Source organism: Grampus griseus, assembly GCF_964374135.1.
Source record: "Grampus griseus genome assembly, chromosome: 19".
NCBI classification, from domain to species: Eukaryota; Metazoa; Chordata; class Mammalia; order Artiodactyla; family Delphinidae; genus Grampus; species Grampus griseus.
The window spans coordinates 14,271,476-14,332,423 of NC_139013.1; the positions used below are offsets into that span (position 1 = coordinate 14,271,476).

The 60,948-nt window shown below is 37.2% G+C and overlaps 2 protein-coding genes across 5 annotated transcripts in view; one reads left to right on the forward strand and one right to left on the reverse strand.

Moving 5' to 3' along the window:
* The window catches only part of LOC309837326 (uncharacterized protein), a gene marked incomplete at its 5' end in the record, with an annotated part of 15,433 nt that extends 4,642 nt beyond the window's left edge, over window positions 1-10,791 (forward strand). The window contains one exon of the mRNA XM_082677798.1: window positions 8,734-10,791. Within this exon, the coding sequence (XP_082533924.1) occupies window positions 8,734-10,664 (1,931 nt within the window). The 3' untranslated portion in view covers window positions 10,665-10,791. The remainder of the gene's footprint in view (window positions 1-8,733) is intronic.
* Window positions 10,792-29,013: 18,222 nt separating this feature from the next.
* Window positions 29,014-50,735, reverse strand: ZNF570 (zinc finger protein 570). Of its 4 annotated transcripts, none has more exons than XM_082677950.1 (5): window positions 50,630-50,735; window positions 49,681-49,755; window positions 45,650-45,776; window positions 45,225-45,320; window positions 29,014-32,703 (listed from the first exon to the last, which is right to left on the reverse strand). In XM_082677950.1, exons 2-5 carry the CDS (start codon window positions 49,711-49,713, stop codon window positions 31,349-31,351), a joined length of 1,611 nt encoding a protein of 536 aa, XP_082534076.1. In that variant the 5' UTR covers window positions 49,714-49,755; window positions 50,630-50,735; the 3' UTR covers window positions 29,014-31,348. The 4 variants fall into 4 exon arrangements, with proteins under 4 accessions (XP_082534076.1, XP_082534077.1, XP_082534079.1 ...); XM_082677951.1 differs by having other exon boundaries at window positions 50,532-50,643; XM_082677953.1 differs by lacking the exon at window positions 49,681-49,755.
* Between the last annotated feature and the right edge of the window lie 10,213 nt (window positions 50,736-60,948).

Sequence of the window (60,948 nt, forward strand, 5' to 3'; positions counted from 1 at the left end):
AAATTGGTGGCTGCTGTGGCAGTGAATTGAGGTTTATAGAGAGATGTGACATTTTCATCTCTATGTCAAATACATGTTTTATTTTCACAAAATTCTTGTCAGGCGTGTACCAGCAGTGTATGACTTACTCTTTTTCTACACTTTGACCAACACTAGATATCATCACTTAAAAATATCTGTAAATTTGTAGATAAAAAATTGAATAACATATTGCTGTGATTACTGGTGAGTTTAAATATTTTGAGAGTATTTCTGCCTGTTTTGGTCATTTAATCATTATCATTATTGTTTGTGTCACTTAACAAGTACATACTTAAGAAAGGCTATAGTTAATGTCTCCCTTCTCCCAGGACAATATAAAGAATCTTAGAATGTTTTAACTTTGGTTAATCTTTCCTATTTAATATGTTATTGTTGACTAATATTTTAATTCTGTTTTCTTTTAACCTCCCAAAATGGGCATTATTTTTGTTTTAAAAAATGGCAATATTCAGTTGTAGATTTATTCACATGAATATCGTTTTATTTGCACACTATTCATCTTCCATCATACCTTCATACTGCGATCATTTTATTTATCATGAAATACATTAAGCAAGACCTATTGTTAGTAAATACTCTTCATTTATATTTCTGTTGTTGCAATATAACCTTGTTTCATCTTCATTCTTGCCTGATGATTTAACTGGGTATGGAATTCTATACTGACAATTATTTTTTTCTCAGCATTCTGTAGATATTATTCCACTGTCTTCTGGCTTCTGTTGTTGCTCTTGAGAAGTCTACCATCTGTCTCATTGTTGTTCCTTTTGTAAGTAATCTGTATTTTCTCTCTGGCTGTTTTAAGATTTTTTTTTAAGATCTTAATATAATTGATTATATTGTTTTATTTCTAGAACTTGTTATTTTCCCTCTCCTCTAGATCATACTTTTCTTCTATATATTCTCTTCCTCATGGTTTTGATTTTATATTTTCATATATTTTAAGCATTTATATTACATGTGTCATTCAACAATTACAATTTCTGGGGAACCAGTCTAATTCTGCAGTTTCTTGCAAGCATAGGGGCTCTTGTGTAATGATGAATTATCCATAGCATTTTTTCTTCTTTTCATTGAGAGTCTAGGCAAGACAAAAATGTACCTTGTCATTTTTCTTTGAGATCAGATGGATTTTTCTTTTCCTTTCTCTGAACTGTAGGCCTTGGACAGTTCTGATTTTGTGAAGAGGTTCAGTGCTAGTCCTTGACGTTTAGTGGGCCCAAGGCTTTTTGTCTCTTGGGTTTTTTTCATTCCAGTAAGGTATAAACTTTTGGGCAATTGAAGTCAACAAATGTCCTGAGGGTAGCTGTGACTTCAGAGCATGCTGACCTCTAGTATCTGATGATCTCTTCATTTTGCCCCCTTTGGATCTGCTTTATTTTCCTTTAAGCATGGCATACTTGTAAAAGGGTATTTGATATATATTATCTAGCATTTCATGGTGTTTTGGGGAAATCTGATGCACCATTCTCATACTTTCAATATTGAATCCTTCTTTCTTTGAACATGCTATATCTACTTTTCTTTTTATGTCCTTCTGTAAAGTTTCATTGCCTTTTTAAAAGGTCTTGCACATTTCTTGTTAAGTAATTTCCTCAGTACTTTATAAATTTTGTTGATATTATAAATAGAAATATTTTGTTCTCAGACAAAAATCATATATATACATACATATATAGGTAGAGCAAAATATTGCTTTCTGTAAATTGATAATAACCTTATAGAAATATCTAATAGTTTTGTGATGGATCATGTTGGATTTCTAGGTAGATAATTTTGCTCTCTACATATAATGTGTGATCCCTTTCTTTTCTGTTTGTACCATTTTGTGAAAACTAATCAGTAGGAGCTGAATATTTGACTGTATCACAATTTGAAAACAATTATTGTCTTTTTTCAGACTTTATTGGGAGTGCTTCTAATGTTTAAAGTTTTTTTATTAAGTATGTTTCTGTCGGTTTCTGGTAAATACCCTTAATTAGGTTAAGGAAGAGCCATTAGAGTTTTTAATAGACGGTTTGAAAATACATTTTCTGATGTTGAACTATTTCTGCATTTGTGGGGTAAACCTTATTTGATAATGATGTATTAGTCCTTAAATACACAGCTCGATTCTATGTTGCTAATATTTTCTTTTAAAAATTTACCTATGTTTGTGAGATTGGATTAGTTTTCCACAGACTGGACTGTTTGTGAGCTTTCTTTGTCCAGTTTTGTTACCCGAGTTCATTTAACTGTGTAAAATGACTTGGGTGGATTTCCATGTTTTTTTATGTTCAACAACAGTTATATATGATCTTGCCAATAATACCATCAGTCATCAGTATCTGTTGCTTTTTAGGAGCACAGACATTGAACTCAAATTTTAAATTCTTAAACAAGTGGCCCAAATGGTCAATTATTGAAATCAATCAAGATCTCTAAAACAAAGGAGCCTTAGTGTGGGGAGACAGCCTGATTCAGCCTGCCTCTTTATCTAATCATGTGCCTGGCAATGTGTTTATTTGATCCAAACATGGTTGAAGTGAATGCCTTGACAGTCAAAGCTTAAGTCATACTCTTGCATTACAAAAAAGAAAAAAAAGCCAACTGTAAGGCTTAACACTATAGGAAGGCATGGAGAAGAGTTGCAGAACTTCTGTGCCCTCTCCAGGTGCACCACCCTTCTAGCACTTCAAAGTGTTCACTGACCCAGAAGCTCTCTGAACCCCTCCTGTTAGGATTTTTCATGGAGGCTTCATTATGTAGGCATGATTGATTAACTCAGTGGCCATTAGCAATTAATTCAAATTCCAACCTCTCTCCCTTTTTCAGAGGTGGGAAGTGGCTGAAAGTTTCAATGCTTTAATTACATGGTTGGTTCCCCTGGCAACCAGCTCCTGTCCTTGGGGGCTTTCCAAAACTCACCTCATTAACATAAACTCATGTGGTTGAAAGGGACATGTTATGAATAACTAAAAACATTCTTTTTACCTTTATCACTCAGGAAATTCTGAGAGTTTAAGGAGCTTTCTCCCAGAAAACAGGGACAAAGTCCAAATATACTGCTTCTTATATCACAATATTATAGTCCTCTACTTTGTGGATTTATCAGTTTCTCTTTGTAAGGCTATCAATTTTTGTTTATTTACTTCAGAGCTAAGTTGTTAGTTGCCTAAGGCCATGACTGTTCTGATTCCTCTTGCCTGACTCTAAGATGATTGCCCTGAGCTGATTTCACTGGAAACTGATAAAGAACTCCGACAAACTTAAGCTTCATCAATCTACCTCCCTGCACCCATAGTCATTCTGCCTCTTTTCCTATTATCATAGATGAATTTCTGTGCTTTTATCTAAGTCCAGTACCTCCACTTATATACTAAATGCCAGTCCTACTCATCTGTTTGAGGACATTGTTGAAGTGATTGCTCTCTTAGTCTCCTGAAACATCAGCTTGTCTATATCTGTTATAATCGTTTTTATCAGCATGTTACCAAACTCAGGTTCGGCTATTCACCACTTGAAAGCTAATACTTGAAAGACAAGTGTTGGTTAGAAAAGAAAAGGTTGCTTTATTCAGGAGGCTTGCAACCTGGAGAGAAGGAGGACTTGTGTCCCAGAACCAACTCCAAAGATTCTGCTTGGCCATGAAAGTTTTTAAAGGGATAAAAGGGGAAACGATCTCAGTTAATCATTAAGGTAGCGGGTCAGATTCCTAGTCATTTTCCATTACGTGCAGACTTACTGACTCTTGTGATCTTCCTTTAGATGCTATCTTGTTCATGTAGTTTGCTCGTGGGATTACTGAAAGGAAGGCTGGGGAAAGGATCTTGTCATCCGTTAATTACTTATTCTTCATTTCTGCTTCTTTAAGGAAAGAATCAACAGATTAGGCAGGGCATTGTGTGATCAGTAGATTTCAAAGGTGTGATTGGGCTGGAGGTTAGTTAAGCATGGGGGCATCTGGTGTAAAAGTTAGTTAAAATATAGCTTCACTGAAGTGACAAGGCAAAAAGGCCTTCTGCAAAGTGCTGGTTCCTGCAAAGAGTTGTTTCTTGCAGAGAGCTACTTAAAAGCACACAAACATGTAACTTCGCTCATCTTAAAAGGAAAAACAAAACAGACACAAATCTCTAAACACATATTTTCCTCTTGCTACAGCCCTATTTCTCTGCTACTTTCTACAACAGAACTTCTCAAAAGAATTATCCATGCTCCCTACCTCCAGCTCTTCTCCCATGCTCTCTTAAATCTGCTTCAATCAAAATTTATCCCCATTTCTCCACCTAAACTATCTAGTGAAGATCACTAGTATCCTCCATATCACTAAAGACTTTGTTAAATGAGAAGTCACCATTTACCTCATCTTTCAGCATGTGACATAATTGATCATTCTTCCTTAAAACACTTGCTTCACTTGGCTTCTGGGATTCCACACTCTCCTAATTTTTCTCCATCTTCCTTGTCATTGGCTGCTCCTTCATTTTTTTTTTCTTTTTTTTGGCTGCTCCTTCTTAATCTCCTTTGCTAGTTTCTTCTCATCGACCTGACCTCTAAATGTTGAAGTGCTCGAGGGCTCAATCCTCAAACTTCCCTTATCTTTTCTTCCCTTCTCTTCCCATCTTTTCTGTGTCCAAAGGCTCCCTGGATGATTTCATCAAATCCCATAGTTTTAAATGTCATCTATTTGTCGACGATTCCCAAATTTATAAATCTAATCCATGTATGTCCCCAGAACCCCATATACGCCTGTCTACGCAACATCTTTACCATGTAAAGTCCAAAACCAAATAGTTCAAAACCAAACTCTTGATATTCTCTCCCAAACCTTCTACTATAATGAGAAGTTCACAGTAAACAGCACATTTATTGTTCTGGATGCTCAGGCAAAATACTTAGAGTTTTCTTTGACTTTCTCTTTCATATTGCATGTCCAATCCATCATCAAATCCTCTTCATTCAGAATATATCCAGAATGCAATGACATCTCACTTTCTCCACCCCTTCCTCCACACTGTAGCCTGAGCCATGTGGATTATTGCTATAGCCTCCTAACTTCTATCCACCTAGCTTCTGTATTTTCCCACTGACTATCTTTTTTTTTTAATTTAAACAAAATAACCAGAAGGATCATTTTTAAGCAAAGTCAGAGTTTGTCATGCTGCTTCTCACAACCTTCCAATGACTCCCCATCTCAGAGTAAAAGATTTCTTAAAATTGCTAAGACTAAGATTTCCTTGTCTTTTTCCTTTGACTCCAGAGGATTTTTTTTCCTCCGTCTGAACTGTAGGCTTTGGATGGTTCCAATTTTGTGAAGAGGTTTATTTCTAATCCCTGACCTATTATTGGTCCAAGGCCTTGTCTCTTGGATTTTTTTTTTTTAATCATTAAGATTCAAATGTAGGCCATTGAAGACAGCAAATGTCCTGAAGATAGCTGTGGCTTCAAAACATGTTTACCTCTCTAGTTTCTGTTTTTTATTTCATTGTGTCCCCTGAGGATCTTCTTTACTTTCTTTTATGCTTGGCTTACTTTTAGAAAGTGGTTTGTCATGTTTTATCCAACATTTTTTTGTGTGTTCTTCAGGAAATCTGATGCACCATTACATATCAGGTGTATCCACTGTCACAGTCATAATATACAACAGTTGCATTACACCCTTAAAATCCTTCATGCTGTCTCTTTGTTGTCAAATCCTTCCTCCTTCCAACCTATGTAAACTGACCTATTTTCAGTCCTACAGTTTTGCCTTTTCCAGAATATTATACAAATGAGAATCAAAATTTATAGCCTTTGGGGTCTGGCTTTTTTCACTTAGTAAAATATATTTAGGATTTATCTATATTATTGCATAAATCAATAGTTTGTTTCTGTTTATTGCTGAGTATTGTTCCATTGTGTGGAAATACCAGAGTTTGTTGATTCACTCACCTTTTGAGGGACATTTGTGTTTCCATTTTTTTGGCGATTATGTATAAAGCTACTGTGATTTTTGGTGTACAGATGTTTATCTAGATATAAGTGTAAATACCTATGATTGCTGGATCATATGCTGCGTATATGTTTATCTTTATAAGAAACAACCAAATTGTTTTTCATCATGGTTGTACTGTTTTGCATTCCCATTATGTAATGTATGAGAATTTTGTGTGTGTTCTTTTTCTTGATCTATATGTCCATCCAACCTACTCTTTTTAAAATAGAATACCAGGAACTTTATCACTCCAGACTCTTTCCCTTATATTGAATAATTGCTTTTTTTTCTCTCCAACATCCCCAGCATTCCGTAAGATTACAGAAGCCTTTTGTTATGTCTTTGACCTGTAGCAGTGCCTGAGAAATGATAAAAGATATTCTTCTGGGATGAACAAATAGACTTGCCTTGGATAGAAGAGTAAATAAGAAAAAACATGAGAGGGCATAAAGAAACAAAACAGGGTGAACTAAAAATAAGTAAACAAAAGCAACTTGGTATTTTCATTGGTTAGGATAGGGAGAACTAAAGAAGATAACCATGGTTAGTACCTAGGAAGTAGTATGCAAGAGGCTAGGCAATTGGAGAGGTATATGATCACTTTTTGCATTTTTATCTTAAATTTAGTATGGATGTACTTTTGTTTGCATCTGTAGGGAGGTATTGGGGAAGACACAGATCAGTGGTTTCCAGGCATCTTCCCCTAGGGTGAAGAGAGATTACTGCAAAGGGATGGCACAAGAGTATCTAGGAATAGTAGAACTGTTGTTTATCATTATTGTGGTGATGGATACATAACTACAGCCCTCATAGGTCCGTTTCTTTTGTCTTTTTTCTCCTGATTTTTAGTTAAGTTGTCTTTTATCCTCATTCACCTGGTCAATTTTTATTGAGAGCTAGACACTGTAAAGAGAAATTATAAAAGCAATTTTAAGCCTTCATCTTCAGTGAAGATTTAGGTTTGCTTATGACAAGCGATCTTGAATTACCTCAGTCCAGATATCTGAGTTTGAGATGATTCAAATATGATTCATACTTCAGACCCTGCCCAGACTGGTCTACTGTTTCTCCCTATTCCTCATTGTAGCCCTCTGGGCTCCCAACCCAAAGTATGGAGAATTTATGTTGAGTCTTGTTCTCCAGTTATTGTCACCCAAGACCCATGAAATGGTCCAAAACACTGTTTAGTTTCTCCACATCTCACTTGCCTTTTCTAGAATTGTAAGACCTCCCCAAATGGAAAAGTAGCCCCAAATGTTGGACTTATTTCTCTGAGTTTTCATATCTTTCAACTTTTAGCCCACCAACTCTTTATTCTTATATGAATTCTCTAATGCCTTCAGTCAGGTGCCATTTATATTTTGTCCAATTTGTATCATTGCTCTCGTCATTAGAAAGGTTCATTTAAATTACCTAGTCTTCTGTTACCAGAAATAGATGTTTAAGATTCAGGAACTGGCATTTAAATTGAGACCTTAGGTTGAGAATTGGCTTATATAGAGTATCTCATTCAGAACAGTCCAGAGACCTAGGACAGGCTCTAGGTAGTTGTAAGTTGAAACAGGCTTTGTGATTTTCAGAGCTAAAAGGAAGCTAATATGTTTGGCAAATAGTGAGCAAAGCTGAGAAGGCTCATGGGGAATCACATACTTAGGCAGGAACCATGGAGAGCTTCCTCAAAGTCATGGAAGGCATTTGGATTTTATTTTAGAAGTTTAATTTGGAAGCTATTTTAAAATTTTAGGCAAAGATAGCTAATCATAATCTGAAGTTGAATCAGAATCTGTTAGTGGAAAGCATTAAAACTAGAGATTTCCAAGCTCTTTTTTCTGATTCACTAGATTCAGATTCAGTTAGTCTTGTGTGGTTATTTGGGAATCTTTAAGGTCCCTAGGTGATTTTGATCCCCACCAAAATTTGAGAACTACGGACCTATAAGGTTTTCTTAATCTCTTCCCTTATCTTCTTTTTTTAAAATTAATTAATTTATTTGTTTATTTGTTTTTGGCTGTGTTGGGTCTTTGTTGCTGCACAAGGGCTTTCTCTAGTTGCAGCGAGTGGGGGCTACTCTTCGTTGTGGTGTGTAGGCTTCTCATTACAGTGGCTTCTCATTGTGGAGCATGGGCTCTAGGCACATGGGCTTCAGTAGTTGTGGCTCGCTGGCTCTAGAGCGCAGGCTGAGTAGTTGTGCATGGGCTTAGTTGCTCCACAGCATGTGGGATCTTCCCAGACCAGGGATGGAACCTGTGTCCCCTGCATTGGCAGGTGGATTCTTAACCACCGTGCCACCAGGGAAGTCCCTTTCCTTATCTTCTAAGTGTAGTTTTCATTATTCTCTGATCACTCATGTGCCCTTTATACATATTAATATATGAAATCATTCTAAACTAATGTTTTTTCAAACTCTGGGTAGCAACACATTACTGCAGCATGAAATCAGTTTAGTGGTTTTTGACTTTTTGTGTGAGATAGAGAAGGTGGGATGGAGAGAAAAAGATGACTAGAATAGTGTAGTGTAGAATAGAATAGAAAACAATAGGTATTGTTTTATGAAACTTTGCATGTATCAGGTTGTGATGTGAAAGGCAAGTAGTACACAATATTTGAAAAACTCTGAGGTAAGCCAGTTATTTTCTATGGATATTATTTCCATATATATTTTTTCACATATAGTTTTTTCTACTGTGGAAGGTCTTTTGAAAGACAAAAGAAATTTTTGATGTTCTCTTATTTTTCAGACTTGCCTTCAAGGGGTGCAAACAAGGACTTAACTCCAAAAGAGGATACTTATGAAACAGAATTATCCCAATGGGAAATGAGTGCCAGGCTTGAAAACTGTGATCTTGAGGAGTCCAATTCCAGAGATTATTTGGAAGTCAAAGGCACATTGGAAAAGCAACAAGAAAATCAGGAGGAATATTTCAGTCAAGGGATGATCATATATGAAAAAATGTCTATTTTCAATCAGCATACTTACTTATCTCAACTTCCCAGGTGTCATTCTACTGAGAAACCCTATAAATGTAAGGAATGTGGGAAGGCTTTTAGACGAGCTTCACACCTAACTCAACATCAGAGTATTCATACTGGTGAAAAACCCTATGAATGTAAGCAATGTGGGAAGGCCTTTAGTCGTGATTCACAACTCAGTCTTCATCAGAGACTTCATACTGGTGAGAAACCCTATGCATGCAAGGAATGTGGGAAAGCCTTTACTCAGAGCTCACAACTTATTTTACATCATAGGATTCATACTGGTGAAAAACCATATAAATGTGAAGAATGTGGGAAAGCCTTTATTCGAAGCTCACAACTCACCCGACATCAAAAAGTCCATACTGGGGAGAAACCTTATGAATGTAAAGAATGTGGGAAGGCCTTTACTCAGAACTCACAACTTACTCTGCACCAGAGACTTCATACTGGTGAGAAACTCTATGAATGTAAAGAATGTAGAAAGGTCTTTACGCAGCTCTCACAACTTATTCTTCATAAGAGAATTCATACCGGTGAAAAACCCTATGAATGTAAGGAATGTGGCAAAGCTTTTATTTGTGGCTCACAGCTTTCTCAACATCAGAAAATTCATAATGGGGAAAAGCCATACGAATGTCAGGAATGTGGAAAAGCTTTTATTCGCGGCTCATTACTTATGCAACATCAGAGGATTCATACTGGTGAAAAACCCTATAAATGTGAAGAATGTGGGAAGGCCTTTATCCGTGGCTCACAACTTACTCAACACCAGAGAATTCATACCAATGAGAAGCCCTATGAATGTAAGGAATGTGGAAAGACCTTTAGTCATGGCTCACAACTTACTCAACATCAGAGGATTCATACTGGTGAGAAACCCTATCAGTGTAAGGAATGTGGAAAGGCCTTTAATCGTGGCTCCCTCCTTACTCGACATCAAAGGATTCATACTGGTGAAAAACCCTATGAGTGTAAAGAATGTGGAAAGACCTTTAGTCGTGGCTCAGAACTTACTCAACATGAGAGAATTCACACTGGTGAGAAACCCTATGAGTGTAAGGAATGTGGGAAGTCTTTTATTCGTGGCTCACAGCTTACTCAACATCAGAGAATTCATACTGGTGAGAAACCGTATGAATGTAAAGAATGTAGAATGGCCTTTACGCAGAGTTCACATCTTTCTCAACATCAGAGACTTCATACTGGTGAGAAACCCTACATATGTAATGAATGTGGGAAGGCCTTTGCTCGTGGCTTACTACTTATACAGCATCAGAGAATTCATACAGGTGAGAAACCATATCAGTGTAAGGAATGTGGGAAGGCCTTTATTCGTGGTTCACAACTTACTCAACATCAGCGAATTCACACTGGAGAAAAACCCTATGAATGCAAGGAATGTGGGAAGGCCTTTAGTCACGGTTCTCAACTTACGCTACATCAGAGAATCCATACTGGTGAGAAACCCTATGAATGCAAAGAGTGTAGAAAAGCCTTTACTCAGAGCTCACATCTTTCTCGACATCAGAGAGTTCATACTGGTGAGAAACCATATCAGTGTAAGGAATGTGGGAAGGCCTTTACTCGTGGTTCACAGCTAACTCAACATCAAAGGGTTCATATCAGTGAGAAATCTTTTGAATATAAGGAATGTGAAATAGACTTCAGTCATGGCTCACAAGTTTATATATGAATTATCTGATGCTTGTGACTAATATAGAGAGCCTTCTCTGGTCATTAATTCATTATCATCAAAGAATTCTTAAAATGTGAATTTGCAAACACATTTGCTTCATAAAGTTCAGCATCAGTGAATTTGTATGGGGGAAAGATAATGATAATGTAATCCATGTAGAAAAACCTACTAAACTTTAGCAAATTATAATAGGGAATAATTCTGTTAATGTAAATATAGGAAGACTTTTAGCTATAGCATGTCTTTTTCAACATTATCTTGACTCAGTTGATTTCCTTTGTGACATTTAACATGATAATTAACCACTGCTTTGGTTTAATCAGTTATCAGATAGACCTAAGACTAATTCCTTATAAGATTCTTGGAAGTATTATGTAAGTAGTTACATAATAAAGTTCTTAGGACAGTGCCTTCAACATAGCATATCACAGATATAAGCTACCATTATGACTCATGTCATTTTAGAGAATTTGCATGAGAGGAGGACATTTATTAGTATAATGAATGTTGAGAATCTTTCATTAACATTTAACCCTGATTTTTTGAGTGGGAGGCACTGTATGCTATAATGAATATGAGAAAGCTTTCATTCACATCTCATCCCATATGCTGTACGAGGAAATTCATAGAGTAAAAAAAAAAACCACCTGTACATTTAATCAGTGGATTGCTGAAGAGGTGTGAAGTGAATTGTAACAAAGTCCAAAAGCTCATATTTTCTACCATCTCTGACAACAGTTCAAGAATGTTACTTAGAAATGAAAAAAATTGGATAGCCAAAATAAATATACTAGGAAATTTTTAAAAACTTGAATGCACAGCTTTTGAATTAAACCAAAAAACTGACATTTATAGACTATTTTGCTATGAAAACTGATAAGAATTTGTGTCAGAGACTGCTATTTCCCTACCCAATATTCATTTTCCCTTCTTCAGTAATAGAATTCTTGGCTGAAAAGCTATCTCAGCCTCCCTTGCAGATCCACAAGATGTAAGTGGTATTTGTATGAATAGGACATTTAAGAAATCCTTATTTCCTCCCTGCACTTTTTTTGTTTCCCTGCCTACAATGTGGATATTTAATCTGCACCTCTGGCAATTTTATGGGGACCTTGAGAATGGTATCTGGGTATTAAGGATGTTGGAGCAGAAATACAGAACACGTCTACACCTATGCTGATTTTATGAAACAGTCATACCAATTTGGGTCTGCCTGCCTTCTGTATTTCTTTATATAAAATTAAACTTCTTATTTGTTGATGCTGTTGTCATTTTGTTATTGACATTAATAATTATTATGGATATAAAAGTTTGTACCTGGAAGTGGAGTGCTGTGGGTAAAAGAAATCTCAAATATGGCATTAACTTAGGGCGATGGAGAATGAGGATCTGCTCATTTCAGGCTAGGAAACTGAAATGAGCAGACTCCTTACCATCTTACAAGGAAGATCTTGTACCAATTAAGGCTGTAATGTTAGGGGAAATGGAAGGAGTGATTCAGAATGTGTGTGTTGGTTGTTTCTGCTTTCAGTAATGTCCTGTGAAAGAGATGAATTTAGTGTACAGTTAGCTACAGAGAGGCTGCTAGCAGAGATTGAAAGTGACATTGCTTTGTTAAGAGATGCTGTGTCAGGCCTGCAGGTGCTCAATCCAGGTTGATGGTAAATTCACAGTTTTGAAACTTATGGGATTCAAAACACCAAACTGATTCTCTACCCCCAACTGAAGCCATTTATAGTGATTTAAAGTAGCAGTCTGAACAAAAAAGTGAGACCATTGCCCCAACCATGCAAAGGCAGTGAGCCTCCTAGCAAAGATGACTTTAAAATGCTTTCCCCACCCAAGCCTGTCATTCTAAAATTAGTTATATTTATTAAGTATTTACTGTATTCCAGCTACTATCATAGGTGTTTAGGATATACTGTATTAATGAGCAATTCTAGCAGGAGGAGATGGAATAATAATAAATTGTAGAATATGTTAGAACATAAATGATATGGGGGGAGGTCATTCAGAAGGAGTTGAGAGGAATATGATAATATTTTTTGCTGTATGAAATAAAATGATCAGAGTCGACCATGGAGAAGGAAAGATTTGAGTCAAGATTTGAAGGTATGAAGGAGTAAGTCTGCGGTTATCTAAGGGAAGAGCATACCAAACAGAGGAAAAAGCTAGAGCAAAGGCTTCACAATGGGACTATGCTGGTGTATTTGAGGAATATCAGGGAAGCTACTGTAGACGTCTGAGCAAGGAGATGATTGATAGAGGAGGTCAGATAACAGGGCCATATCTTGTAAGGCCTTGTAAGTCATTGTGAGCATTTTGGATTTTATTCGGAGGGAAATGGGCAGCCCTTGGAGAGTTTTGAGCAGAGGACATGATCTGACATGTTGCTATTAAAACAAACAAAAAAACTAAGGGGGTAGGAGGCTATGGCATTAATTCAGATGAAAGGTGATGGTGGCTCAGACCAGGATGGTAACAGTGGTAAGAAGTGGTTGGATTATAGATATATGGTAAATGTGATGGAGCAGGCAAGATTTGTTTAGGGACTAGATGTCAGTTGTGAGAGGAAGATAAAAGTTCAGGGTGACATTAACTCAAAGGTTTTGGTTCCTAGCAACTGGAAAGATGTGTTTCCATCAGCTGAGATATGGAAAGCTACAGTTCCATCAGTTTTGTGGGAGAAGACTGGGAGTTCAGTTTTGAATGTTTGAAATGTCTTTTAGACACAAAATGACAATGTTGAGTGGGCACTTGGTTGTTCTAGCTTGTACTATGGTAGAGATTATATTAATTTGGTAGTTATTGCCTATACTTACTTAAAATAAGGAGGCAGGCTAAGATTTTTAAGGACCTACATGTAAATGAGAGAAGAAGAATAGCAAAGACCGATCCACAGTGTGTTCCAGCATTAAGAGTTCAAGGATAAAAGGACAGACCAGCAAAAGACGCTAAGGAAGACCATGAGATGGAAGGAAAACCAAGAGTCTGACATTACAGAAGCCAAATGAAAGTGAGTCAAAGGAAGGATAATCAATGGTATCCGTTGGCAGGTTACATAATTAATTGTGCAAGGCTTGAGAATTGGCTACTGGATGTAGCAATATTGATGTTACTGTTGACCTTGAAAAGAGCAGAGTTATTTTTGTTGTCTTTGTTTTAGAGTGATTGAAGTGAAAGCCTGATAAGAGAAATTGGATACACTGTTTGGAGATGTTTTGCTGCAAAAAAAGCAAAGAAATATGTTAATAATTAGTGTAGCAGTAGGAATAGGAGTATTTTTGTTTGTTTTCAGGATGGGAGAATTAATAGCAATTCTGTATGCTGGTAGGAATAATCCAGTAAGCCGGGGGCGGGGGCGGCAGCGAGTGGATGATTCAGGACAAAGAAGTGAAAATTACTGGAGCAATGACCTTATATAGGTAGAGGGGATAAGATTAGTGGATGGAAGGATTAGGTTTTTAGGTGATACCATGGGAGGCTTATTCCTGGCAATAAAATGGCAGGGTATGGGGTGCAGATGATGGGAAGTGAGTAAATGACATAGAAGAAGTCTTGGGAAGTGTTCCGATTCCTTCAGTGCTTTCATGAAGTGGTAAGCAAGGTTAGCTGAAAGTATGGGAGATGAGAAGTTTGGGGTTTAAAAGAAAAGAGAGAGAAAATAGTCACTAAAATGAGATAGTTAACGTACAGTATAATTAATTGTTGCCTGGGAACTTTAAAAGGCTAGAAAACTGAAAGAGCAAGGGGGCCAGTAAGCAAAAGAAATCATCAGGCTTAAAACTGTATTTACCCGACGATCTTTGGCATTGTAATTAAACAATAGCAAGTAGTTTGAAAGCTTCCTGAGGGAAAGCTTTGAGGTAAGTGTTCTGTTAATGAAACCCTAACCTAGCCTGCAAAAGCCTATGACTCAAATCCCCCAAACAGTCTCCAGGCTATGGTACAAATCCATCAGGAAATGACCTATTTATGTAAATTGTCCATATGACACTACATATGTTATGAAAATATATATACATATATAACTCGAATGTAATCTTTTTCTATTTGTTTTTTTAAATATATAAACTATATATATGTATATTTTTAATGTGCCTTGCTTTTTCACTTAACACGTTTTGGCAATCGTTCAAGTTTCTATTGCTGCGTAATGACTGCCCCAAACTTGGCTTAAAATACAACAATCATTTAGCTCACACATCTACAAAAATTTGCACAGGGCTTGGCAGCAACAGCTCATCTCAAATGGGGTGGCTTGAAAGCTACGAGTCACTTGATGGCTGAAGGCTAGAATCATCAAAAGACTCACTTGCTCATATGCCTGGCAGTTGATTCTGACTGTCAACTGGACTGCAGGATGGTCAGCCACAATACCTACATGTGATATCTCTATGTGGCTGCTTAACATGATGACGGGTTCCAAGAGTGTGTCCCAAAGAAGAAGAAGTGCATGTAACTTTTATGATCTAACCTCAGAAATCACATAACATCATTGTGTCATACTTCTTTGGATGAGGCAGTTACAACTCAATGAAAGAAGTGTCACAAAATAAGAAGAGCTAGTAGAATGGGATATGTTGTGGCCATTATTTGGAAAATACAATATGCCATAAAGATGTTTCCAGGGGACTTCCCTGGTGGTGCAGTGATTAAGACTCCGAGCTCCCAATGCAGGGGGCCTGGATTCGATCCCTGGTCAGGGAGCTAGTTGCAACATGCATGCGGCAACCAGTAGTTTGCATGCCACAACTAAGGAGCTGGCAAGCTGCAACTAAGAGCCCACCTGCCGCAACTAAGGAGCATGCCGGCCGCAGCTAAGGAGCAGGCGAGCTACAACTAAGGAGCCCACCTGCCGCAACTAAGACCCAGTGCAACCAAATAAATAAAAAGATGCTTCCATACCTAGTCTTGGAAGTCACATAATTTCACTTCTGCCATTCTCTATTGCTTTAAGCAGCTACAACTTTTTTAAAATTTCTGAAGCACTTATTTTTTATTATTGAAATATAGTTGACATACAATAAATATGTTGTTTCAGGTGTACTACATAGTGATTTGGAATTTGCATACATTATGAAATGATCACCATGATAAATATAGTAACATCCATCCCCATACAAAGTTATTATTATTGACCATATTCTTTATGTTGTGTATTGCATCTCCATGGCTTATTTATTTTGTAACTGGAGACTTGTACCTCTTTATCCCCTTCACCTATCCCCCTGCCCCAAACACCCGTTCTCCCCTCTGGCAACCACCCATTTGTTCTCTGTATCTATGAGTGTTTTCATTTTGTTTGTTTTTTAGACTCTACATATAAGTAAGATCATATGGTATTTGTCTTCGTCTTATTTCACTGAGCATAATACCCTTTAGATCCATTCATGTTATCAAAAATGGCAAGATTTCATTTTTTATGACTAATATTCCATAGAATATATATACCACATATTCTTTATCCATTCATCTATCGATGGACACTTAGGTTGCTTCCATATCTTAGCTTGTAAGTAATGCTGAGGTGAACAACTGGGAGCATATACCTTTTTGAATTAGCGGTTTTGTTTTCTTTGGGTAAATACCCAGAAGAGAAATTGTTGGATCATATGGCAGTTCTATTTTTAACTTTTGGAGGACTTTCCATACTGTTTTCCATAGTAGCTGCATCAATTTACAGTCCCACCAACAATGCACAAGGGTCCCCTTTTCTCCACATTCTTGCCGACATTTGCTATTTGTTGTCTTTTTGATGATAGCTATTCTGACAGGTGTGGGGTGGTATCTCATTGCAGTTTTGATTTGCATTTCCCTGATGATTCGTGATGTTGAGCGTCTTGTCATATGTCTATTGGCCATCTGTATGTCTTCTTTGGAAAAATGTCTGTTCAGGTCCTCTGCCCATTTTTTAATTAGGTCATTTGTTTTTTTGATGTTGAGTTGTATGTGTTCTTTGTATATTTGGGGTATTTACCCCTTATTGGATATATTATTTGCAAATATTTTCTCACATTCAGTAGGCTTCCCTTTTGTTTTGTTGATAGTTTCCTTCACTGTGCAAAAGCTTTTTAATTTGATGTAGTCCCATTTGTTTTATTTTGGCTTTTGTTCCCTTGCATGAAGAGACAGATCAGAAAAAATATTACTAAGATCAATGCCAAGGATCATACTAGGCAGGCATATCTTGATGGGAGAGTGTCATGTTTTAAGAAAGCATATAAGATGGGATATATTTCAGTGGGCATTCTCGGAAAATATATTTTGTCCCTGAGAGCTTCTCAGATATGAAGAGTTCTTTGTTCTTATGGTGGCATATAATTCTTATAGCTATATATTATTCTTTTGTTGATGTACCATAATTCTGACAGAATTCCAAAACTCTCATTTTCCTCCTGGGCACCTGGCTACCCAGCTCGATAACAAATTTCCCATTCTCCCCTAACAGTTATGGTCCTGTGACTCGGTGAAACATTTTCAGAAGTGATATGCAATTTCCCTCTCATTTGCTCAAAGATTAATTTCTATAAGAGTGTAGAAATAAATCCTAATGCATCATTAATTCCAGTTAAGGTAAATATTTAATGTGGCTATTAAAGGATATATTTTACTTCCAGTTCTAGATCAAGATGGAGTATAAAGAAATATCAAACTGTGGTAGAAGAGTAACTGCAAGATGTAAAAGAACTCTGAAGAGTACCCAAAGGCTGAGCAAGAATATCAAAGAAAAGATAAATTTTGAAGGTGGGCCCCATCTCTAACTCTGGGGTTCAGTTCAAGTTTCACAGAAGGTGTGGTTTCAGCCCACTGGATGGTGGAGAATTTGGGTGGGTTTCCAGGGCCAGAGCTGATCTATAGTCATCGAACAAACAGGAAACAATCCTTTGGGACACAACTGAATTGCAAATGGTATCGTTGAGGTACTGGTACAAGGTTTGGAGAACACGGTGTCTGCATTGAAAGGGCGATGGGAAACTGCCGAGGCATAAGTGACCCACAGCTTGTGTGTGGGCACCTAGGGAGAGTCAGAAGCTGCTGTGGCCCAAGGACTACAGTTCACATTATCTGCATCAGGAAGTTAGTCTGTTGGCCTTGGCTGGGCTGCAGAGTTCCAAGAGACTATATGCTCTCTAGGTACATGGCTGGGGCAAAACAGCACTGAATGTTCTCACATACCTGCACTACTAAACAGTCATACAGGAGGAGCAAGAAAAAGCAAAACACTGCACACCAGGTCCAGTAAGAGAAGCCTATTGAAAAGCTCAACATCATGCTCACTCTAAAGGAGAAAATGCTTAGAAGCCAGTCCATTATAGTACAGCAGGTACTGAAAGTTAAATTTGGAGCTGTGAGGCAATAAATTGATAACTGGCACAAGGGTGGATGAATATCTTCAAAATGCAAACTCCTTTCAGTCAGAAAAACAAATAAGTGAGTTGAAAATTGTAGAAATCCATACGCATTTTACAGAAAAGAAAACCTAAATTATCAATAAACATAAGAAAAATTGTTCCTCCTCATTAGTAATCAGGGATGTGAACCAGAACTACACAGACACCTGCTCACAAATGTCTATTGGCAAAAATAAAGTTGGCAAGTATCAAGAGTTGGTGAGGATTTGGAGAAATGGTAATTTCATCTGCTGGTGAGAGTGAAAATCATAACTACTTTGGAAACATAGGCAATACCTATTAGCTTTAAAGATGCATATGCCCAATGACTTAGTATATAGACATATTAAGCATATAGATATAGAATAGATATATCCCCTATAGAAAACTTACACAGATATACCAGAATATAAATACAAATATGGTCCTAGTGACATTGTTCGTTTTACTTTTATTCAGTCTTAGAACTATATAATTAAATGTTTATAGAACATTCCACCCACTAACAGCAGAATATACATTCTTTTAAGGACTCATAGAGCATTCACCAAGATAGATTGTATGCTGGGTCATAAAACAAACATCAACAGATTTAAAAGAATTGAAATCATATAGATATGTTCTCTGACCATAATGGAATCAAACTAGAATTAATAAAAAACAATAAGAAAACATCAAACACTTGGAAATTAATCCACACACTTAAATAATTCATGGGTCAAAGAGGAAGTTTCAAGGGAAATAAAAAATGTATTGAACCGTAAAATTGAAAGTCCACAAATATTCGTAACAGCCTTGTTTGAAATAGCCAAAAACTGAAAATAATTCAGATGTCCTTTAGCAAGTGACTGGTTAAAAAAAACATGGTACATCCACACCATGGAATAATAATCAGCAATTAAAACTTTAAAACAAAAAATGAACTATTGACACACACAGCAACTTGGATGAATCTCCAGGGAATTATGCTGATTGGAAAGAAAAATACAATCTCAATAGGTAGCATAATATATGATTCCATTTATATAACATACTTGAAATGCTAAAATTATATGATGTAGAAAATATTAGTGGGTGCCAGGGATTAAGGATGGGGGAATGAAAGAATAGGAGGGATGTGGTGGTTATAAAAGGACAATTCAATGGATTCTTGTGATGAACTGTTCTATATTTTGACAAAGTTGGTGGATACACAAACCTACATGTGATAAAATTGTATAGAACTAAACACACAGAGACATGTGGATACACATACAAATGAGTACAAGTAAAACTGGGAAAATCTAAATAAGATAATCAGAGTATATCAATGTCAATATCCTGGTTGTGATATTGCCTTATAATTTTGCAAGATGTTATTTTGAGGAAAACTGGGTAAACCATTGGATATGTATAATATGTAATAATATATAATAAGTATATTAAATGCTGACTTTCAGTCATTTTACTGGTTTTCCCAGTAAACTTTTTTTTAATATAAATTGATTTATTTATTTTTGGCTGCATTGGGTCTTTGCCGCTGTGCGCAGGCTTTCTCTAGTTGTGGCGAGTGGGAGCTACTCTTTGTTGCAGTGCTCAGGCATCTCACTGCAGTGGCTTCTCTTGTTGCAGAGCTCAGGCTCTAGGCGCAGGGGCTTCAGTAGTTGTGGCTCGTGTGCTCTAGAGCACAGGCTCAGTAGTTGTGGTGCACTGGCTTAGTTGCTCCACAGCATGTGGTATCTTCCCTGACCAGGGCTTCAACCCATGTCCTCTGCATTGGCAGGTGGATGCTTAACCACTGTTCCACCAGGGAAGCCCTCCCAGTAAACTCCTGATTGGATGAAGCTTGCCCTCTCATAGATTCCTCCAGAAGGACTATGGGAATGCACACATATTGAAAACTATTTTTCTATGGCCTTGTACTGGAAGGAAAACTTGGCTGGATACAAAATGCTTGGTCCACACTACCTCTTGAGTTTTTAAAAAATGCTGTCCCTTCTTTGCATTTCTTTTTAGTTTTTGAGAAGTGTAATGTCACTACCCTCTCCTCCCAAATGGCGAAATTAATAAAAACCTATGATTATGCTAGAATTTTGAGAATATTTGCTTTACATTTCTAACTAGTTTCACTATTTTATTTTATGTATCTATTTATTTTTGGCCTCACTGCGAGGCATGCAGGATCTTAGTTCCCTGACCAGGGATCGAACCCAGGCCACCTGCAGTGGAAGCATGGAGTCCTAACCACTGGACCGCCAGGGAATTCCCTAGTTTCACTATTTTATATTTTTACATTTTACACTCTTCTGGCCTCACCAATTAAACTATGATATGCTTTAGAACTAATTCATATCTTTTATCTCTCTTTCCATACTGCTGGTCATAATATCTGGTACCAAAAAAAAAGAATGTAGCCAATATTGTTTTATTCAATCCAAGTAAATACGTTTTTAAAAAAGATACAAGTTGGGACTTCCTCGGTGGTCCAGTGGGTAAGACTCTGTGCTCCCAGTTCAGGGGGCTTGGGTTTGATCCCTGGTCAGGGAACTAGATCCCACATGCCAGCCTGCATGCTGCAACTAAGACCCGGCGCAGCCAAAATAAATAAATAAATATATTTTTAAAAAGATCTCCCATTAAAAAAAAAGTGATACATGTTAATGGTGTGTGGAGAGATATTTCTTAAAACTTTGCTAATTCTTTGAAATTTTAAAATATATGTATCTCTAGAATTAAAGAAATAAAAAGGCAATTTCCATTGGTAAATAAGAATTTATAATAAAAACATATTTAAGAATGTATTTGATGGGAACTCCCTGGCAGTTCAGTGGTTAGGACTCAGTGCTTTCACTGATGTGAGTCTGGGTTTGATCCCTGGTCGGGGAACTAAGATCCCACCAGCCACGCAGCACAGCCAAAAGAAAAAGAAAAAGAAAAAAAAGAATGTATTTGATGAAATAAAATTTATATTTTAAGGCAGGAGAAGAAATCTTAAACAAAAAATTCTCTCTCTCTCTGTCCATTTGGGCCGCCTTCCCCCCTCTGTAACGTGCAGTGTGCATCTGCTTTGTATTTAGTTAAATTTTTAGTAGTATATGACTGATTCTCTTTTTTCCTTTTCTGTATATTTTTAGTTACTTTCTTAGTGTTGGCCTTGGGGATTACAATTAACATCTTAAATTTTATAACATAGTTTGAATAATACCAACTTAGCCTCACTAGTATATAGTCTGCTCCTATACAGCTCTTTCCCCCCTCTTTATATTATTGTCACAGGTTATACCTTTGTACACTGTGTATCCATTAACATAAATTTATTCTTTTTTATGCTTTGCTTTTAAGTCATAGAGAAAAAAGAGGAGTTCCAACCAAGTACAATAATACTGGTTTTTATATTTTCCTATGTATTTATGGCTTCAAGTTACTATCTACTGTCCTTTCATTTTAGACTAAAGCATTTCTTATAAGGAAGGTCTCGAGAGTTTAGCTAAACTATTTCATAACATTGCTGCCTTGGCATCCTTTTGTGTAGTCAAGTGACCTGCAAGGGCCTTGAATTAACAGTAGCTCCCCCACCAAGCACATGCCATAAGTAACTACCCAGAGAGTCACAAGTAAATGTAAGTTCCTGATAGGACCCCCCCCCCACAATGGTCTTTGTAATAATCAGACTCCCCTGCCTCCTAGGGCCTTACCCTTGTGTTCTCCTTTGATAAGACCTCCACAAAGCTTACTGAAACCCCATTCTTTTTGGTTTGAATCAACCAATCTGGACTTAGCATGGGAACCCCAAAATACTCTACCCACAGACCCTAATAAAGACATGTGCCCTACAGCCTGCTGTGCTCTCTGCCTGCACCCTTGACTTCCCTGCATGCCCCCTTGAGGTGTGCTGTGTACCTCCTCCAGGACCTGTGAGTAATAAACTTCTCTATTTCAATTCCTTTGTGACCCTTTTGTCAACTGCAGTTCACCATCCAACACCCTGGGGCTCTTAAGTAGCCCCAAATGTTAATTTAACGAAGTCACAACAGAAGGTCTACTAGTAAACTCCTTCAGTTTTTATCTGGGAATATCTTAATTTCTTCATTCTTTTTAAAAATATTTATTTATTTCAATGCTCTGGGTCTTAGTTGTGGCACACAGGATCATCATTGCAGCATGTAGCTCTTAGTTGCAGCATGCGGTATGTAGTTCCTTGACCAGAGATCGAACCCAGGCCCCCTGCATTGGGAGCACAGAGTCTTAGCCACTGGACTACCAGGGAAGTCCCCTCTTCTTCATTCTTGAAAGAAATTTTGCTAGCTATAGAACAACTGTCAACATTTTGTTTTTGTTTTTCTCTTTCAGGATGTTAACTATACCATCTCACTGTCTTTCATGGTTTCTGATAAGAAATGAGCTGTTAATCTTATTGAAGCTCCCTGGTATGTGACAAATTGATTACCTCTTGCTGCTTTCAATGTTCTGTCTTTTCTTTGCTTGTCAATAATTTAAATATTACATGTCTCAGTGTGTACCCCTTTGAGCTTATCCTACTTGCAGCTTATTGAGAGTCTTGGATGTATATATTTCATTTCTTCATCATGTTTGGGGAGATTTTGACAGTCATTTCTTCAAATATTTTTCCTGTTCTTTTCTCTCTCCTCCTTCTGGGCTCCTATTATACATATATTGGTATGCTTGATGTCGTCACACAGTTCTCACAGGTTTTCTTCATTTTTCTTCACTCTTTTTTCTTTGTGCTCTTCACACTAGATCATTTTAATTGCCTTATCTTCAAGTTCACTAAGTTTCCTACCTCCCTCAGATCTGCCATTGAACTCCTCTAGTGAATTTTTCATTTCAGTTATTGTACTTTTCAGTTCCAGAATTTCTTTTTAGTTCCTTTTTATAATTTCTATCTTTTGACTGACATTCATATTTGTTCATATATTTAAAAAATTTCCTTTAGTTTTTTTTGTCCATGGTTTTCTTTAGCTCACTGAGTATATTTGAAATAGTTGGCGTAATGTATTTGACTAGTAAATCCAATGTCTGGGTTTCCTCAGTGATAGTTCCTGTCAAATTCTTTTTTAACATATGAATGGGACATACTTTTCCTTTGTCTTTATATGCCTTGTAATTTTTTGTTGAGATGTGGACGTTTTGACTTTTTTTTCTTTTTTTGTGGTACGCGGGCCTCTCACTGTTGCGGCCTCTCCTGTTGCGGAGCACAGGCTCCGGACGTGCAGGCTCAGTGGCCATGGCTCACGGGCCCAGCCACTTTGCGGCATGTGGGATCTTCCTGGACCAGGGCACGAACCCACATCCCCTGCATCGACAGGCAGACTCTCAACCACTGTGCCACCAGGGAAGCCCTGAGATGTGGACATTTTGAATAAAATAACGTTGTAACTGTGGAAATCAGATTCTTCTCCTCCTCAGGGATTGCTGATTTTTTTGTTGAGGACTGCAGCCATCGATTTGTTTAGTGACTTCTCGAAACTCTTTTTGGAAAGTGTGTATTCCATGTTGTGTATGGTCGCTAAAGTTTCTGTACTATTATCTCTGAGGTCAGGCAGAGATATTGATTAAAGATTCAATCTATCAAGTAAATATAACAATTATAAACATATATGCACTGTCTTAGTCAGCCTAGGGTGCCATAACAAAATTCCATAAATTGGGTGACTTAAGAAACAGAAATTAATTTTCTTATAGTTCTGGGGGCAGAAATTTGGAGATCAGGGTGTCAGTATGGTCACTTCTTTGTCCAAGCACAGAGAAATAGAGTGACCAACCTCTCTGATGTCTCTTCTTATAAAAGCACTAATTCCATCATGAGGTATCCAGCATCATGACCTCATCTGACCCTAATTACCTCCCAAAGGCCCCATCTCCAAACACTATCACATTAGAGGTTAGAACTTCAACATATGAATTTAGGGGTCACACAAACATTCTGTTCATAGTATACTCCTACAAACAGAGCTGAAAATTATATGAAGCAAAAAATGACATGATTGAAGGTAGAAATTTTTACACAGTAGTAGTTGGAGACTTCAATACTCCACTTTCAATAATGAACAAAACAGTGAGACAGAAGATCAGTTAGGAAATAGAGAACTTGAACAACACTTTAAACCAACAGACATATACAGTACATACCCAATAACAGCAGAAAACTCATTTTTTCTCAAGTGCACATGGAACATTCTCCAGGATAGATATATAGTAAGCCACAAAACAAGTCTTAGTAAAATTTAAAAGACTGAAAATATACCAGGTATATTTACCAATCACAATAGAATGAAACTAGAAATAACAGTAGCAGTAGGCAAGTGGGAAATCCACAAAAAATGTGGAAATTAAACACACTCTTAACCAACGTATCAGAGAAGAAATCACAAGGGAAATTAGAAAATATCTTGAGACGAATTGAAATAAAAACACAAGATACAAAGACTTACAGGATGCATCCAAATCAGAGGGGAAGTTACAGCTATAAATATTTACATTAAAAAAAGAAGAAAAACTCAAATCAATAACCTAACTTTAGGGACTTCTCTGGTGACACAGTAGTTAGGAATCCACCGGCCAATGCAGGGGACATGGGTTCGAGCCCTGTTCTGGGAAGATCCCACACGCTGCGGAGCAACTAAGCCTATGCGCCACAACTACTGAGCCTGCACTCTAGAGCCTGTGAGCCACAACTAGTGAGTCCATGTGCCACAACTACTGAAGCCCGCATACTGAGAGCCTGTGCTCCACAACAAGAGAATCCACTGCAATGAGAGGCCACCACAATGAGAAGCCTGTGCACTGCAACAGAGTAGCCCCCGCTTGCCGCAGAGAGCCCGCACGCAGCAACAAAGACCCAACTGCAGCCAAAAATTAATTAATTAATTAATTAAATTAAATAATAAGAAACTAACTTTACACCATGTGGAAATAGAAAAAGAACAAGCTAAACCCAAAGCTATCAGAAGAATAGAAATACTAAATATTAGAGCAGAGATAAACTAAATAGAGAATTCTATGTAAAAATAATCAACAAACCCAGAAGTTGGTTCTTTGAAAATAACAGCAAAATTGATAAACCTTTGTCTATGAGTATAAAGAGAGAGACAGAAGAATTAGATCACTAAATCACTTTCTGAAGTGAAAATAGGGATGTTACTATCGATTTTACATAAATGAAATGGATTATAGGGCTTCCCTGGTGGCACAGTGGTTGAGAATCTGCCTGCTGATGCAGGGGACACGGGTTCGTGTCCCAGTCTGGGAAGATCCCACATGCCGTGGAGCGGCTAGGCCCATGAGCCATGGCCGCTGAGCCTGTGCATCTGGAGCCTGTGCTCTGCAATGGGAGAGGCCACAACAGTGAGAGGCCCACATACCGTAAAAAAAAAAAAAAAAAAAAAATTATAAGAGAATAATACAAACAGTTGTTGGCCAAGCAAAGGGATAATCTTGATGAAATGGGCAAACTCCTAGAAATACACAAATACAAATACCAGCTCAAGAAGAAATAGATCTTAACAGACTTATAACAAAAAAGGCAATTAAATCAATAATCACAAACCTCCCAACAAAGATAAGCTCAGGGTGGCTTCACTAGCGAATTCTAGAATAATGAACACCAACACTTCTTAAAGTCTTCCCAAAAATTGAAAATTGAATTTAAGGGAAAACTTCCAAACTCATCCTATAGGTGGTCAACAATAGCTTGATATCAAAGCCAAAACCAAAACCAAAAAAAAAGTCCTAAAAGCCAGTATCCCTTATGAATATAGATGCAGATATCCTCAACACAATACTAGTGATAATATGCTAGTTATACACAGTGGCCAAGTGGAATTTATCCCAGTCCTGTGAGGGTGTTTCAACATATGAAAACCAATGTAATGTCCTACATTAATAGAATGAAGAGGAAAATCTGAATAATCATATCAATTGATGCAGAAATATGTCTGAGTTAAAACTATAAATCTCTTAGAACAAAACATAGGTGTAAATCTTTGTGACCTTAGATTAATGGTTTCTTTGATATGATACCAAAAGTATAGCAATAGTAGAAAAAATAGACAAATTGGAATTCTTCAAAATTAAAAACTGTTTTGCTTCAAAGGGCACCATCAAGAAAGTAAAAGGACACCTAGAAAATGGGAGAATATGTTTATAAATAACATATCTGATAAGTAACTTGTCTGAGTCCTTTTGCTATAAGGAATTCCATAGCTGAGTGGCTTTTACACAACAGAAATGCATTTCTCACAGTTCTTGAGGCTGGAAAGTACAAGATCAAGGTGCTGGCAGATTCCATGCCTGGTGAGGGTCCACTTTCTGGTTCTTAGATGGATGTCTTTTCACTGTGTCCTCACATAGCAGAAGGGGCAAGTGAGCTCTCTGGGCTCTTTTATAAGGGCACTAATTCCATCTGTGAGGACTCTGCCCTCATGACATAATCATCTTCCAAAGGCCCCACCTCCAAATACCATTACATTTGTCATTAGGGTTTGACATGTGAATTTTTGTTGGGTGGGGGACACACCAACATTCAAACCATAGCAGAATTTGTATTTAGAATATATGAAGCACTCTTACAGTTCAACAATAAAAAGAACCCCACTGTTATGGACTGAGTGTTTCCCCCACCCCACCAGATGCATATGTTGAAATCCTAACCCACAACTGGAAGGTGCAGCCTTTGGGAGGTAATTAGGTCATGAGGGTGTAGTTCTCATGAATGGCATTAGTGCTGTCAAAAAAAAACAAAGAGATGAGTTTTCTCTTGGCTATGTGAAGGTATAATGAGAGGGTGGCCATCTGCAAACCAGGAAGACTGTCCATCCCAGACATCAGATCTGCCAGTGCCTTAATCTTTGACTTCTAGCTTCCAGAGCTATGAGAAATAAATGTTTGTTGTTTAAGTCACCCAATTTATGGTATTCTGTTATAGCATCCTGAACTAAGACACCAATTTAAACATTTGAAAAGGATTTGAATAGACATTTCTCCAAAGATATACAAATGGAAAATAAACATGAAAGGATTCTCAACATCATTAAGGAAAGGCAAATCAAAACCATAGGTAATAAGTACCACTTCACACCCACCAGGATGGTTATAATCTAAATGATGAACAATAATAAGCGCTGGTTTAGATGTGGGGAAATTGGAACCCTCATACATTGACACTGAGAATGATGTGGTAACTAGAAAACATTTTGGTAGTTCCTCAAAAAGTCAGATGTAGAATTACCATATGATCTATGGGACTTCCCTGGCGGTCCAGTGGTTAAGACTCCACGCTTCCACTGCAGGGGGCACTGGTTTGATCCCTGGTCGAGGAACTAAGATCCTGCATGCCACTCGGCATGGCCGAAAATGAATGAATGAATTAATTAATTTAAAAAAAAGAATTACCATGTGATCTAGGAATTCCACTCCTAGTTATATATCCAAAAGAAATAAAAATATATTTTTATTTTTTTGTCCACACAAAACTTGTACACAATGTTCAGAGCAGCAATATTCATAATAGTCAAAATGTGGAAACAATCCAAATGTCCACCCACAGATGAATGGATAAATAAAATGTGGCAAAACCATGAAGTGGAATATTTGGGGCAATAAAAGGGAATGAAGTTCTTACCATATGATTCAGTAATTGGGTTCCTTGGTGTTTACCCAAAGAATCTGAAAACTTATGTACACACAAAAACCTGCACATAGATGTTTAGAGCAGCTTTATTCATAATTGCCAAAACTTGGAAGCAACAAAGATGTCTTTTGGCGGGTGAATGAATAAACAAACTGTGGTACATCCTGCCAGTGGAATATTATTCAGTGCTAAGAAGAAATTAGTTATCAAGTTATGCAAAGACATGAAAGAAATTTAAATTCATATTACTAAGTGAAAGCAGTCAGTCTGAAAAGGCTACATACAGTATGATATCAACTATACAACATTCTGGAAAAGGCAAAACGAAGGACACAACAAAAAACTTATTGTTGCCAGTGGTTAGTGGGCAGGGATAAATAAATGGAACACAGGGAATTTCGGGGCAGTGAAACTACTCTGTATATTATAATGGTGGATTTGTGTCATCATAACGTTATCCAAACACATACAATAAAAAATACCAAGAGTAAACTCTAATGTAAACTCTGGACTTTGGGTGATAATATGCCAATGTAGGTTCATCACCTATAACAAATGTACCACTCTAGTGGGGAATGTTGATAATGGGGGAAGCTAAGCGTGTGTGGGGGTGGGGGGTCATATGAAAAAAATCTCTGTACCTTTCACTCAATTTTGATGTGAACCTAAAACTTCTCTAAAACATAAAGTCTATTTTTTTAAAAGGAGAATGAAGTACTGATACATGCTACAACATGGATTTTGAAAACATTATGCTAATGGAAAGAAGTCAGTCATAAAACACAACATATTGTATAATTCCATTTATGTCCAGGATAGTCAAATTCATAGAAGCAAAAAGTAGATTAGCAGTTGCCAGGGCCTGGAGTGGTTGGGGGGAAATAGCGAGTGATTGTTAATCATACTGACGGTAAGATGTAGTACACACAAATGGTAACTATGTGAGGTGATGGATGTGTTAATTAGCTTGATTGTGGTTATCATTTCAGTGTATAAATATACGAAAACATGTTGTACACCTTAAATATATATAATTTTGTCAATCCTACCTCAATAAAGCTGGGGGAAAAAAGGAATGATGGGGGAAGAAAATGCAGTAAGTAGGATATAAAACTCTCAGCGTAAAAATATAGTCATTCTCAAAACTCTGATGCCTGGAAGGATAGTCACCAAATTGTTAACAGTGATTGCATCTGGAAGGCAATTGTATACGAGCTTCTTTCTGAAGAAAATGGTGACTATGGATTGGATGAATGGTGAATATGGCATGCCTGAGGTATAGTGAAGGAATAACTGACAAAAGCAAACATTACTTAAATTTTTTTAATTATGAAATAGTTTAAACATATAGAAAGATACAGAGAATAAAAACCCACAACCATCAATTTAGAACTGGCCAGTTATTTTTTAAAGAAATTAATGATTAAAAGATACCTCCCTTTGCATCCTTTCCTCAATCTCATTTTTCTCCCTCCCCAGAGGTCATCACAATTTGATGATTATTTCCATAAATGTTATTACACTATTTCCATATGGTATTTAGCCATGAAAAATATACATAGTGTTGATTTGCATGTTTTCAAACTTTATATAAATAAGTGGAACCATATCACACAAAATACCCTCTAGTTCGATTTCAATAGTTTCTGAGATGTATCCATATTGATAAAAGTATCTCTAGTTCATTAATTTCAATTCTTATTTAAACCCTAATGATTGTTTTGCTTACCCTAAACTTTTCATTTTCACAAACAACACTGAAGTGGGTCTTCATGTACATCTCCCTGAACACATGAGAGGCTCTGTAGAGGTTTAAGTGTGGAATTGCTGGGTCAAAGAGTATCCACATCTTCAACTTTACTAGATATTGATACATTATTCTTTTTAAAAAACTATTTTCAACTGCACTGTATGAATATTCCTATTGCTCCACATCTTCCCAGTAATAGGTACTGTGATGCTTTTTTTAATGTGATGATTTTGAAATAGTTCATTTTATTTTTTTCCCTTACTGCCATGATATACATTGTCAATTATTTTACTACTCCCAAATCCATCCTTTCTCTACTGGTATAAACCAACTTTATCATATGCAAAATTTCTACAAATAGATTAGATTCGATATTTTCTTGTTCTTTAGAATTCACACTTCATAGTTGAATTTCAAAACAAAGCTGTGAAATTAAAGGGCAAAAAGGCCCATTGAGGAATTTTGCTTGGAACTGCAGTGAAGTTGTAAATGAGGAGTAACTGATAACTTTGTTATTTTGAGTCTCTTCAGCCTAGGCTATATAATACCCTTCAATTTATTTTATTGTTCTTCAGTTTTCTGGGCCTAGAAAATCTATTGTTTTAACTCCATGAGGACATGGTCTTTGTATTGATCATGTTATCTCCTCATGTCTGAATCAGTGTGTGACAAACAGTACTCAAAATTCACTGAATGAAAGTATATATATGCATGTGTGTATATATATAAATGTAGTCAAACTACATTTGACTGTAGTTTTCTTTCCTCAGTCCCCTTTTGGTTTCAATTTTATAATCACTTGATAAAAATTTATATACTTTTTCTATGGGATGAAACAGTTTAAATGCTTTTGAAATCACCTAGATTCACCCATTCAATTACCTGGGATTGATGTCTTTTTATGCTACAGTATAAATTTGTTTATTGGGTTTTTGGAGTTAATTGCAATACTCTCTGTTCTTTTCTTGATCTAAATATAAGTTCTGCATTTTTCTCAGTGAATCTTCATTTTATTTAATTAGTATATCCAATTGTTTCTTTAGAAATCTCCTAAAACTGGTTGTGTTATAGTTCTACTACTTTTGTCTATATCAATTACTCACCTAGCGTACAAACACTCCCACATATATTCTAAAGTTTTTAGGTTTCCCCAGTTCTGACCTGCTGCTTCCCATGATGTTCTGCTTTATCCACTAAGGAATCTTGTTTTAGCTGTAAGGATTAAATGAGTTAATATATGTTGAGTATGTAGAACAGTGCCTGGTGCAAAGTAGGCACTCAATGCATGTTAGCTATTATTATTAAATTGAATATCTGCTATATTTGATGCACTATGTTAAGTACTCTGCATGCAAATTTTTTACTTAATATGCACCAATCTACAATAGACACTATTTCATTTAATACTCACGTTTCTACAATACAGTATCCTTTATTATCCCTATTTTAAGAATTAAAGAAAACCCTGAGGTTTACATAAGTCAAGCAAGTTACTCAAAATCACACAATGCTACAGTAGTGGTAGAGCTATGATTTTCCAGAATCTAAGCTCTTAGACCTGGGAAGTGCCTAGTGCCCAGAGAGACTGGAATAAAATAAGGCTGAAAGGTATCTAAGAACCAGATAATGAAGCTCCTCATAGACAGTTTTAAAGACTGTGGATGCTAGCTTAAGAACAACAGCAAGCCAAAAAAACTTTTAACTGGAGGCAGTGATGTGTGTATTCTTACACTTGAAAAAGATCAGTTTGGGTGCATGGTGGAAAATGAATTTAAGGGGACCAAATGTTGATACAGGAAGACCTGTTAGAAAGCTATAGAGTGATCCAGGTGAGATGAATCTTAGACAAGGATGACAACATTAGAGATGGAGAAAAGAGTATAAATTCCAGAAGTATTTTTGAGATAGTCTACAGGACTTGGTGATTGACTGGATTGGGTGGTGACAGTGACTCCCCAAAATGGATTCTCTGATGATGAGCAAGGTGTGCATGCTGTCTGAAGGTTTTCTTGCATTCCTTACATTCATAGGGTCTCTCTCCAGTATGGATTCTCTGATGTTGGGCAAGGGACCCACAGTAACTAAAAGCCTTTCCACAAACATTACATTCGTAAGGCTTCTCTCCAGTATGAACTCTCTGATGTTGAGTAAGGGATGAATCATTGCTAAAAGCCTTCCCACATTTAATACATTCATAGGGTTTCTCTCCAGTATGAACTCTCTGATGTTGAGCAAGGTAGGCAATCTGGCTGAATGCTTTCCTACATTGCTGACACTTATAAGGTTTTTCTCCAGTATGAATTCTCTGATGTTGAGCAAGATGTGAATTCTGGCTGAAAGCCTTCCCACATTCCTTACATTCATAGGGTCTCTCTCCAGTATGTATTCTCTGATGTACAGTAAGGTATGCACGAAGGCTAAACGCTTTCCCACAAACATTACATTCATAAGGTTTCTCACCAGTATGAACTCTCTGGTGTTGGGCAATAGATGATCTATTGCTAAATGCTTTCCCACATTCAATACATTCATAGGGTTTCTCTCCAGTATGAACTCTCTGATGTTGAGCAAGGTAAGCAAACTGGCTGAAGGCTTTCCTACACACTTTGCATTCATAAGGTTTTTCTCCAGTATGAACTCTCAGATGTTGAACTAGGTGTGCATTCTGACTGAAGGCTTTCCTACATTCCTTACATTCATAGGGTTTCTCTCCAGTATGAATCCTCTGATGTTGAACAAGATTTGATCTCTGGCTGAAGGCTTTCCCACATTCTATACATTGATAGGGTTTCTCTCCAGTATGAATTCTTTGATGAAGAGTAAGGGATGAGCTCTGACTGAAGACTTTTCCACAGTCATTACATTTCAAAAGTTTCTTCTCTGTATAGATACTCTTGGGCTTAATAGCCATTAATCTTTTTTTAAAGCTTTTATGTGTGTTATGTTTATGTACTTTCTCCTCTTTGGGGATTATCTGTTGTGTATGAAGTAGTGTGCTGGGATGGAAACTTCCCCAAGTTTTGTTATATTCTTGTCCTCTTTCATCAACAGGGGCTTCTTCGTGAGTGATTGTCTTTTCCTTGAAACATGCCTTCTGATTCACTGGTTGCCTCTCAAAGTGGCCCTCACATTTCCATTCTTCTTTCAATCTGGAGTACGCAAGGCCACAGCTTGTAAGTGTTTCTATTACTTTCTGAGATGATCGCACTTGATAAATGTCCTGCTTTGGGGTTAACTCTTCAGTCTCACACACAGATTCCCAGTCTGAAAAATAATAAGAAAAAAAATGTCTACTCTATTATGTACCAGAAAGTACATTTATGAAAGTAGTTCTGAAGTGTGTAAGAACAGAAACTGAAAATAGATCATAGAGAAACTTGAGGAGGAATGATTAGAATTATAAGAAAATCAATAAGGTAAATCTCAGGTCAAGAAGGACTTATGTAGGTGACTGGACTCAGTTATAATTTTAGGCATGTATGAATAATACAGGAACTGAAATAATCTCCATTTTTATAGTTACTTCTTTCAAGAACATTTATTGAACCTTGTACCAGGTACAAGGTTCTATATGCTTTCATATTGGAGTAAATGAAGATCCTTACCTTCATGGATCTTATGTTCTTGGGGGAGACAGAAAATAAATGCTAAATAAGTAAATTTTATTGTATGTTAGAAGGTACTAAGTGCTATTGAAAAAGAAAAGCAGGGTAAGAGAGATCAGGAGTGTTGGTGAAGTCAAAGTAGGAATCATTAATAAGTTAACCTTAAAGCAGGACTTCCCTGGTGGCACAGTGGTTAAGAATCTGCCTGCCAATGCAGGGGACATGGGTTCGACCCCTGGTCCAGGAAAATCCCACATGCCACAGAGCAACTAAGCCCATGTGTCACAACTACTGAACCCACATGCCACAACTACTGAAGCCTGCATGCCTAGAGCCCGTGCTCCGCAACAAGAGAAGCCACTGCAATGAGTAGCCCATGCACTGCAACAAAGAGTAGCCCCAACTTGCCACAACTAGAGAAAGCCCATATGCAGCAACGAAGACCCAACTCAGCCAAAAACAAACAAACAAACAAAAAATTAAAGCAAAGATTTGAAGGAAGTGAAAAAGTTAGTTACTTAGATATTTAAAGAAAGAACATCCTGGGCAGAAGAAACAGCCTAAAAGTAGAAGCATGTTTGGATTGTTTGAGGAATAGCAAGAAGGCCACTGTGGCTGGAGAGGACTGAGTAGTAGGAGATGAAGTCAGGGGGTAAAGGATAATCAGATTATTAAAGCTTTATAGGGCACCTAAGAAATTTGGTTTTACTCTGAGTGAGATAGAGAGCCACTGAAGTGGTGTGAGTACAGAAGTGATATCTAGTTATGATTTAATGAAAATACTGGAAGGTGGAAAGCAAGGGGAGAAGGAAGGGGACCTACTATTGTAGCAATCAGTGTGAGAAATGATAATGATTCAGACCAGAGAGGTATCAGTGGAGGTATACAGAGGTGGTCAGATTCTAGGTATATTTTATAGGAAAAGCCAGGAGGATATACCAACAGATTGGATATAGAATGTAATAGAAAGAGATGAGACAAGCATGTCTTCAAAGTTTATGGTCTGAACAATGGAAGGATGGAATAGCCATCAACATTGATGGGAAAAGCTATCGGTACAGCAAGCTTAGGTAGTGAGGTATAGAAGATCCAGAGTTCAGATTTAAACATCATAAACTTAATATGTCTTTTAGACTTTGAAATGGAAATGTTGAGAAGGCAGATGGACACATGATACTAAGTTTAAGGTAGAGGTCTAGGATAAGGGGTTGTTATCCAAAATATATAAATAGCTCATACAACTCAATATCAAAATAACAAACAACTCGATTAAAAAACGTGCAGAAGAACTTCTTTTCCAAAGAAGACATACAGATGGCCAACAGGCACATGAAAAGAAGTTCAACATCACTAACCATTAGAGAAATGCAAATCAAAACCACAGTGAGATATCACCTCACACCTGTCAGAATGGCTATCATCAAAAAGACCACAAATAACAAATGTTGGTGAGGATGTGGAAAAAAGTGAACCCTCCTACACTGTTGGTGGGAATGTAAATTGGTGCAGCCACTGTGGAAAACAGTACAGAGGTTCCTCAGAAAACTAAAAACAGAGCTACCATACGATCCAGGAATACCACTCCTGGTTATGCATCCGAAGAAAATGAAAACACTAATAAAAAAGATATATGCACTCCAATGTTCAGAGCAGCATTATTTACAATAGCCAAGATATGGAAGCAACCCAAGTATCCATCAACAGATGAATAGATAAAGATGTGGTATATATATACTGATACAATAGAATATTACTCAGTCATAAAAAATGAAATTTTGCCATTTGCAACAACATGGATGGACCTGGAGGGTATTAGGCTTAGTGATAAGTCAGACAGAGAAAGACAAATACTGTATGTTATCACTTATACGAGGAATCTAAAAAATAAAACAAACAAATGAATATAACAAAACAGACTCACAGATACAGAGAACAAACTAGTAGTTACCAGTGAGGAGAGGGAAGCAGGGAGAGGAAAGATAGGGGTAGAGGATTTAGAGGTACAAACTACTATGTATAAAATAAATAAGCTACAAGGATATATTGTACAGCACAGGGAATAGAGCCAATATTTTATAATTATATAAACGGAGTATAATCTATAAAATTTTTTAAAAAGTTTATGTATTTATTTGTTTATTTTTGGCTGTGTTGGGTCTTTGTTGCTGCATGCGGTCTTTCTCTAGTGGTGAGTGGGGGCTACTCTTCATTGCAGCATGTGGGCTTCTCATTGCAGTGGCTTCTCTTGTTGCGGAACACAGGCTCTAGGCACGTGGGCTTCAGTAGTTGTGGCACGCGGCTCAGGAGTTGTGGCTCGCAGGCTCTAGAGTGCAGGCTCAGTAGTAGTGGTGCACAGGTTTAGTTGCTCTGTAGCATGTGGCATCTTCCCGGACCAGGGCTCAAACCCATGTTCCCTGCATTGGCAGGCGGATTCATAACCACTGCGCCATCAGGGAAGCTCCTCTATATAATTTTTAATCACTATGCTGTACACCTGAAACTAATATAATATCGTAAATCAACTATAATTCAGAAAAAAAAAAGAGAAGTCTGGACTAGAGGTTTTTAAATTGGGAGTTGCCAGCATATAGATGGTATTTAAAGAGACTAAATTACTAAGAGAATGAGTGTAGATAGCAGAGAAAGGAGCAAGGAGTGAATCCTGGAGCACTCCAACATTAAGATATTAAGGAAAAGAGAAGAAACCCAAAGAGATTAAGAAGGACAAATGTAAGCAAGAAAAAATCAGGGCTGAGAACATTAATACCACATGATATTAAAGATTATAATAAAAATCAACTTGTTCAATGATTTATACTGAAGAAGTATAAAATACACTTTCACAGTAACATACACAGTTTGGAATATATTACTAAGAAATGTCACAAAGGGGATTCCCTGGCAGTCCAGTGGTTAAAGGCTCTACGCTTTAACTGCTGAGGGCACAGGTTCAATCCCTGGTCAGGGAACTAAGATCCCCCAAGCTGCGTGGTGTGCCCCCCCCCCGCAAAAAAAGACAGCTAGTAATAGTAACCATTAATAAGAATTATCTTTCTTTATATACAAAGTATACATTGGGACTTGCAAAATACCACATATGAATAATTAGATAAATAAAAGAATAGAATATAGAATAGAATATAAAAGCTATGGGGGAAATTACTGTACTATTTATACTTCTTTTTTTCAAATAAGAATATTATTTTGCAATTTTAGAATCAATTTTAAAAAACAATAGAAGAAAGCATAAAGAAAATAATTAGTCTCAGAGGATATCTTTAACATTGACAACAACAACAACAATGAAGAGGGAAAAAACCCTAGAAATAAACTTTATAAGAAAAGAACAAAAGCTTTACAATTCTGATGGACCACCCCAAAAAATTTGAATAAAGGGAGAAGATACACACTTTGCTTTTGTATATGAGGAACCAACAATGTAAAGCCACAAAGTCTGACTAAATTTACCTATCATGTCCGTTCAATTACAGTCAGAGCCTATTGTGATTTCTTAAAAGAACTGTGCAATAAAGAATTTGGCAGACCTTTGTCCCTATTTCCCAGGAGGTAACCTCTAAGCCATCTAAACTCCTGGAAGGAGTGTCTTTGTTATTCATGGTGAGCCCTTTGGACTACACATGATGGTTAATACTAGTAAGGTGACTCATGATGAGCCCCTAGATAGTTTTTGCTAATGAGATAGATGACTCAGGCTGGAGGCTAACCATGCTGGAAAGACGAACCATATGATTAAAGGGTTGGAGCGTTGAGCCACCATGATATCAGTCTGACTTTTGGGAAAGGAAGGAAGGCTGGAGATTGAGTCATGTTGGGTAATGATTCACTCAATCATGCCTACATAATGAAACAAAACAAACAAACTCTGGACACTGAAGCTTGCGAGAGCTTCCCTGGTTGGTAATATCCTTTTGAATATTGAGATGCCTGGTGGGCCCTCAGGACAACAGAAACTTCACATTTGCAACTCTCCCAGCCCTCACCCTTGGTGTTTCTCCTTTCGGCTAGTTCTGATTTGTAGTCTTTGTTACAGTAAAGCTGTAATGATAATATATAGCTCTTGCTCTGAGTACTGTGAGTCATTCTAGTAAATTATTAAACCTGAGGGTGACTGTAGGCACTCCCAAACATGTAGCCAGCGGGTCACAAATGAGGGTGGCCCTGAGGATCCCCTAACTTGCAGCTGGTGTTTGAAATAAGCACAATCTTGTGGAATGCTGTCCTCTCAGATTTTGCAGTTTGGCAAACTCACTGCAAAAAAAAAAAAAAAGTTTTTTTTTTTTAAGGAATTCCCTGGCAGTCCAGTGGTTAGGACTCGGCACTTTCACTGCGTTGGGCCCGGGTTCAATCCCTGGTTGGGGAACTAAGGTCCCACAAGCTGTGTGACATGGCCAAAAAAAACAAAAGCACCATGAATAAAAAAAAAATTTTTTTTTAAATCCTAACATTCATCAAGAAAATAAACATGAATCCAGGATAAACTATATGTTAGCCATAAAATAAGTCTTAATAAATTTCAAAAGATTGAAATCAAATTATCTTTTTTTTTTTTTTTTTTTTGCGGTACAAGGGCCTCTCACTGCTGTGGCCTCTCCCGTTGCGGAGCACAGGCTCCGGACACATAGGCTCAGCGGCCATGGCTCACGGGCCCAGCCGCTCCATGGCATGTGGGATCTTCCCAGACCGGGGCACAAACCCGTGTCCCCTGCATCGGCAGGTGGACTCTCAACCACTGCGCCACCAGGGAAGCCCTTAACTATCTTTTTTAATCGTAATGGAATGAAACTAGGAATCAATAGCAAAAGAAAAATTGGAAAATCCACACATGTGTGGAAATCAAACAACACACACTTAAACAACCAATGGGTCAAAGAAGAAATCACAGAAGAGTTTAAAAATATCTTAAGACAAATGAAAATAAAAATATGACATACCAAAATTTATGGGATGCATCAGAAGCAGTGCTAAGAGGGAAATTTATAGCTGTGAAGGTTTACATCACAAAGGAAGAAAGATCTCAAATGAACAATATTAACAAACTAGAAAAAGAGCAAACTAAGCCAAATCTAGAAGAAAGAAGAAGATAATAAAGATTTAAGCAGAGATAAACCAGATAGAGAATTAAAAAAGCAATAGAATCAACTAAACCAAGAGTTGTTTTTTCAATAAGATCGACAAAACTGATGAACCTTTACTAAGACTAAGAAAAAAGAGCAGTTCAACTAAAGTCAGAAATGATTCTAGCCAGAGCAATCAGGCAAGAAAAACAAATAAAAAACATCCAAATTAGAAAGGAAGAAATAAAATTGTTTCTGTTTGTAGACAACATGATCTTACATGTAGAAATCCTAAACACTCCACAAAAGAAAAACAAACACCTGTTATAACTAACAAATTCAGCACAGTAGAAGAATACAAAGTCAACACACACAAATCAGTTGCATTTCTATACACTAACAATGAACAATCTGAAAAGAAAATTAAGAAAACAACTCCATTTACAATAGCATCAATAAAGAATAAAATATTTAGGAATTAATCAAGAATGTGAAAGACTTCTACAATGAAAATTACAAAACATTACTGAAAGAAATTAAAGATATAAATAAATGAAGAGGGGCTTCCCTCGTGGCGCAGTGGTTGAGATTCCGCCTGCCGATGCAGGGGATGTGGGTTCGTGGCCCACTCTGGGAGGATCCCACGTGCCGCGGAGCAGCTGGGCCCATGGGCCATGGTTGCTGGGCCTGCACATCCAGAGCCTGTGCTCCGCAACAGAAGAGGCCACAGCAGTGAGAGGCCCATGTACTGAAACTAAAAAATAATTTAAAAAGTAAAATAAATGAAGACATTCTGTGTTCATGGATTAGAAGTTAATTAGAATTTAATTAGAAGGGGTTAATTTCCAGAAGTTAATTAGAAGTTAAGATGTCCGAACTACACAAAACTATCTAGAGATTCAATGTAATACCTATCAAAATCCCAATGCTTTATCCAGAAACAGAAAAATTGATCCAAAACTTCATATGTAATCTCAATGGACCCTGAATAGTCAAAAGAATCTTGAAAAGGAAGAAGAAAGTTGGAGGTCTCACACTTCCTGGTTTCAGAGCTTATTACAAAGCTACAGTACTCAAAACAGTGTGGTGTGACATAAAGATAGATATATATACTGATGGAATAGAAAACAGAGAGCTCAGAAATAAACCCTCACATATATGGTCAAATGACTTTTCACAAGCATGCCAAGACCATTCCATGGAGAAAGGACAGGTTTTTCAATAAATGGCGCTGGAAAAATTAAATATCCACATGCAAAACAAAGAAGTTGTTACACCATATACAAAAATTAACCCCAAATGGATCAAAGACTTAAACCTAAAACTTAACACTAAAATAATCTTAGAAGGAAACATAGGGAAAAATCTTCATGACATTATAATCGGCAATGATTTCTTGGTTATGATACCAAAAGCACAGGCAAGAAAAAAGTAGACAAATTGGAGTTCATGAAAATTAAATACTTCTGTGCATCAAAGGACATAATCAACAGAGTGAAAAGGCAACCCACGGATAGAATGGGAGAAAATATTTACAAATCATGTATCTGAAAAGGGGTTAATATCCAGAGTACATAAAGAACTCCTAAAACTCAACAAGAACACAATTAGATTATCAGACTGGACAAAAAAATGTTTAGCTATATACTGTTCACAAAAAGAACACATAGAAAGTAAGAGAGTAAAGGGGTGGGAAAAACTAAACTAAGGAAATATTAACAAAAGAAGGCTAATATAGTTATATTAATATTAAGCTAAATAGTTAAGGGAAGAATCATCACTAGATTTAAAGAGTAACAATAATATAAGAATTCACCAGAAAGATAATCCCCCAAACGTATCACCTTATAAAACACTTTCAAAATACTGCTCAAAGAGATTTTTTTTTAAATCCATAAAGACACAGAAGAGTTGACCAGCACAATTAATGAGCTTAATCCAATGAACATATATAAAATGCTGTACTCCACAAGCAGCACACAGACATTCTCCAGAACACACAGTATATTTACCAAAATTAACCCCTAAGATGTAAAAGAGGTTTCAAAGTATTTCAAAGAATGCATGTTAACTAGACCGTATCCTCCAATCACAATGTAGTTAAACCAAACAAAAACCTTCAATTTGCAACTTAAAGCTTCCAAATAATTCATAGTCAAGAAAAAAAATCAATGGAAATTAGAAAATGTTAAGATATACAATGATAACAAAAATGTTACATACCAAAATATGTGAACTATATTCCTAATATAGTCTTAAATGCTTATAATAGAAAAGAGAAAGCCTCAAAAACACTGAATTATCTAAGTTTAAAAGCCAGCAAAAAAGAGAGAGAAAATAGCATAAAAAATATAGGCGGAATAAAATAGTAGAGGAGAAATACATGAAAAAATTTTAAAGATAAATTAGAGAGGATCAGTGAAGTAAAAAATGTCTGAAAACATTAATAAGTTGAAAGATTTGTTTCTCCCTTTTTAGAAGGAAAAAGAGGTCATATTTACATATACTACCAACTTCAGATAAGAAAAAATAATGAATAATTTTATCTAATAAATTTTAAAACTTATATGAGAATTATAAATTTTTAGAAAAAAACCATAACTCCATGACTATAAGAAGAATAAAAAACACAAAATCTTATAACAGAAATTGAATTAATAGTTTAAATTCTTTTCACACACAAAAAATCCCAGGCCAAGATGAACAAAGTTCTACCAAACATTCAAAAGACAAATTTGTAAAATTTTACCCAAATTCTTCTAAGGAAGAAAAAGAGGAATACTCACCAACAGATTTTATGAAACTAGGACAATCCTGATTCCAAAATCTGACAAGAAGAGTACATGAAGGGAAAAACTGAAGGCCAACCTCACTGACAAACATAGATGCAAAATAACTAAACAAAATATTGGCAAATAGCAGCTAGCTATGAATGGAAAAGATGAAGATGGGTTTGTCTCAGGAATACAAGATTGGTTCAACATTAAATGTGTAATTCACTACATAAACAGATGAAAAAGTAAAAATCATCTAATCATCTACAGTTACAAAAAAACATTAAAACTCAAAAGCTTTACACAAACAAAACTCTAGCAAACAGTAATGAAAGGGTATCTACCAGAAACATTTAAACATCAGAATTATTAATTACAAAATATTAAAGCACTTTCATTGAGACCAGAAGTTGATAAAAATGCCTGCTATCACTACTTTGGTTCATACCATATTGGTGATCTAAGACAGGGTAACAGAAAAAAGAAATTAAGGGTATAAGAAATTAAAATAAAGGAACTGCCATTATTCACAGACATGCCTGCCCACAGAAAAATCCAAGGAAATCTAAAAATTACTAGTATTAATGGGAGAGCTTGGCAACGTTGCTGGATATAAGGTCAAAGTACAAAAGTTAACTTTATTTCTATGTATGAGCAACAAATTGAAAACACAGACAACATTTAACACAGGAACAAAACTAAAATGCCTAGGAATTAATCTAATAGAAGATGTGCATGTCCTTTATGGAGAAAATTATAAAACACATTTGAAGGAAATTTAAAGACCTAAGTAAATGGAGAGATAAACTATGTTCACAAATAAAAACAAATTCCAAAATTGATATATAGAATAAAATTTAGACCAAAAGCCAATAGCTTTTTGTTGTTTTCTAGTGGAAATTGACCTAAATTTAGTTAGATGGCCAAAGGGCAAACAAGAAATTCTGAAGAACATAAACAAGGTATAGGGACTTACCCTAACAGATATTGAAGTATTACATTAAAATATTTAAGATAGTGTGGTACTGGCGTAAGAAAACAGAGATCAATGGAATGGAACAGAGCTCAAAATCAGACCCATAAATATACTATAACCTGATATATTAAGAGGTAACATTCAGAACAATAAGCAAAGAGAGCTCACTTCTTCAGTAAATGTCTGAGACATTTGATTTTAGAAATTAAATACTTCAATCTCAAAAATCAATTTCAATTGGATTATGGCCCTAAATGTAAAAGGAAAATCTTTAGAAGACAATTTGAGAACACCCATATGACTTCAGAATATAGAAAGGTTTCTTAAAACAAAATATCAAAATCAAAAACATAAGCTACACAAATCAAAACCACGAGATATCATCTCATACATTTCACAATGGCTATCATTAAAAAGACCACAAATAACAATGTGAAGAAAGGGGAACCCTCTTGCACTGTTGGTGGGAATGTAAATTGGTACAGCCACTATGGAAAACAGTACAGAGGTTCCTCAGAAAACTAAAAATAGAACTACCATATGATCCAGCAATTCCACTCCTGGGTACATATCTGAAGAAAACAAAAACACTAATTCAAAAAGATACATGCACCCCAATGTTCATAGCAGCATTATTTACAACAGCCAAGATATGGAAGCAATCTAAGTGTCCATTAACAGACGAATGGATAAAGATGTGACATATATACCTATATATATATGTATGTGAATATATATAATGGAATACTACTCAGTCATAAAAAAAGAATGAAATTTTGCCATTTGTGGGTATTAGGCTTAGTGATAAGTCATACAGAGAAAGACAAATACTGTATATTATCACTTATATGTGGAATCTAAAAAATAAAACAAACAAATGAACATAACAAAACAGAAACAGACTCACAGATACAGAGAATGAGCTAGTGGTTACCAGTACAAAGAAGGTATGGGGGAGGGGCAGGATAGTGGTAGGGGGTTAAGAGGTACAAACTACTATGTATAAAATAAATAAGTAGGAATTCCCTGGTGGCCCAGTGGCTAAGACTTGGCGCTTTCACTGCAGTGGGCCTGGGTTCGATCCCTGGTCAGGGAACTAAGATCCCACAAGCCACATGGCACAGCAAAAAATAAATAAATAAATAAGCAACAAGGATATATTGTATAGCACAGGGAATATAGCCAATATTTTATAACTTTAAATAGAGTATAGTCTATAAAAATATCAAATCACTATGTTGTACACCTGAAACTAATACGATATTGTGAATCAACTATACTTCATAAAAAATATATATATTCCCCAAACTGAACAAAAGACTTGAGCAGGCACTTCACAGAAGAGGAAATCAAAATGGCCATTTATATATATAAAAAGATGCCAAATTTTTTTAGTAGTCAAGGAAATTCAGATGACAAGTATAAGGAGATAATATTTCATACCCATCAAAATTGCAAAAAATTTGTCAATTCTGAATGTGGAGCAATGAGTACTCTTACACACAGCTGTTAGCTGTTAGAAATGTAAATTAGTACAAGTAATTTGGAAAGTAAAATAGCATTATGCAGTAAATTCCTGGCTATATTCTCTACATGAACTCCAGCATATGTACACCATCAGTCATGTATAATAAGGTTCATAGCAGTAACATTTATAATAACATAAAACTGAAACAACTCAAATGCCCTTCAATGCATAAATTGTGATTTTTCACAGTAGAATACATTATATTTCAACAGGAAAAAAAAAAATTCAATAAAAAATAGTCACTAAAATCAATATGGATGAATCTCAGGAATATAATTTTGAGTTGAAAAAAGTCAGAATTATCTGTATACTATATTTCTAATATATTTCCATATATAAAAAATTGAAAACATGCAAATATAAGTATTTTGTTTAGGGCTATATGGCACCAACAATAAAGAAAAGTCAAGAAATGATAAGCAAAATTGTAGGATAACGGTTACCCTAGTGAGTGGTAGAGATGGTCCAAGAGTAGGGAGTGATATATCGCTAGGCAGGGGCCCTTGAGGGCCTAAAATGGCACTGACAACCTTCTATATCCTAAGTTAAGAAGCAGGTACATTTTTTGTTATATTATTACCTAAAGTACATATTTAGTCTAATATATTTATGTGTGTATGACTTATTTAATAATAATAATTAATAAATAAAATTTAGCCATGTATTCTTTGATACTACAGTTCCATATCAAAATTTTTCCTTAGAAAACTGAACATGAACATAAAAGACTGGGGAGAGGTAGTGGAAGGGGTGGGGATGGGTTGGGGAGTAGTGTTGACAGAGATGTTTACAATGACCCTAATTTTCTTCTGAACTTTAAGTCCTTCATTTCACCTTAATGCTTCCTATGCCTATCTGAAAATCCTTCTTACACCACAAAGCTAACCTCTTAATCTCTTCTCCCTCAAATGTTTTCTAGCTTTTGACCTTTTTTGTTTTGGCCACACCACACCACATGCAGGATCTTAGTTCCCTGACCAAGGATCAAACCCATGCCCCCTGCAGTGGAAGTGAGGAGTCTTAACTACTGGACCATCAGGGAAGTCCCTGACCTGTGTTTTTGTTAAAGACCATCTTCCCAACTAAGCAGACTCCTCTCTCACCTCTCTCTGAGCTTCCTTCATGTCAGCTTTCTTTTCATGTGTGCCATTTTCAGCCATATTTTATCACTGCTACAAGCCTATCAACTATTTGATTATTTACATAAACGTATAATACCCTAGCATCTTGCAAGTACTCTGTTTAAAGTACAAATTCAATAAATGTTGATTAAAGGAATGAATGAACTGACCATTAAGAGAAAAATGAGACATTTAGAGATAAACTACTACTATTATAATACTAGCAGCTAACAGCTTTTGAGCTCATAATATGAGATAGGAACTGTTGAAAGCACCTTAAAAATATTATCCCATTTTATAGATGACAAAACAAAGGCACAGAGAGGTTAAGTAACTTGCCCAAAGTTCCACTGCATGTAAGTGTCAGGATTTGAACTTGTTACTTCAGTTACAGCTCTTTGTGGTTCATCAAAAGTTCAAAAGTTCATCAGATTAGGAAAAGATTTTTTAAAGACTGGAAGAGGTTTATGAGACTGGGAAGGAAGGGGACTCAGAATAGATAAGAGGGGGCAAAATGTGAAAGGACAGACAGTTTAGAATATCAACTTTGGGAGAACACACTAAAAGGACTCAAGCTTCTACTAAGACCTAGGACATTTGAGAGGAACATGCCAACAACAAAGAAGAGTGAAGAGGTGTGATACCTTTGAGTCAAGCTGGGCTGTCACCTGCAAAGGTTTTTGCCTGCCTATTCCTCTTCACTCACCTGAGCACAAGTCTTTTGTCAGCTCTCTCTTTACCATCCAGGGCTCCTTCCCTTGTTCCAACAATAATATCACACTTGGTTTAGAAAAGCAAAGTCCTGCATGTAAGAAACAGAATTTGGTCATGCTGTAGATATCCCAGAACTCACATCCAATTCTTTGATCATCAGGGAAGAGGGAGCTTGCAGTAAGCCAGAGAAAACTGTGATAAGGACATGTATTCAAAGGACAGGGAAGTTGAAGCTTCCAACACAGATTAATAATAGACCTGTTCACTGCCAACTCCACAAATATTAACCCGTTACTTTGGCACAGGCAGCAGACTTTCAGCCAAGCACTACAGATGCTATCCAAAAATTCACAACAATGGTGGTAGCAAAGTGCCCCTTATGAGTACAAGCTCAATTTTACAAGAAGATATTATTACCCAGTGATACCAAGATCCTGTAGTTCTCCAACATCACATTACTGTACAGATGCCTCTGAGAAGAATTCAGACAATCCCACTCCTCTTGGGAGAAGTCTACAGCCACATCTCTGAAGGTCACCAACTCCTGAAATGAAATAAATAAATGAAGTGAAACAACCTCATCTCTTCCCATACTCACCTCATTCATTCTGCCCCAGGCACACAGGGCTCTCCCATATATTACATTCTCAAATATGTCAAGAATGTTCCCCCTCAGGGCTTTTGTGCTTCTCAGATCATTCTGTATATAACAAAAGCAATGCTCTTACCCAAGTTGCCTATTCCCCTAACCCTCCTTATTTTTCTATATGGTACTTATTTTGTTATTTATTGTCTGCTCCCCACCTCCATTAAAATGTAAAGTCCATGAGGGCAGAGTATGTTTTTGTTTTGGTCACTGCTATATACCAGTTATAGAACAGTATCTGGCACACATGAGGCATTCAAATACTTGCTGAATAAACTAAATTAATGAATGAATGCTTTGCAAAGTTCAAGAAGCTATAAGAGGATCAAAAATGAGACCATAAAGTGCTTGCTGTATCTCTGAAAACTGTTCTAGATCAAGCAAAACAAATGATCAATTCCATTAAAATTCAAATACTTTTATAGAGAGTACTTAAAATTTTGTGTAAAGAAATGAGTGTTCCACTCATAATACTGTTTTTTTTTTTTTGCGGCACGCGGGCCTCTCACTATTGTGGCCTCTCCTGTGGCGGAGCACAGGCTCCGGATGCGCAGGCTCAGCGGCCATGGCTCATGGGCCTAGCCGCTCCGCGGCATGTGGGATTGTCCCTGACCGGGGTACGAACCCGCGTCCCGTGCATCGGCAGGCAGACTCGCAACAACTGTGCCACCAGGGAAGCCCCATAATACTGTTTTTGCTTATAGGGGCTGAGTAAAGTTCTTAAAAACTTGGAGCTATGTTATGATTCAGTTGGATTCCAGGTTTCTATAATGTGACCACCTGATGAAAACTAACATACATTATGTGTTTGTGTGTGGGGATGGATACACACACACACACACACACTTGTAAATTGTTTTCTTTTCTTACAAAATTAGAAGAGGTGAATCTGTCAAAGCAAGATTTTTAATTGGGCATTTGATACAATTTTGTCATAGTTTAAAAAACTGTCTCTACAAAATAAAAATTCTTAAAGTGTTTTTTCAACACACAGTAACTTTTCTTCTTATTTAATTATATGAAGTCGTTTGTGAATTTCTCTCTCTGCCCTAGCAATAACATCCTTCATATACTGCAGAAACGCTCCTGTTAAGAGTTAGTTTCATGTGGTACACATGCTTCCAAAAATGTTTTCCTTAGCTTACATAAATATGTATAATAAATGTATAAATTTTTTATATACAACATACACATTTTTTCACTGAGTCTTTAATTTATACAGTCAATGAAAATAATTACAATGTCAACATAAGGAGCTTAAACTCTAATCTTAAAATATTTGACCTCTAACAAAGAACCTCTTAAAATATTTGAACTCTAACCAAATACTTGGTTTCAAAATCCATTCATAATTATAATCAAACCAGTCTAAAGAAAGTCAACAGTTCCCTTAACGTTTTTGCCTTACAGGAACATGATTCCCAACGGAGAAGACAACTTTCCCTGAAGCCCTGTCATGTGGTGACTGTCTTATTTCTCACATCCCTTGTACACAGCACATGGAGGTGAGGTAGGTGACCTCTTTGCTCCTTACACTTGTTTCCATACCATTGCCCCACCCTCTTTCCTAAAATATACCTAGTTTTCAACCTCATGAAATCAGGCTATGTCACTATCACTTCTTGTTTCCATTATCTACCAATTCCTCGTAGATGCAAATTCTCTGTCATTACTTGAACACTTCAGCATCTAACTCACTGTTACTCTCTCCAATGGTACTCCCATTAAACGTACGGGAGTACCCATATGTTTCAATATCCATATAAATAACCCTCCCAACAGCCTGGCCTCTCAGTTCTCTGACCCCATCTTCTCCAATAAGCCTGTCTTCCACACTTCTACAGTCGCTCACTTCATGATCATGCCCTAGACCTTGTCGTTACCAATAAGTACAAAACCCTCCATAATCCCAACTCTCCCACTCTCACTTCTACCTCCTATATTCCAGTTTTTTCCCTCTGGTACCCCAATTAGGATAATTCTTCCACCACACTAGAACCTACAAATCATTGATCTCACCACGTTTTCACTGTTCTTCACTCCCACATACCCTCACTTCCTAGAACAACCATTTGTTATAATCACCCCCACGCATATACCCTCAACTGCCCGGCTCCCTCTCACTTAACTATACTCACCTGGTTAAACCACAGCCATCACTCAGCATACTCTGTTTCTGGAAGCTGCACAGCTGAACTTTGCTAGAGAAATCATGCTAATTGGTCTCACTTTAAATTCATGATCACTAACTTCCAGGGGGCCAAAATGATACATTTCTACCTACATACATGATATATTTCTCTAGTCCATTCATTTCCCCCACCCTCCTAAATGACCATTTGATACTTTCTTCTCTCTCCTCAATCTTCAATACCTCCCCCCCCATCCTTTCTCTCAGCTAAGGATCTTGCTTTGTCTCACTGAAAAAACAAAGCCATTTTAAGAGAATTTCCACAAATTCCCACAACATCTACACATCTACTTGCATCTGGCCCATAAACTCTAACTTGATCCTATTACTATAAATGAACAGCCCACTTTCCTAGCAAAGGCCAAACCCCTCCACTTGTATCCTAGACCTCAGCTGCTCTCAGCTTCGCAAGCAGTGTTCCAGCAATTCCCTCCTCTCTCCTCTTCATCTTCAATTTCCCTTTCTATTGAATCTTTAACATCAGCCCACAGACATATACCCATCTTTTAAAAACCTTGTTGACTACAGTTTCTCCTTCAGTTACCATTCATTTCTCTTCTTCCCTTACAGCTAAACTGTTTTAAAGAGTTGTCTATACTTTCCATTGTTTCTCTCCCTGAAATGAGGAAGAATGACATAATATGACATACGTAACAGGATCACTTTGGCTGCTCTGTTGGGGATAGCAATAATCCAGGTGAGAGATATTGGTTTATACCAGAATAGAAACTGGTGGTAGTAATAGGTGGTCAGATTTTGGATATATTTTGAAGGCAGGACAAACAGAATTTCCTAATGGAAGACTTTTAGCTTGAACATCTTAGATGGGGAAGTATGTAAGAGTTTTCTAATTGATTTTCCTGTTTCTATTCTTGTCCCATTCAGTTTATTTTCAATAGCAGCCAGAGTGATCCTATTAAATGGGAATCAGATCATGCCACTCCTATGCTCCCAAACTTCCAATGGCTCATTTCACTCAGTTTGAGACATCTAAATTTGAGGTATCCATTCCACAACCAAATGAAGATGCTGAGTAGGCAGTTGGATATATGAGTCTGGATTTCTGGGCTGTATACAATTTGGTAGTTGTTGACATATAGATGGTATTTAAAGCCGTGAAACAGAGTGAGATCAACAAAGGAGTGTAGACAGAGCAGAAAAGAAGACTAGGATTAAGCCCTCTTAGTTAATAGGTGCTTAGCAAAAATCTGATGAATGAATGAACATTTGGACAGAGACCAGAATGAAGAAGTTGGTCTGTATCTGGGGGAACAGCATTCTAGGCAGAGGGAACAGTAAGTGCAAGGCCATAAGTTAAGAATGTACTCAGATCACTACAAGGAAGCTAGTGTGGCTGGAACCAAGTGAGTGAAATACAGAGTGGGAAAAATTAGATGAGGTCAGAGGGTTAGCCAGGGACGAGTTTATGTAGGGCCTTGCAAGCCAAGGCAAGGACTTCAACATTTATCCAGAATCAGGTGGGAATCCATTGGAGGGTTTTAAGAAGTGACATGATTGGTCACCCAGAAAAGTTTCAGCAGAAGGAAAATTAATGTCTGCTTGTTTTGAAAAGCAGGAAAATATTTCAGGAAAGAGAAAACACCAGCTCACCTGGTACATGGCTTTAAGAAGTCCAACAGCCATTCTTTCCTCCCCTTGACTCTTCTCTTGGGAAATGGCAGTGTCCTTAGATGAGTGAGATGGGTAAGAGAACATGAGAAACTAGGCTTTCCTTGCAGCATCCAGAATCACTAGCTTAGAATTTTTCTGCTTCTCTTTCCTCTGTTGCACCCTTCCCTCCAATAGAGAGAAGGCAGAATGGAGACCTAGGAATCTTCTTGCATGCAATTTAACCTGTGCCTAAATCACTTCCTAATTTATTATTTTAACAAGAGATTTTCTAGATTTTACAAATAAAAACTCCAAGTAATGTAATCATTTGCATAAAGACACACAGCTAATAAATAACAGCACCGAGATCAGATAAAGGTCTTCCTGATTCCACTTTCCTTCTCCTCTCCAGTAGGTCAGTGGTTCTGAAACTTGGTGGCACACTGGCATCACCTGGTTAGTTTTAATAGATACTGGTGGCACAGAGTCTCACTCAGCGCCCCCCCCGCAAAAAAAAAAAAAAACCCACAACATACACACACACTCACAGATTCTTAAAAACTACAGCGCCAACCACCATCTTACACAGATCACAGCGGCCACGGGTACGGGCAGTTTCACACCGTCACCCTCTCCCATAGCCCCCAGCCTCAAATACTAGGGTATCACAACCGGTGATCTCACACTCCAGTCACAAAGAAGCCGAGGATACAGGAACAACGGGAGACAGAGAGTACCCTCCCGCCCCCGCTCACAGTCTCGCCCTCTGTGGCACCAACCATCGACTCACTCGCACCCACAGTCACACAGATACGATGTGTACAGGCACATCGGGTGGCAGGCTCACGCACCGTAAGGTCTCAACCCCGTCTCACACGAAGAGTCACACAGAAGGCCCGGGGACCGACGTCAGGGTGACCCACAGGCCGCTCCTCAACCCACTTCCTACCTGCAGAACTGAAGTGCCGGAAGACCAGGTTCAAGCCCGGAAAACTCGGGTAACCTCCTCTCGGGCCCACCTCCTGCCCTGAATCTGAGGGAACCCAGCCTCCGCGGGCCCGGAAAGAAACGACCGGGCCTCCGGAGGACACAAAGGCGCAGCGGGCCCAGTGCTCGCGGGGGCCACTGGGAAATGTAGTCCTGACCAGAAAAAGGCTCGGCGCCCGGGAGTTCAACTCCCACAGCTCAGCTCCTCTGGGGGTTCGTAACACCGCCCCCTGTGCCCCGGCTCTTGCCACGCTGACCTCTCCTTGGCCTTGCAGAAGGAGCCTGGAAGTCCCGATGATTCCTCTCAGCTCCGAGCCTGGGTCTGCCACAGAGACTGGCCGAGCGTCACACTAGACGGTCTGGGATTGAAGTGCGCAGGCACAGGGTTTCGGTTCACCTCCCTAAGCAACGCAGCAGAGAATTACAAGCCTTGGGCTAGTCGCAGGGGGCCGGGTGGTGTGTGGGCGCGCGCTAGTGCGCTCGCGTCTACACAAAGTGCGTGAAGAGTGAGTCCCTCTCTTTGAGCTGGGGAACCTGAAAAAAGTGTGTGGTGTGTGGTGGGCAGTTGGGAGTGGAGTGCGCAGGTGCATTCTGCTTCCACCCAGTCCCGCCTTCCCTAGGGCGTTCTTTCTCAGGGAATGGTTTACCTTGAAGGCAGGAGGGGAGGGGTCAGGGTAGAGAGTGTCATCCTGTGCATATGGTTCCTGTGTTTGTGATTTAGTGACGGTGGATGTGACTGTGTCCCCTCTTCCTAAAATGGCTTCTATGTCGGGTATCTTCAAAGTTCCCTACGTTCGGATACAAATGTCACATTTCCAAGAGGGCTTCCCTGATTACACTTCTCCCCCGACACTTCACGGCTCCTTAACCTGACTCTATACCCCCTTAGAACAACAGTGATTATATTTTGTTTTTATTTAAGTTTCTGTCACCTGACTGATTTTGTGAGTTAGTGCACCACCCTGTGATTCTGTCATTTTATGTTTCTGTGAGAGTAACTATGCAAAACTCTGTGTGTTGGAGTGAGCATGGTGCATTTCTGTGACCATGTGTGTGATTGTGTGTGACATTTGTGATGTTAACTGTGAGAATGTGCTATGATAGAAAGTGACTGACTGGTGGAGAATGAAGTAGGACTGTGGTATGATAGTGTGTACGGCAGACCGTGAGGATTATACTAATGGATGTAGGTTTGTGTGAAGAATTCTGCCCTGTGGTATCCGATTAGAAAGCACCTACTGTGTGCCAGATGCTATGTGAGGTGCTGGGATAGATACAGAGAAAATAAGCTTTAAAAAATGATGAATAAAATATTAGTGAGTGCAAGGGGAAATTCAAGAGACCTATTATATGTGTATTTGGATAACAAATAGATATCTGGATCTACCCAAAGGAATGAAGAGCACCAGAGATGGTAACTACAGGGTTAACACATAATACTATTTTCTTATTATTTAATTATTGCCAAAATACAAATTACTGTTTAAGCAAGAATAAAAACAATGTAGTTAATCGTATCTATATTATTAATATATATGTTAACAAATATAGAAGCAAATTGTATGACAACAATAGCACAAATGCCAGGAGAAGAGAAATGCATGGAAATAAACTAATGTAAAGGTTCCAATATTCTATGGGAAGTAATATAATATCACTTGAACGGACACTGTGTTAAGTGAAAGATGTACATGCTAAGCCCTAAAGCAACCACTTAACTAACAAAACGAAGAGTTATTGCTAATTATCCAACAAGGGAGATAAAAAGGAGTCATAAAAATTACTCAGTTAATCCAAAAGAAGTCACAAAGAGGAGAAGGGAACAAATTACAGGTGGGAAACAAATAGAAAGATAGAAGGTTTATATCAATAATCAGATTAAATATAAATGATCTGAACATCCCAATTAAGAGGGACTGAGTATCAGATCGGATAAAAAAAAGCACAACTCAACCATATGGTGCCTATGAGAAATTCACTTTAAACATATACCAATAGGTTAAAAGTACAAGGATGGAAAAAGATATACCATGCTAATGCTGTGTAAAGAATGCTGGAATGACCTTGGATTTGGCAGTGGGTTCTTAGATATGACACCTAGAGCACAAGAAGCTGAAGAAAAAATAGATAAATTGGACTTCATCAAAATTAAAAACTTTTGTGCATCAAATGACATCATCAAGAAGGTGAAAAGACATCCCACAGAATGGTGAAAATACTTGTAAATCATATATCTGATAAGGGTTTAATACCCAGAATATATAAAGAACTCCTAAATCTCAACAACAAAAGGACAACCCAATTCAAAAAGTGAGCAAAGACGTGAATATATATTTCTGCAAAGAAGATATATAAATGGCCAATAAACACATAAAAAGACTAAACATCATTAGTAATTAGGGAAATGCAAATAAAGCTATGAGATACCACTTTATACCTACTAGGATGGGTATTTTCAAAATAACTGAAAATAGTACATGTTAGTGAGGATGTGCATAACTTGTAACCCTTGTACAATGATGGTGAAAATATAAACTGGTATAGTTTGGCAATTCCTCAAAAAGTTTAGCATAGAATTACCATGTGACCCAGCAATTATGCTCCTAGGTATATATCCAAAGGAACTGAAAGCAGGGACTTGAACAGATACTTGTATTCCAATGTTTATTGAAGCGTTATTCAAAATAGACAAAAGGTGGAAAAAACATGAATGGATAAACAAAGTGTACTATACACATACAATGGAATATTTTTCAGCCACAAAAAGGAATGAAGTTCGGACACATACAACATGGATGAAGCTTGAAAAATTTATGCAAAGTGAAATAACTCATATGCAAAAGGACAAATATTGTATAATTCTGCTTATATGAAATATTTGGATTAGGCAAATTCATAGAGAAAGAAAATAGATTAGAGGTTACTGCAGGGAGGGAGGAATTAGGAATTATTGCTTAGTGGTTACAAAGTTTCTGTTTGGGTTGATGAAAAGTTTTGGAAATAGTGGCGATGATTGCACAACATTTTGAATCTACTTAATGCCACTGAATTGTACGCTTAAAAATTGTTAAAATGGCAAATTTTATGTTATGTATTTTACAATAATATAAAAATGTAATAATGTAGTATACCAAAACTCATTGAATTACATACACTTTAAATGGGTGAATTATATGGTATGTAAATTACATCTCAATAAAGCTGTTGAAAAAAAGAAAGCTGGATGGGGCTTCCCTGGTGGCGCAGTGGTTGAGAGTCCGCCTGCCAATGCAGGGGACACGGGTTCGTGCCCCGGTCTGGGAAGATCCCACATGCCGTGGAGTGGCTGGGCCCGTGAGCCATGGCCGCTGAGCCTGCACGTCCGGAGCCTGTGCTCCACAACGGGAGAGGCCACAACAGTGAGAGGCGCGTGTACCGCAAAAAACAACAACAAAAAATGAAAGCTGGAGTGGATATAAATATCTACAAAGCAGGTTTCAGAGCAAAAAATATTACAGAGATAAAGAAGATCATTTCATAATAATAAAGTTGTCAGTTCATCATAGAGAATAACAATTGTAAATGTTCATGCACCTAATAATAGCATCAAAATACATGAAACAAAAACTGATAAAACTGGAAGGAGAAAGAGATAAATCCACTATTACAAGTCAGAGTCCAGTAATACTCTCAGTAATTGCTAGAACAAGTAGACAGAAAATCAGTTAAAACATAGAAGATTTGAAAAACACTATCATTTGAACTAATTGATATTTGCAGAGCACTACAACCAACAACAGCAAAAAATACTAATTTTTTTCAAGTGCACATGGAACATTTACAAAAATAAAACATATTCTGGGCCACAAGACAAGCCTCTTTCCACAGTGGAATTAAATTAGAAATCAGTAACTAAAAGATATCTGGATAATTATTGAATATTGTATTTGGAAATGTACACATGTCTAAATAACACATGGATTAAAAAAGAAATCAAAAAGGAAGTTAGAAAGTATGTTGAACTGAAAGAAAATGAAAACATATTACATAGCAATTATGAGATGCCACTGAAACTGTGTTCATGGGGAAATTTCTAGAAACTAGATGTCTATATTAACAAAAAACAAAGGTCTCAAATCAATGACTTCATCTTCCACTTTAAGAAACCAGAAAAAGAAGAGCAAATTAAACACAATGTAAGCAAAACAAAGGAAATAATAAATATCAGAGCAGAAATCAATGAAATAGAAAACAGAAAAATAAAGAAAAATCAATGGAACCAAAAGTTAGTTATTTGAGATTAATAAAAATGATAAAACTGTAGCAAGACTGGTCAGGAAAGAAATGGAGATATATCAGGAATGAGAGACGTGACATCACTACAGATTCTACAAATGTTAAAAGGATGACAAAGTACAGCATAGAAACTTTAATCCAATATATTAAACAACTTAGGTGAAATAGAAAGATTTCTTGACAGACACAAACTATCAAACCTTACTAAAGAATAAATAATTAACCTGAATAGCCCTATATCTATAATATAAATTGAATTTGGAATTAAAAACCTTCCTACAGGGACTTCCCTGGTGGTCCAGTGGTAAAGAAACTGCCTTACAATGCAGGGGATGCGGGTTCGATCCCTGGTCAGGGAACTAAGATCCCACATGCCGCAGGGCAACTAAGCCCGTGTGCCAAAACTACTGAACTCGCGCGCCTCAACTGGAGCCCACAGGCCGCAAACTACAGAGCCCACGCACCCTGGAACCTGCGCGCCACAACTAAAGAGAAAACCCCCACGCCACAGCTAGAGAGAAGCCTGTGCACCACAACGAAGAGCCCACATGCTGCAACTGAGACCCAGCCCAGCCATAAATAAATAAAATAAACAAATAAATAATAAATAAATCTTAAAAAAAAAACCCTTCCTACAAAAAAAGCCAAGTCCAGATGGCTTCACTGGTAAATTCTATGAAACATTTCTATTTAATTTTAATTTTTATTAAACATTTAAAATTCTCTTAAGCATTTAAAGAATAAATAATAAGAATTTTATACAAACACTTCCAGAATATTGAAAAGAAGGAAATTCTTCCCAATTCATTCTATGAGTTAACTAGACAAAATTACCCCACCTCCCCTGCCCCCACAAAACCTACAGATTAATATCCCTCATGAACCTATTTGCAAAAAGTTCTTAATAAAATTTTAGCAAATTGAATCCAACAATATAAAAAAATGATAATGCAACAATGGCCAAGTGGTGTTTATCCCAAGAATATGAGATTGGTTTAAGATTTGAAGTCCAGTGTAATTCAACATATTAACAAACTAAAAGAGAAAGAAAATACAGTATTGCCATCTCAGATGCAGAAAGAGCATTTGACAAAATTCAACATCCATTTTTGATAAATACACTTAGCAGAAAAAGAAAAAAAGCTTCAACTCAGTGAAGGCCATCTACAAAAAATCTCCAGCTACCATTTCACTTAATAGTATAAAACTGAATGCTTTCCTTCGAAGTAAGATCTTGGCAAAGATATTCACTGTCTCCACTTCTGTTCAATCTTTTATAGAAGGTTTTAGCCAGAGAAACCAGGAAAGAAAAAGAAATGAACAGCATACAGATTTGATAGTGTGATGAAGAGCCTAATTTCATTTTTTGATGTTTGCCTGCTTATAGCTTTAAAAAAGAAAACCAAACCAAGAAGTTTATTTAAACGACAAGTGCTTGTCTTGAAGGGACAACTATCTAGGATTTCTTTATTTTTTAAAAATTAATTTTTAATTGGAGTATAGTTGAATTATGATGTCGTATTAGTTTCTGCTGTACAGCAAAGTGAATCAGTTATACATATATCCACTCTTTTTTAGACTCTTTCCCCATATAGGTCATTACAGAGTATTGAGTAGAGTTCCTTGTGCTATACAGTAGCTCCTCATTAGTTATCTATTTTATATATAGTAGTGTGTTCATGCCAATCCCAATCTCCCAATTTATCCTACCTCCCCCTTCCCCCTCGGTGGTCATAAGTTTGTTTTCTACATCTGTGACTCTATTTCTGTTTTGGAAATAAGTGTATTTATACTATTTTAGGATTTAGTTCTTTTAGAGTAATTTATCCCTACTTAAAGAGACTACCTTACTTGTGACATCTACATAGAAAAAAGTCATAAAATTGTCCTTGGTCTAACAATGATAAATGAAAAACATTAAAATTCTCCAGCTGAACAAGGTATGCAAAGATTTTTTTTTTTTTTTTTTTTTTTTTTTTTTGCGGTACGCAGGCCTCTCACTGTTGTGGCCTCTCCCGTTGCGGAGCACAGGCTCCGGACGTGCAGGCTCAGTGGCCATGGCTCACGGGCCTAGCTGCTCCGTGGCATGTGGGATCTTCCCGGACCGGGGCATGAACCCGCGTCCCCTGCATCAGCAGGCGGACTCTCAACCACTGCGCCAGCAGGGAAGCCCTGCAAGGATTTTTTATATTGCTTTTTTTTGTTAAATAGCGAGAGCAAAATAACTTACTGGCATATAAAGATAAGAGGTGACCAAGCATACCACTAATGGAAAGGCAACATTTTCACAGAACTAGTATTTTCCCCCAACCCATTTTCATTTGATGTCAATCAAAACATACCATTGGCCATAATTTATTTTTTAGGAAAGCAATATGCTTCTGTATACACCAGTTACTTTACGTACAATAAAGGAATGGGGAAGAGGAAAATGAAAGACTAGAGAAAACCGTACTGTAGTAGTTAGGATGTGGTGGAACCAAATTGCATTTTTCTAATCCAGAATGTCCTTTTGGTCTCCAGAGTTCTGGAGTAAAGTAGCAGGTTCCTTTTTTAGTAGACACCTCCTGTCTGTTGCTGGAACACATCATTTGTATCTTCATCTTCCATTTCCAGCTGTGTAGGTGAGTCTGTTTCATTGATTGGCTGCCAGTCAAATCGGAATCTGATCTGCCTCATTGACAAACTGTGTCATTCACAATAGACTTTCATTAGTTTACTAAGTGGTGTATGCCTCTTAATCTTAAAGTGCACCACAGAACCATCCTGCCCTGCCACCTTCAAATTAATATGATCATTGTACTCAGTCCTTCCTTGGTCTTTTTGTCAGCCATGGTGATCTCCGGAGTCTCCTCAGCTGCTGTTTCACCAGATCCACACCAAACACGCACACAAGCAGCACCAGGAACAGCAGAAGAAGCTGCTTACAGCTTTGAGCTTCACTCCTTATTTCTCTTGTGCCCCCAATCTGGGCAAGCTCAGCTTCTCTCTTTTTTGACACTAGCGGGACATTTAAACCACACAAGCCTCTGCCATAAATGCTCCACGCCAATTTCCTTTCCTTGCTTTTGCAAACAACTTGCAGACTTTCTTGGGACACCTGCCTTGCTTTTCCTAGAAAGCTTCATTGTGTGAGTAATAAAACTTTTCATACCCTCTTGGTGTGTGTGTGGCGTCATCAGTCTCAACATCCCAACCATATTTTGGGTGAGTGGGCGGGTCCATACTATATCTGCTGATTGCAATAGGAATAGATATCACTGTCTTTTCTCACAGATGACATGATCATCTATGTAGAAAATCCAGTGGAACCTCCAAACTCTAGTAGAAATACTAAGTGACTTAAGCAAGGTATCAGGCTACAAGATACAGAAATCAATTGTATTTCTTATATACCAGCAATGAACAATTGGAAATTGGATTTTTTTAAATACCATTTACAATGCATCAAAAACTCTGTAATACTTAGGGGTAAATCTGACAAAATATTTCATTATCTGTACATTAAAAAATATAAAATATTGCTTAGAGGAATTAAAGAAGATATATATTGTGCTCATATTGTGTCTTATGGTTATGAGAGTCACCATTTTAAAGATGTCAGTTCTCCCCAATTGATCTATATACTCAATACAATCTCAGTGAAAATTCCAGATAGATTAAAAAAATAAATAAATGGACAAATTCCTTCTAAAACTCTCCTTGGTGTTTGAAATGAAAATTTGTTTTCACACACACGAAAAAATTGTACATGAATGTATATAGCAGCTTTAGTTATAACAGTCAAAAGTTGGAAACAATCCATATGTCCTTCAATGAATGAATGGCTAAACAAACTGTGGCATATCCACATGGACTTCTACTCAGCAATAAAAAGGAATGAATTACTTACACATGGAAAAACACTTATGAATCTCCAGGGAATTATGCTGAGTGAAAAAGTCAATAGTCCAATTACATACTTTATAATTCCATTTACATAATATTCTTGAAGGGATAAAATTATAGAAATGGAGAACAGATTAGGGTTGCCAGGTCTTAAGGAGGGGGTTAAGAGAAGGAGGGAAGTGGGTATGGCTGTAAAAGGACAACATGAAGTATTCTTGTGATGATGGAAATAACTTGAAAGTATCAATGTGAAGGTTGTGATACAGTGTATAGTATTGCAAGATGTTACCACTGGGAGAAACTGGATACTGGGTATATGGGATTTCCCTGAATTATTTCTTACAACTTCATGAGAATCAAGAATTACTTCAAAATAAAAAGTTAAAAAATTTTAAAAAGCTAGACCGAAAAGAAAACAAATTCTATGGTAGTAGACCAAAACCCAACTACATTAAATGTAAATTCACTAAATATGTCAGAGTAAGATTGTCATTATTTTTAAAATAATATTGTTTAATGAGACATACTTTAAAAATAAAACAGAACGGTTAAAACCAAAAGGGTAGAAAAAGATAATGCACTAGCCAAAAGAAGGATGGTGAAGCTACAGTAATATCAAAACTAAGACAAAAAGTGATATTATAAAGGGTAGATTCCATAATTTCCTATTGGATCAATCCAACAAGAAGCTATTACAACTCTAAGTATGTATCATCCAACAAGAGAGCTTTAAAATATATAAAGCAAAGCTTAACAGAAATAAAAGGAGAAATAGACAAATCAACAAGTATAAAAAATGAAATCAGGAAGCTGAATGGACATAGAACCAACTCTGTTCTCATCTTTTAACAAAATAATTAGCAAAAAATAATTCTTACAGTTGACAGAAAAATGTACTGTTGGTAAAGACACATGAGACAAATAAGCAAAACTTATTTAGAGGACATGTTCTCTCTCTGCAGTGTTTGGGAGCCTCTTTTCCCTTCCCAGAAAGAAATTCACACTTTTCGGAAACAGTGCCCATTATCATCTGGTGAAAGGAAGGCTGTGAAAGGAAGACTATCTTATTCGGCTTCCTAGAGATAACATAGTTCCTTAGGCTTTGTGTAGCTTCATGACTACAAGTTCCTGATATTTAGCATGCTGTAGTCTACTGTATTCTGTTCTCTTTGCCAACATACTATTGCACAAAAGCATACAATAGTGTTTTCTTGGATATTTTCTCTATTTTGGTCTCTACTGCAAAATTATCTCAGTGAGTCTTGTTTTTGCGGTACGCGGGCCTTTCACTGTTATGGCCTCTCCCGTTGCGGAGCACAGGCTCCGGACGCGCAGGCTCAGCAGCCATGGCTCACGGGCCCAGCCACTCCACGGCATGTGGGATCTTCGCGGACCGGGGCACGAACCCGTGTCCCCTGCATCGGCAGGCGGACTCTCAACCACTGCGCCACCAGGGAAGCCCTGTCAATTGTTTTTAAGTTCTTAAATCAGAGTGGAACTCATATGAAATGTTGAAAAAAGAAATCGGGTCTTTAGGGCAAGAGTGACATATAGTCCGGGTTCCTGGATTCTTAGGTTTTTGCAGCTGGTTACTTGTCTACTTTTCAACTTACACTTTTCACTCCTGATGGCGAGGCTGCTTTGAATTATTGACATGACCTTTCCTTTGATGGCTCAGTGTCTTTGCCTTCTTCAACATCTTTCTAGATTACCTGTATCACTTCTGTCCATATAACACACATGGAATATGGAGTAACACAGAGTAAAAAAAAAAAAAAAAAAAAAAAAAAGCGTGGGTGTTTCCAGTAATACACAATCACGAATCTCTATAATTTTTTTCCATTTAATATTTTGGTGATTCATGTATTGACTTAACCATGTAAATTTCAATATTGTAACAGGTGCCCGTCAGAAAAGCAGAAACACAAAGAACGGACAGAGCACATTGTCTCTGAAAAACTGCAGAGTCAGAATCAAGAGGTCACTAGAACAGACGACGCGACCATGGTCACACGAATGGTCGCAAACTAGAACGACCCTAAAGTCACTGGACCTCAGAGTCCCTCGACCCCGTAGACTCCCTACCACAAATTCCACCGCTGAAAGCTCCCACACCCG

What these genes read in the sequence shown, in the direction of transcription:
- ZNF570 (XM_082677950.1), bottom strand. Translation starts at nt 49,713, where the DNA reads ATGGCTGTTGGACTTCTTAAAGCCATGTACCAG. An exon ending in CAGGATCTTGGTATCACTGG is followed by an intron (nt 45,321 to 45,649) that starts GTAATAATATCT and finishes TCTTACATGCAG; the next exon opens with GACTTTGCTTTTCTAAACCA. An exon ending in GACAAAAGACTTGTGCTCAG is followed by an intron (nt 32,704 to 45,224) that starts GTGAGTGAAGAG and finishes ATTATTTTTCAG; the next exon opens with ACTGGGAATCTGTGTGTGAG.